This window comes from Notamacropus eugenii, chromosome 3, assembly GCF_028372415.1.
Source record: "Notamacropus eugenii isolate mMacEug1 chromosome 3, mMacEug1.pri_v2, whole genome shotgun sequence".
NCBI classification, from domain to species: domain Eukaryota; kingdom Metazoa; phylum Chordata; class Mammalia; order Diprotodontia; family Macropodidae; genus Notamacropus; species Notamacropus eugenii.
The window spans coordinates 455,781,312-455,853,400 of NC_092874.1; the positions used below are offsets into that span (position 1 = coordinate 455,781,312).

Consider the following 72,089-nt stretch of genomic DNA (forward strand, 5'->3'; position numbering starts at 1 on the left):
CTGAGGTCCTTTCCAGCTCAAAAAATTTATGATTCTATAATCTTACTGATGAAGTTACAAGCTGAAATGAGATCAAAGAAAATATTTAAAAATAAAGGAATGCCAATTAAATGTGTGAAGTATCTTGAATTTCTGTTATCCTAGATGCAGAGCTATCAAGCCAGTATGACTGAAATGCACATAATTGCTTTCTAAAATACTCTTAACAGCTGTCATGGTATGGAGTACCAAATCAAGTGATTCTCTGTAGTGTCTACACTGCCTGTCAAGACTCCAAATCCAGTCCAGATTGGTAAGACCGAATATCAGATCTATTTGGTGGTCATAGGATCACAACTTTAGAAACAGAAGGGAACTTAGAAGCATTGAAATTAACTCATTAAACATGTATAAAGGTAAAGTGAATTGGAGGGCTCACACATTTAGTGTCTTATGTGGAATTGTAAACCTAATATTTGCTCAGTCCAGGACCAGCGCTCAATCTTGTACACTCACTAGTAAGTCCAATATTCACTTACATGCCCTTTTATTGGACATTTTAGGAGAACTGGACAATTAAACAGAATTTTGTACTGCAAGGGATAAAAAAACAAATTCAATTTGATTTAATAAAAGGACAAATGAAACACTCTCTGGCCTTAAGAAGCTTATATTCTACTATAGAAAATAACAAGGTACACATATAATTAAATACAAAGTAAGTGAGAGAGAGAGAGATGGAGAGGTGGGGAGATGAGAGAGAGAGAAAGAGACATAGAGAGAGACAGAGACAGAGAGAGACAGAGAGAGACAGAGAGAGAGAGAGAGAGAGAGAGAGAGAGAGAGAGAGAGAGAGAGAGAGAGAGAGAGAGAGAGAGAGAGAAAGAGAGAGATCTAACAACTGGAAAGTTCAGAAATGACTTCATTTGGAGATGACATAAGAACTGAACTTTGAAGGAAGCTAGGTATTTTAAGAGGTGGAATGAAGTGGAGTGGTGCATTGTAAGCATGGGGGATGGACTCTCTAGGACTGCAAGTTAAAAACAAGACAATAATATGCAGTGGTGAAAGGAGTTGCTACACAATCTTATACACTGAAAGATTCATGTATTCACCCATACCTGCATCACCCTCTCTATCAAGTTAAAAAAACAGTAACAGCACAAACCTTGTATATGGTACAAAAGAAGCAGCCTAAATATTTATGACTAGAGAAAAGATGGGGTAAGTCATATAATGAAGATGACTAGGAAGGGACAGATAGCTTGGATGTTCCATTGGGATCCATCAAAATGTCAAGAGATCTAGATCTAGCACTTAGGTGGACCAGTAAGGGCAGACATATTCTAGGATATGGAAAGGAGTTCCATGGAAGAGACAGCCAGAGCTGGGTTGAGAAGAGCAGCATTATAGAAAGCTCTCGCATTGAGAAATTCAGATTTTTTGGAACATCAAAGTCTATTGTTTTGTTTTGAGCATTTTTTTTTGCACTTGGATAATGGATCGATACTAATTTTTCTCTGATCAATAAAAAAACAAGTACAAACTATTCTCTCAAAATTTTTACTTAGTTTTAAAATATTGGGAAATTTTATAAACTAATTCAGTTAGATTATATAAACAAGTAAAAAATAAACAAAATTTTGTGGCCTTCACAAGCAAGTTTTTCTTGAGTTACTTGGGCAAAATGTTAGTTATTGGTTTAAGGTATACCTTAATGCAAGTCTCAGGATTTTTCCAAATCTAGGCAGGTATTTCAGGATTTGCCCAAGAATGACCATAGGAAACCTAAGATAGGACTATTAAATTTGGATTTAAAACTGGATTAGACCTCAGAGGTCATCTAGAACATGATTTGTCAAAAAATATTTCCTCTCGTAAAAATATTGCCATTCTTCTGGAATAAATGGCCCAATGAAGAACTGGGATCTTTATAAGCCTATGTATTACAGTGTTCCGAGCAGGTTCTAATGATGCCCTTGTTAACTGTATTTGTTTTCAGTATACAGAGCAATGTAAAGGATTGCCTTTTATAACTAGTTGGAGTTTGGATCAAATTCCAGTAAATGAAAGCCTCCTAGAAAGAGCACTGATTGGGATGAGAACACCAGAGTTCAAATCCCAGTTCTGCTACTTAATAACTGTGTGGTTTGGAGCAAATCACTAAACCATCGTGGGTCTCAGTTTCCTCCTTTGTAAAATGAGGACATGGAACCAGATTTTGTCTAAACCCCCTCTAAGCTTTAACTCTATGATTTTATTTTTTACTTACCTATGAAATGTCCATCAAACATATGGCATAAAAAGGAAACTTGCATTTTTCCTATTTTTTCAAAGGATCAAAAGAAAAGAAAAAGCTACTTTTAAAAGATTGAAATGCCAAAAAAATTGTATTTGGGCCTATACTTTTTTCATTTCTTTGACTTTGAAAGCAACTTTGGAATTATTATTAGTGTACAGTATGTTCCAGAAATTTTGGATTTTAAATTTACAAAAATGCATAAAAAGCCAGTGATAGGAGAAATTGAAATGACCTATGAGATAATCAAAGCCATTTCTGGTGCCAGAGTTAGGAAATTCTGAAGTCTCTAGGTAGAGGACATAAACATTCAGTCTTCACCACAAGCCCATTAACATTTAAAAATTGGCAAGGCTAGTATTTCATGCGCTAACTTTTTTGTGATGTAGCAATATACATATTAATGCCAGCAGTCTACATTACAGGGTGATTTGGAATTCCTAGGACCAGTCGTATACAGCTTAATGAAAACTTGCTCTGCCTAGGGTTTGTGAATTGAAGGAAATCTTTAGAGTGGTGATGTCTCCTCTACTCATTACCACAACTTATAAGATCTTGTAAATGAGAAATTCAAGCAATTAATACTCTCCAACAAATGTATACTCCCTTAGAAACACAACAGGCCATGATTAGACAACTGAGAAATATAGTTTTCAGGAGTTTGTGCAATCATTCATTTTGCTTTAGTTTAGAGTAAACTCAATCTTCAAAGGGACTGAGAGAAGCACAAAAGAAAATTTATAGAAAAATAAACATGCAACTGACGCTAAATCAAGAGAGGAGACATTTTGAATTAGAGACAGCTAGGTGTCTTCACATGGAAACAGGAAGACCTGAATTCAAATCCTTCCTCAGCCTGTGTGTTCCTGGGTAAGTCACCTCTGTCTGCCTCTCTTTCCTCATCTGTTAATTGGAGACAAGAGTAGCTTCTACCTCCCAGGATTGTTAGGAGGCTAACATGATATAACATTTGTAAAGTGCTTTATAAACCTTAAAACAACATACACAATCGGTTATCATTATTACTGCATTAATGCTGAAACTCCAGCCTCTTGAAAGGAACACTATGAACATGTTAGTCCCTTGGGCATGTAAGCTGTTTAGGAATAAAGGGCCTACCTTATTCATGCAGAGGGAAACTAAGACAGTGAAAGCCCTTGAGAGCATGCCATGGAAGGATTGACTGAAGGAACTGGGAATCCCTGGATCACAGAATTTCAAAACTGGAAAGTGACTTTGGGGACTGTCTAGTCCAATTCAAAGCTGGACAAGAATCTGAACATGACCAGTTATATCCAGGAGAAAATATTTACTGAGGAAATTCATGCCAACCTCTGAAACAGCCAGGGTCACATAGCCCTTGAATGACAAACTTCAACCCATGTCTTCCTAACTCCAAATCTAGTATTCTTTCCCCTATACCAGATTATCTCTCATATTCTAGGGTTGAGATTACTTTTTAGACTTGATCTGTGATTTCATTTTTATTGAAATCTTCCAAAGAGAAAATTCAGGGTAACTAGATGGTAGAGTGGATAGAGTTCTGGGCCTGGGGTCAGGAAGAATCATCTTACTGAGTTCAAATCTGGCCTCAAGTCATTCAATCCTGTTTCCCTCCATTTCCCCATCTGTAAAATGGGTTGGAGGAGAAAATGGCAAACCATTTCAGTATTTTTATTAAGAAAATCCCAGATAGGGTGATGAGGAATTGGACAAGATTGAAACAGCAGAACAGCAACAAAGAGAGAAAACTTCCTCTACCAATGCGGGTAGCTACTCATTTATATCTTACAGTCTTAGAAAATTGCCTCTCTAAATGCTCGAGATAAACTTATAAATGTGTGTGCCTGGAACTGAAATATAGGAACGTTTTTCCTACTTTTAAATAGCTCAGCAATTTTTGACATACATAACACAGCAAATACGTAGAATTTAGGGTGTGTGTGTATGTGTATGTGTGCGTGTATGTGTGTGTGTGTGTGTTTCTTGGGAGTTTCCATCCTGAACATACTCAATTCAGTTCAATTTAACAAAGAATTTATTGGACACTTTCCCCAGGTAAAAAACTATATTAGGCTTCCTTTCCTTAATCTATTAGAATGTCAGGAACTGCTTTAGGGTCTTATTTTAATTTGAAAGATCTTTTCTGAACGTGTAGTGATTTTTTGGTAGGCACACCTGAGGATTTCCACTAATAGATACATTTTCATTTTGAAAATTTCATTGAGCCGATACACCTGATACCTTGATAGAAATTGATGTACTAAAGGAGAAATGACATTTCTCAGGGTGGGCTGCAGATGAACACTTTGTATATCCATTGTTGCTTGAACTAGGGATTTCAGGTGTTGGGAAATTGGGGAATCCCTATGGGGTATAGAATTAGGAACCAATCAGACACTAGACTGAGGAGTCAGAAACTCAGACTCAGACTCTGCCATCTAACTACTTTAATGCTATATAAAGAGAAAAATTAGGATAATTAGCCAGATTAGTCAGATCCAAAACCCTTTGACTGAGCTGAATTGTCTGGATGTTTGAGGGCATGGAGCATTTCCTTTGCTTGTACTGTAGTTATAGTCTTAATATTAATGAGAGGTTTAAGAATTCAACACTTCTAAAAGATGATATTTAGATGCAAGAAAATCTTGAACCATCAGTTCCATATTCTGGTCATGTTCCTGTGATTTTAAGACACATTGGAAGCTAAGAATCACAAATCAATAATATCCTAGCACAGAATAATACTTTATTTTCCCTTTCACAGGGAAGAATTCATTTGGCTTTGAGTAAGTCAATGAAACAAAGATAACTAATAAAAATTCAGTGTTTCCTTACAATGATTTAGATTTTTTGCTGAATTTGAGATTTTTATGCCAATACTCTGTGGGTCACTGATTTAGACAAATTAAAGACATAAATCATATGAAATCTGTAATTGCCTGAGTATTTTAGCTTTCATTTTCTATTGATCAAATCTACTTTTTTTCCACTATTTTATGGCCTCTGCTTTACCTGGTTGTATTACTATGCTGAACAAGTTCCTTCCTTGGGATAGTCGTTTGTTTGCACTCACCAAGAAAGTGTGTTGAGTTATAGCATGATGATTTTGTGCTTTAAAGAGTCAATGTCATCCAATAAAGTAGATATCTAGAAAAACAGCTCTTTCAAAGCACCATAGAATTCCAGCACTAGAGGAGACCTCAGAGTTTAGAGTCTAACCCATACTTCAACAAAAATCCCTTCTGCAAAATATCAGACAAGCAGGCATCCAGCCTTCGTTCAGGGACCTCCATTGAGAGGGAAATCATTCATTACCTCTTGCAGAATTCCCCTTCCAATTTGAAATAGGTCTGATGATAGGGAAGTATATGTCATTTCCCCTTCAACTGACTCTTTTCAATTTCTACCAATTGCTACTCATTCTTTCTTCTAGGGCCAAGCAGAATATGTCCAACCCTTCTTCATACTCTTAAATTTAGCTCTCTTGTCTTCTTTAAATCTCATTTGCAGGCTGAAGTTCCTCAGTTCTTTCAACTAATTCTTGTATTGCGCAGTCTTGAAGACCTTCATCAAGTTGTTGCCCTCTGGATATTCTCCAACTAATCAATGACTTTACTAAATTGTAATGACCCAGCTACTCAAGATGCTCCATATGCAGTCTTCCTAGTGGTCTTAAACACCATGCCTTTCTTACTGCAGCCTTTCATAATTGTTCTCTAATTTTCCTTCATTTAAAAAAAGAGCTTTTTTTGTTTTTAAAAAAGTCCGCTTAAGAACCTCCTTTTGATCATTCTGAAATAGAACCTGCTTTGTACTTTACAGTATTGGAGAGCTTCCTTGGGCATGAGAGATGAAGTGATTTGACACATTACTAACCTGTGTGTGTTAGAGGTAGGACTAGTACCCAGATTATACAGACCCCAACCGGCTTCCTATTTACCATACTATCCTGTATCCCATCAAAGTTGTGTTTTTTTGGGGGCAGGAGGGTTCCTCTCATATTGTTTGTACATACTGAGTTTGTAGTGAGCTAAAGATCTCAGGCTCTCAATGTCCTAATCATCAAAGTAGAAAATTTCCTCAGTTTTAAGACATTAGCCAGTGCCTTTAAATGTTTGGTCCCCTGGCAGCACCTCAGAATCACACTTCAGAAGAGTTGTGTTTCTTAGCTAGCAGTGTGTCTTCAAATTAAGTATATATTTATATATTTTATGCATATGTATATGTATTTTATGTATATTTTTATGTATATATTTATGTATTTTTCCCAGGTTCATAGTTCTTCTGCTATTGGCCTCCTAAATTCCAAGCATGGGGATACCCTGGCTCCATGCGCACAGCTGTCTCTATTATGAAGAGTGGGAGAGACAGTGTCTAATCAAACTAGATTACACTATCACACTAGAGTGAAGGTAAGATTTCCAAGAAATAATTGGGAGTTTGCACCAGTGGATGTAAGGAAGGATACAATGGTACACATGTTGAAGATTGAAGTATCCTATATAAAGAACTTTAAGTAGTCAAATTTGAGTGCAACACAAAGCATGTGAGGAGTATTAAGGGATAATCAAAATGAAAAAAAAAATAAGATGGAGACAAATTGTGAAGCTCAAGACATCTAGTAATAGACAATTCAATCCTATTTGAAAGTCTCAGCTCTGACTCTTACCTGGTAGACTCAGGCTGGTTATTCACCTTTGCATTTTTACTGCAGACCTGAAAGTCTTCTACTTTCCTAATAATCTGTAAAGGAACATTCTATGGAAACCAGTGTACAAATAATATGCCTCCATGACACTTTTAAATAAATTCATTCATGAGTCTTAGTTTTGAGGAATATGTGCAGGAAATGGAAGCCTTGGCTGTACCTAACACTCTTCTGAGGAATGGTAAGGTATCTCAATTCCAGAAGCTACTGACCTTCCCCTGCCTGGTTTAGAATCAAGCTTAGCTTATCAGCTAAGATTGTAATCAGAAAATTTGAGAATTGAAAAAACTTTGTTTGGAAATCATATGGTCAAAACTGTCTCATTTTTCAGATGAGGAAACTGGTAATCTTCAACCACAGATGTCACTTCTGCTTAGTTCCCCTGCTGTGTGTGTGTGTGTGTGTGTGTGTGTGTGTGTGTGTGTGTGTGCATGTGTATGCATTGCAGTAGGGAGAGAAGAACAATAATTAGCAGTGGAAAGGTCAAAAAAGAGTCACAGGGAGTACATATCAAAGAAATAAATGGAACTTCACAAGCCTTTTGTGGCAATGACTTAGATAGACCTATGCCAAAAGAATTGGATAAAAAAACATATTTAGGACAAGAGATAGAATAAACACACAGAGATGATAATGGGAGCAGGAGCATGAATTTTTTCTATGAGTTGTGGAGGAGGGAGAAGTATTATTTCCCTTTAGAGTCCCTTATTTCAGCAGGAAGGACAATAGTCTATTGGGGTCAGTATTGCCCTCCCCTGTCTGGAGTTACCTCCCCCTCACCTCTGCCTCCTACAATTCATGGTTCCTTTTAAAGTTTATATCAATAGATGAAATATGGTACAGTTGAAAGATAAATGAATCTGAAGTCAGAAGACCTGGTTTCAACTCCTTCATCTAACATGTACTACTTATGTGACCTTGAGGAAGTCACTTAAGCTCCTAGACCTTGGTTTTCTTTTCTGTAAAGTGAAGGACTAGAAATATAAGATCCAAATGGATGCATCAGATAAATATAAAAGGTCTTTTCATAAAGTAATAGAAATAGAAAGGAAGAAAACATCTTTTGCTCCAGTGGATAGGAAAGAAGTCATGACCAAACAAGAACTGAGAGAGTCATAGAAGATATAATTGATAGTTTTGATTGCATAAAATTTAAAAAGACATCCAACAAGAAAATCCAATGAAAGTAAAATTAAAGAGAATAGGTTAACTGGTAAAAACATGTCTGCAATAAGTCTCTCACATAAGTTCTCATATCCAGAATATACAAGGAACTGATTTAATTTTACAAGAACAAAAAACATTCTCAATAAATAATGAAAGGATATAAAGAGATAATTCAAAGGACACAATCTAAGTGATCATCAACCATATTTAAATGTTCCAAATCACTAACAATTAGAAAAATGTAAAATTAAAGCAACTCTTATGTTCTACTTTGTACTCATCAGATGGAAAGATCATTGGGAAATGATCATTGTTGCAGGGATTTGGGGAAGACAAGCACACCAATTCACTTTTAGTGTGAGAAAATCAATAGGCTGATATTCCCCCAAATTACTAAACTGTACGTGTTCTTTGACCCAGCAATGCCCTAGTATATCAATGATTAAAAAGGATCAAAGAAAGAGGGGAAAGATCCATATGTGCAAAAATATTTAGAGCAATTGTTATAGCAAAGAATCAAAAATGACTAGACTTACATGGGTCTACTGGCTATTCCTTGTGGATGACACTCTAGCCTCCAATTCTATATCTTTGTACATGTCCCAGACACCTGGAATCTTCTTCCTCCTCACTTCCATCTCTTAATATCCATGACTTCCTTCAAGATTCATATCAAACATCACCTTCTTCAAGATAACACTTCAGGCACTCTGGGAGCTTGAAATTTTTAAATATATTGATAGGCAGAACAAGGTTGTGGAGTACAGGCCAGGACCCAGATGAACTCCCGCCATATCCCCCCCAAAATTAAAATAATGTCTCAAATCAAATTTTGTAGTGTTAGAGCCAACAAAATGTCAGAGTGAGACATTTTTCAAACCTAAAACAACTTAGGAGGTCTGCAGGACAGATAGGTAACACCAGGTTGTCTATAACATGACAGGCCCAGAGCAGAGTGGGAGCACAAGTGGTGGGCCTTGAAGGTGTACTTGACAGCAGCAGCTTCAGGAGCACAAGCCAAAAGATATTAAGGTAGTTGAATACCTGGTCAGAAACAGATTACAAGTGTCCCTTTGCTGGAACTGGGTGCAGCTGGTGATGACTGGCAACTCCATTGCCCATAAACAGATCTGGTTATAGTCTCAGGGTGAAGAAAATTTGTAATCCGTCACAAAGGAGCAGGGACCCTGTTCACTGTATTAGGACCAAGATAAATATTAGGTCTTGTGACTGATTACTTGTGACTTATTAGGACTATGGTAAGGGACCAGAAGCCCTTCCTGGATAAAGAGTGGAGAGCAAACCAGGAGAGAAGTGACCTCACCTTTACCCATGTAACACCACTTTGGGAGCACCAGTAACTTGCAGATCCCCAAAACTAGCTCTGAAAACAGCACAAAAAATCCTGATGGTTGACTCAGTGACTCTTTGCCCCCCAGGTTGAACAGAACCCAATTTTTATATAAAATTCAAAGTAAAAAAATAGGTATGGAAAATGAGCAAAGAACTAAAAAACAACTTGATCATAAAAAGCTACCACAGTGGCAGCGAAGACCAAAACATAAATTTAGGAAGAAACCAATGTAAAAACAGCTACCTGCAAAGACTTAAAGAAAAAAATGTTATTTGGACTCAAATCTAGCAAGAATTCCTGGAAGAATTAAAGAAATAAATGAGTGGTAGAGGAAAAATTGGGAAAAGAAATGAGAGTGATGCAAGAAAAATATGGAAAGAGAATTAACATCTTGTTTAAAAAAAAGCATATAATTACCTCAAAAACCAGAATTGGCCTAATAGTGAAAGAAGCACAAAAATTCACTGAAGAAAAGTACTCTTTTAACAGCAGAATTGGCCATATAGGGAAAAAGGTACAAAAGCTCATTGAAGAAAATAATTCTTTAAAAAACAGAATTGGGTAAATGGAAGCCAATAACTCTATGAGAAATCAGCAAACAATTATACAGTCAAAAGAATTAAAATAATTGGAGAAAATGTGAAATATCTCAATGAAAAAGTAACTAATCTGGAAAATAGATCAAGAAAAGATAATTTAAAAATAATTGGACTATCTAAAAGCCATGATAAAAATATATGAACATCATATTTCAAGAAATTATCATGGAAAACTCCTCTGATACCTTAGCTCCAGAGGATAAAATAGATATTGAAACAATCCCCCAATCATCTCCTGAAAGAGATCCCAAAATGAAAACTCCCAGAAGTATTTTGGCCAAATCTCAGAGCTCTCAGTTCAAGTAGAAAATACTACCAGCAGCCAGAAAAAAAAAGAATTCAGATATCATAGAATCATAATCAGGATTTAGTAGCTTCTATGTTAAAAGTGTGAGGGGGATTTAATGGAATATCCCATCAAGAATCAAGAATAACTTACTCAGCTAAACTGTGTATAATCTTTTAGGGGAAAATAGATATTTAATGAAATAGATCACTTCCAAACATTCTTGATGAAAAGACCAGAGATGAATCAAAAATTTGGCATTCAAAGAGAAGAATAAAAAAGGTAGACATGAAAGAGAAATCACAAGAAACTCAATGGAGCTTAATTGTTCATGTCCATATATATGGGAAAATGATGCTTATAACTCCTAAGAACTTTATCATTGTTAGGGCAGTTAGAAGGAGGTTGCACAGACAGACAGCATGGGTGTGAGTTAATTATGTTGGGATGATCTCTAAAAATAGAATGTAGGGGTGAGAAAAAGGGAGGTATTGAGAGAAGTGAGAGGTAGAATAGGAAAACTTTTCTCACATAAAGAGGGCACTTGAGAAAGAACTCTCTACTACTCTAGTACTATAGAGTAGTGGGGAAGTAGGGAGGTGAGCAGAGTTGAATCTCAACTTCATCAAAACTGGTTAAAAGAGGGAAGAACACACACACACACACACACACACACACACACACATAGCAGGATGTAGAAATCTATCTTACCCAATAGAGAGACATTTGAGGGAGGGAAGAGGATAAGCAATATGGTGGAGAGGAGAGATGATGAGAGAGAGGGCAGATTGGGGCAAGCAGTAGTCACAAGTAAAAAATAATTTTAAAAAGGAACAGGATAAAAAGAGAAAGAAAAGGAAAAACAGTGGAAAATTGGATGGAGTAAAATGCATAGTGATCATTACTGTCAATGTGAAAGGGATGAGCAAATACCCAGAAGGGAAGTGAATCGCAGAATGGGTCAGAAACCAGAATCCAACAACATATTGTATACATGGCACACTTTGGACAGAAAGACATGTACAGAGTTGAAATGAAAGAGTGGAAAAGAGACCATTATGCCTCAGCTGAAGTAAAGAGGGCAGGGATGGCAATCATGATCTCAAATAAAACAAAAGCAAAACTAAAACTAATGATTGAAGGTGATCATCAGGTGTAATGGCAAGCAAAGTAGGATTTTTTTTGCTGTTTTTTGGATTGAATTTTAGATGATCAAGTGCTAAATTGATTTTGATGGAGTCTTGTCTTTGATTAAATCAATCAAAAATATTTCACTGGAAACATAAATATATTGCATTGCTTAGGGAGACTAGAGGGAGAAATAGAGCTGAGAGAGACAAGTGAAAGTGATCTAGCTAGGGGAACTTGCTTGTGGGGGAGGTCCAACAGAAGAAACATTTGTGATGTTGGGAGCCCTGTCTGTTGATCGGTGTTAATTCCTCAGAAATCCTGTCTATTGGTCTGTGTTAATTTCTCAGACAGAAATTCCTCAGACAGAAATCCTGTCTTGATGGTATTGGTAATATGTATAAATATTGGTATAGTTCTGTTAAGCTTTGTTTTCCTAGAAACAGAAGGTGAAAGGCAAAAACAGGAAGAGTTTGGAGTGGAATAGTCCCCATGAACTGAGACAGGGAGTAGGATAAGAGAGCTGCCTAGATGTGAACCCAGGCAAGAGCTAGGAGCAGTCGTCCTGCTGAAGAGGACCCATGGGGTTTGGAAGTCAGTCTAGAGTCAAAATGAGAGAGGGCTTTACTTGGACACTGCTCATTGATTAAGGAGATTGTCCTTACAGTAACGTAGGGGTGGAAGGTGTTGAATTTTCTGCTACTCCGTAAGGATGTATTGTGCTAGGGAAAACCCTAGCCTGGGACCCCTGACTTTGGGGATGCAACAATATATGCTATGTACCATGTGACATACTGAGTGTTATGAGATACATATATGGATTAGAGGATATGTTTTGCTTAAGGATGTTGGTATGAATGTGTTGCTTTACTTTACTGAACAATGTTTAGTTTTGCTATGAATATTATTCATTACTTTATTGAATAATGTTTAGTTTATTGCCAAATAAATGGAGAGTTCCTTATACTATGCAATTAGACCCTTAAAGTCATTCACAGCAGCAGTCCTCAGCTGGGCTGCCATGATTGACTTTATATCAGGGAAACTACATTTTGCTAAAAAGAAAAAAAAAAAAAGGAGCATAAACAACAAAGTAATATAAAAAAATAAAGCAAGTAGTTCTGATAAAGGCCTCATTTTTCAACTATATAGGAAACTGCGTCAAATTTATGAAAATAAGAGCTATTCCCCAATTGGCAAGTAGTCAAAAGATATGAACAGGCATTTAACAGAAGAAGAAATCAAAGCTATCTACAATCATATGAAAAATGCTTTAAATCATTATTAATTAGAGAAAGGCAAATTAAAACAACTCTGAGATACCACCTCACACTTTTGAGAAATGATAAATGCCAGAGGGAATGAGGGAATCAAATGATGGTTGAGTAGTGAATTGGTCTATCCATTCTGGAGGACAATCTGCAGCTATTCCTAAAGGGCTATAAAACTGCATATCTTTTGATCCAGTAATACTACTACTACTACTAGGTCTATACACCAAAATAATCAAAGGAAAACCACCTATATGTACAAAAGTATTTATAACATCTATTTCTGTGGTGACAAAAGAATTGAAAATTAAGGGGATGCTCATTTATTGAGGAATGGATGAAGAAGTGATGGCATGTAATTATGACGGAGTACTATTATAATATAAGAAATGACAACACAGTGTTTTCAGGAAAAAAAAGACAACACATGGCAAGACCTAAATGAACTTTATTCAAAGTGAAGTGAGAAGCAGATCATTGTGCACAGTGATGACAATGTTGTAATGATCAACTACGGAAGATTGACTGGATCAACACAGTGATCTTAGAAAATTACAGAGTTGTGATGAAAAAATTCTTTCCACTTACAGAGAGAAAACTGATGAATTCTGCGTGCAGATTGAAGAGTAATTGACATTTCTTTTTTTTTTTTTTTTTGCTTTTTTGGAGTTATGACTAGTAGGGTAATAGGTTTTGCACTATTTCACACGTATAATTCATATATTGTTTTGTGTTAGTAAAGGAGAGTTGGGAGGGAGGCAGAGAATTTGGCACTCAAATTTTAAAAAGAATATTGAAATATTTAAAGAGTATTGAAAATAAATATCTTTTCATTAAGAAGGAAACCATTGGGGGGGGGGCAGAGCCAAGATGGTGGAGTAGAAAGACACACATACAGAGGCTGCCTCCACACAGCCCATAAAACACCTGTAGAGAGGGACACTCAACAAATTTTGGAGCAGCAGAGGTGGAGAACAACAGAGTGGAGGAGATTTCCAGCCCAGGGTGACCTGAAAGACCCACAGGAAACATCAGTTGCACCAGATGCGGAGCGGAGCTCGAGCACGGATCCCAGTCAAGCTTTGGCCATGCCCGCACAGCTTGTGAACAGCCCTCCAGGGCGGAATCTCCAGTTCCAGCAGCAGAGGGTCCATAGATCCCTCAACCCACAGGTGCCAAAGATCAGTGACAGGGTTTATTCAGCTGGCCAGGAAGGGAGAAGGGCCTTCACATCAGGCAGGTGGCAGGAGTTCTCAGGGCAGCCCCTACAGCAGCCTGAGACCATGGGTGGATCATAAAAATCCCTGGGGGCACTAAAGAGCTGAGTCTTATCTGAGCCCTGTGTAGACGCCCTGAGGCAGCTGGTCTTTGTCTCGCACTGAATGGAGGCCCTGCCCCCACAGCTTGACTACATCCCACCCCTCCAGGGCTAGCTGGGGGGAACTGGAGGTCAGGTGCCTGTGGAAAGGAAATGCTGCTAAGATTCTGGGCACAAAAATCCTTCCTTGTATCCGGACCAGTACACACTTGATTGTGCCACCTTGGAGGAACTGATATCTTACAGGTCCTGAGAGTATACCCTGCTCTTGACAAAGGACCCAAAAGTCAAGTAACTGGTTGGGAAAATGCCCCAAAAAGGGGAACAAAATAAGACCATAGAAGATTACTTTCTTGGGGAACAGATATCTCCTCCCATCCTTTCTGATGAGGAAGAACAATGCTTACCATCAGGGAAAGACACAGAAGTCAAGGATTCTGTATCCCAAACATTCAAAATAAACATTCAGTGGGCTCAGGCCATGGAAGAACTCAAAAAGGATTTTGAAAATTAAGTCAGAGAGGTGGAGGAAAAACTGGAAAGAGAAATGAGAGAGATGCAAGAAAAGTATGAAAACCAGGTCAACACCTTGCTAAAGGAGACACCAAAAAATTCTAAAGAAAATAACACCTTGAAAAATAGGCTAACTCAATTGGAAAAAGAGGTTCAAAAAGCCAATAAGGAGAAGAATGCTTTAAAAAGCAGAATTAGCTAAATGGAAAAGGAGGTTCAAAAACTCACTGAAGAAAATAGTTCTTTCAAAATTAGAATGGAACAGATGGAGGCTAATGACTTTATGAGAAACCAAGAAATCACAAAACAAAACCAAAAGAATGAAAAAATGGAAGAGAATGTGAAATATCTCATTGGAAAAACAACTGACCTGGAAAATAGATCCAGGAGAGACAATTTAAAAATTATGGGACTACCTGAAAGCCATAATCATAAAAAGAGTCTAGACATCATCTTTCATAAAATTATCAAGGAAAATTGCCCTGATATTCTAGAACCAGGGGGCAAAATAAATATTGAAAGAATCCACCAATCACCTCCTGAAAGAGATTCAAAAAGAGAAACTCCTAGGAACACCGTGGCCAAATTTCAGAGTTCCCAGGTAAAGGAGAAAATATTGTAAGCAGCTAGAAAGAAACAATTCAAGTATTGTGGAAATAAAATCAGGATAACTCAGGATCTGGCAGCTTCTACACTAAGGGATGGAAGGTCTTGGAATATGATATTCCAGAAGTCAAAGGAACTAGGACTAAAACCAAGAATCACCTATCCAGCAAAACTGAGTATAATACTTCAGGGGAAAAAACTGGTCTTTCAATGAAATAGAGGACTTTCAACCATTCTTGATGAAAAGACCAGAGCTGAAAAGAAAATTTGACCTTCAAACACAAGAATCAAGAGAAACATGAAAGGGTAAACAGCAAAGAGAAATCATAAGGGACTTACTAAAGTTGAACTGTTTATATTCCTATGTGGAAAGACAATATTTGTAACTCTTGAAACTTTTTTCAGGTTCTGGGTAGTTGGTGGGATTACACACACACACACACACACACACACACACACACACACACACACACACACACACACACACACACATACACACACACACACACACAGAAAGACAGAGAGACAGAGAGCACAAGGTGAATTGAATAGGATGGGATCGTATCTTTAAAAAACGAAATTAAGCAGTGAGAGAGAAATATATTAGGAGGAGAAAGGGAGAAATGGAATGGGGCTGGTTATCTCTCATAAAAGAGGCAAATAAAAGACTTTTCAGTGGAGGGAAAAAGGGGGGAGGTGAGAGAAAAAACAAGAAGCTTACTCTCATCACATTCAACTAAAGGAAGGAATAAAATGCACACTCATTTTGGTATGAAAACCTATCTTACAGTACAGGAAAGTGGGGGAGAAAGGGATCAGCAGGGTGGGGGGGATGATAGAAGGGAGGGCAGTGGGAGGAGGGAGCAATTTGAAGTCAACACTCTTGGGGAGGGACAGGATCAAAAGGGAGAATAGAAGCAATGGGGGGGGCAGGATACGATGGAAGGAAATATATTTAGTCTTACACAACACGACTATTATGGAAGTCATTTGCAAAACTACGCAGATATGGCCTATATTGAATTGCTTGCCTTCCCAAAGGGAATGGGTGGGAAGAGAGGGATGAAGAGAAGTTGGAACTCAAAGTTTTAGGAACAACTGTTGAGTATTGTTCTTGCAACTAGGAAACAGAAATACAGATAATGGGGTAGAGAAAGTTATCTTGCCCTGTAGGACAAAAGGGAAGATGGGGATAAGGGAAGGGAGGGATGTTAGAAGGGAGGGCAGATTGCTGATAGGGGCAATTAGAATGCTCGGCGTTTTGGGGAGGGGCAAGGGGAGAAATGGGGAGGAAATTTGGAACCCAAAATTTTGTGGAAATGAATATTGAAAAGTTAAATAAATAAATAAATTTAAAGAAAAAAGGAAACCATTGGGGTAGCAAACAATTGGGGATGGCTAATAACTAAAGATATACTAACATAATAGAATGCTACTATGCCAGGAGTGATGAAAGGAATAGTTTCAAAGATACCTGGGAAGATTTGAATAAACTGATGCAGATTAAAGTGAGCAGAACCAAAACAATATATTAAGTAGCAGCAACATTGTAAAGAAAAACAACTGGGAAAGACTTAAGATCTCCTTTCAATGAAAGGTCCAACCATGATCCCAGAAGATTAATGCTTAACATACTGACCACCTCCCAAGATAGAGCAGACTGATTCAAAATGAAGGATGAGAAATACATTTTCAGAAATGAGCAATGTGAGAATTTGTTTTGCTTCAATATCTGTCAACCTCTATCTATCTATCTATCTATCTATCTATCTATCTATCTATCTATCTATCTATCTATCTATCTATCATCCATCCATCCATCCATCTATCTCCATCCATTCATCCATCCATCCATCCATCTATCATCTAGCTAGCTAGCTAGCTAATCTATTCATCCATCCATTCATCTATCCATCTATCCATCCATCCATCTATCTATATATCTATCTACCTATCTTTCTTTTCTCCTATCATTATGTTGTTGCTCAGTAATTTTTCAGTCATGTTCAACTCTTTGTAACCTCACTTTATATTTTACTGGCAAAGATACTGGAATTGTTGGCGATTTCCTGCTCCAGCTCTTTATACAGATGAGGAAAATAAGGCAAACATGGTTAAGTGACTTGCCCAGGGCAGCACAGTTAGTATCTAAAGTAAGATTTGAATTCAGGAAGATAAGTTTTCCTGATTCCAGGCTAAGGACTCTATCTGCTGCACTATATAGCAGCCCTCTATCTATATACTATCTGTATACATCTATTTATCCATCCATCCATCCATCCATCCATCCATCTGTCCGTCCATCTGCCCATTGTTTGTCTGTCTGTCTATCCATCCATCTCTCTGTCTGTCTATACATCTGTCTGTCTGTCTATCTATCCATCCATCTCTCTGTCTGTCTATGTTGGACACACACATTCATCAGGTTCTCCTACTCTTTCCATCCTACCTCCCAGTAAAAAGTTAGCTCCTTGTAGGGAAAGATTATTTCATTTTTGTCCTTGTATCACCAGCATCTAGTGTACTGCATGGTACATAGTAGGTACTCAAAAAATACATCTCTACCCTACTTTAATTCTAAACCCATGACTACTCATGAGAGTAGGACTATAGAGCTAAATGGAAGAGGCCTCAAAAGTCATCTTATTCTATCCTTGCATTTTACAAATGAGCAAACTGAGGCCCATAAAGTTTAAGAATCTTACCTAGGAATACAAATTTCTAAGTCCAAAAGGTAAGATTTGAATATCATTGCAGTGAATTATGACTTAGATATTGGATGGAAGGATTGGAATCGAGTATTGTGAGTGATAATGCAGATGTGACTAACAGCCCTGTGAAATGTAGCTTTGCTTTGCTTTGGGGCGGGGGGGAGGGTTAGTGAAGGAAATTGTCAATGATACATCTGTTCATAAACTTTCATTTGTTAAATATGAAGCTCAATTTTGACAGCCATAAAGCAGAGTGAACAGTTGTGTGTTTGTATTAAAATATCATTTAGATAAGCAATAACCAGCTATCAGAGTAAAGGAACATCTGCGATATTATCAAGCTATTTCTGGCTGAGTCATCTCATGCTGTGAGAAAACACAGGAAAATGAAGTTATCACTTGTGAGTTTTTAAATTGAGTTTTGTTAAAGACCCAGTTCTCTCTTTTATCTTCCCAGTGTAGGCCTTGGAGGGGTAACAGGTGCCCAAGTTTTTTAAGCATCACTTTTTTCATGGTTTATTACAAACCTGACTCCTGAAACTTAACTTATTTTCAATTTTTAATTCTTGCTCTTGAGTTTCAGTGCAGGACCAAGATGGTAGAAAGAATGCTGAACTTGGAATTAAGGGACCTGTATTCGAAGCCCATCTCTTCCTTTTCCTTACTGTCTGAACTTGGACTAGTCACTCAGCATCAGCTTCCTCACTCTTAAAATGAAGAGGTTGTATCAAATGACCTTTAATGTCTCTTCTGGCTTGAAATACATGAGTCTTTGTGACTTTTATAAATTTTCATCAACTCTCTTGAGAAAATGGGTATAAATTCTTCCCTTTTTTCTCCATTCTCCTCCCATGAGAAATGAAAAAAAAAATTAAGGACAAAAGCATCTGTGATTTCTCCAAGGTAGGAAACTACCTGTACTAACACAAATTGTATTCTACTTATGGTCTAATGGATAAATCCTAGGATGTTTCATGAGGTACACTGAGAGCTTAAGTGATTTATTCCAGGTCATATAATTAACATCAGTGGTGGGATTTAAAACTGTAGTTTTTCTTACACCGAATTCAGCATTCTTTCCACCATGTCTACTAATATCATCTTATCCATGAAACATCTACTATGTTATCTTCTAATATCTTCACATAATAGCATCTAGTGTATACACACATGTGTGTATATACAAACATACACACATATACATATACATACATACATACATATGCCTCTGTGTACAGGAAACTAATTGGGAAGGGAGAAAGAAGGAGAGAATGAGATTTAAGTTTTGCAAATCTATCTCATTTTATCTTCACAACTACCCTATAAGTTTGGTGTTACTTTTACCATTAAGGGTATATGACTTGCTCGGGACTACATAGCTAGTAAGAACCTGAGGCAGGATTTGAACCCAGATCTTTCTAATTCCAGATGCAATATTCTACCGACTATACCACATAGTTGGTTTCATATATATTAAATGAAAGTATCTCCTAAATATTGCTCCATTATTTTATTTTATTTTATTTTATTTTATTTTTTAATATATTTATTTAACTTTTAACATTCATTTTTACAAAATTTTGGGTTCCACATTTTCTCCCGTTTTGTCCCCTCCCCCCGCAAACACCAAGCATTCTAATTGCCCCTATGACCAGTCTGCTCTCTCTTCTATCATCCCTCTCTGCCCTTGTCTCCATCTTTTCTTTTGTCCTGTAGGGCCAGATAACTTTCTGTACCCCTTTACCTGTATTTCTTATTTCCTAGTGGCAAGAACATTACTCGACAGTTGTTCCTAACACTTTGTGTTCCAACTTCTTTACTTCCCTCCCTCCCCACCCCTTCCCTTTGGAAGGCAAGCAATTCAATATAGGCCAGATTTGTGTAGTTTTGCAAATGACTTCCATAATAGTTCTGTTGTATAAGACTAACTATATTTCCCTCCATACTATCCTGTCCCCCATTACTTCTATTCTCTTTTGATCCTGTCCCTCCCCATGAGTGTCAACCTCAAATTGCTCCCTCCTCCCCATATCCCCCCATCCATCATCCCCCCCACCCTGCTTATCCCCTTGTCCCCCACTTTCCTGTATTGTAAGATAGGTTTTTATACCAAAATGAGTGTGCATTTTATTCTTTCCTTTAGTGGAATGTGATGAGAGTAAGCTTCATGTTTTTCTCTCACCTCCTCTCTTTATCCCTCCACTAATAAGTCTTTTGCTTGCCTCTTTTATGAGAGATAATTTGCCCCATTCCATTTCTCCCTTTCTCCTCCCAATATATTTCTCTCTCACTGCTTGATTTCTTTTTTTAAGATATGATCCCATCCTCTTCAATTCACTCTGTGCACTCTGTCTCTATGTGTGTGGGCGTGTGTGCGTGTATGCATGTGTGTGTGTGTAATCCCACCCAGTACCCAGATACGGAAAAGTTTCAAGAGTTACAAATATTGTCTTTCCATGTAGGAATGTAAACAGTTCAACTTTAGTAAGTCCCTTATGACTTCTCTTTGCTGTTCACCTTTTCATGCTTCTCTTCATTCTTGTGTTTGAAAGTCAAATTTTCTTTTCAGCTCTGGTCTTTTTATCAAGAATGGTTGAAAGTCCTCTATTTCATTGAAAGACCAATTTTTCCCCTGAAGTATTATACTCAGTTTTGCTGGGTAGGTGATTCTTGGTTTTAGTCCTAGTTCCTTTGACTTCTGGAATATCCTATTCCATGCCCTTCGATCCCTTAATGTAGAGGCTGCTAGATCTTGTGTTATCCTGATTGTATTTCCACAATACTTGAATTGTTTCTTTCTAGCTGCTTGCAGTATTTTCTCCTTGACCTGGGAACTCAGGAATTTGGCCACAATGTTCCTAGGAGTTTCTCTTTTTGGATCTCTTTCAGGTGGTGTTCTGTGGATTCCCTGAATATTTATTTTGCCCTCTGGTTCTAGAATCTCAGGGCAGTTTTCCTTGATAATTTCATGAAAGATGATGTCTAGGCTCTTTTTTTGATCATGGCTTTCAGGTAGTCCCATAATTTTTAAATTGTCTCTCCTGGATCTATTTTCCAGGTCAGTTGTTTTTCCAATGAGATATTTCACATTATCTTCCATTTCTTCATTCTTTTGGCTTTGTTTTGTGATTTCTTGGTTTCTCATAAAGTCATTAGCCTCCATCTGTTCCATTCTAATTTTGAAAGAACTATTTTCTTCAGTGAGCTTTTGAACCTCCTTTTCCATTTAGCTAATTCTGCTTTTGAAAGCATTCTTCTCCTCATTGGCTTTTTGAACCTCTTTTGCCAATTGAGTTAGCCTATTTTTCAAGGTGTTATTTTCTTCAGCATTTTTTTGGGTCTCCTTTAGCAGCATGCTGACCTGCTGTTCATGCTTTGACTGCATGTCTCTCATTTCTCTTCCCAGCTTTTCCTCCACCTCTCTAACTTGATTTTCAAAATCCTTTTTGAGCTCTTCCATGGCCTGAGCCCATTGAGTGGGCTGGGATATAGAAGCCTTGACTTCTATGTCTTTGCCTGATGGTAAGCATTGTTCTTCCTCATCAGAAAGGAAGGGAGGAAATGCCTGTTCACCAAGAAAGTAACCTTCTATAGTCTTATTTCTTTTTCCTTTTCTGGGCATTTTCCCAGCCAGTGACTTGACCTCTGAATATTTTCCTCACACCCAGCTCGCCTCCTGATCCTCCCAGCCAGCGTTTGGGGTCTGAGATTCAAATGCTGCTTCCAGCCTCAGGGCTTTTGGTGGGGGCAGGGCTGCTATTCAGTGTGAGGTTAAGTTTAGGTGCTCAGGTCAGGGCAGGGCCGCCTCTCAGACTCAGTTCCCTCAGGGGGTTTATGCAGAGACCTTCCACAATGGATCCAGGCTCCTGCCTGCTTTGGGAGCCCCTGTCTGCTCCTACCTCCTCTTCTGCCTCCCAAGGGGGCCTGAGTTATGGGGGCATCCCACTCCCCTCTCAACCCGCCAAAGAGACCCTCTCACCGACCCCCGTCACCTGTGGGTGGAGGGACCTGCGCGGCTGCTGGAGACTCTGTCCCTGAAGCCTGCTCGGATCTGCTCCTCTGAGTGCTGCGGCCGCGGCAGGGCTGTACTTGGCTCCCAGTCTGCGGTGCAAAGGACCTTTTGCGAGAGGTTTGCAGGTCCCTCTGGAACAGAAATCTCCTTTGCTCCAATGTCCTGTGGCCTCTGGTCCTGCAGAATTCACAGTGAGTTGCTATTTACAGATGTTCTATGAGTTGTAGGTTCGGAGCTATGTGTATGTGCGTCTTTCTACTCCGCCATCTTGGCTCCGCCCCCTGCTCCATTATTTTAAACCTATATATACTCACTTTGGGTACTCCCTCTACAGCTTAGTTTCTTGGAATCCATGTTTCTTTTGAGATTCAGCTCACAGCCTACTGTATTCATGAGGCCTTTTCTGATATCTGTAGCTCTCCCTACACCCCAGTACCCTTTTTTGTGGATTTTGTGTGTACCAGTGTAGGCACTAAATGGTAGGGATTATTTAGCTTCTGTCTTTGTATCCCCAGCACTTGGCAATAATAGATGCTCAATAAATGAATTTTGATTGATTGTAGAGAGTTCAAAACCAATTAACCTTATATAAAATTCTACCTTGCAACAAATAGTGTTATAGCAAAGTTCAGAGTGTCTTAGAATGTCAGAGCTATTAGGGACCTTAGAGATAATGAGATTTAACCCCTTCTTTGAATAGATTGGACAAACATGGCCCAGACATGTTCAGTAGCCTAACTCAGGTCGTATAGCTAGCTATTGACAGAATTGTCTTTAAGATTTAGTTTCCTGCCTCCCAGGTTAGTGCTTGTCTTATTATAACAAGCAATTCCAGGGTACACAAAAAGAAGGAATAGTAAAGAGAATAATGCTTGGATACTGTAAACATTTAGTAATTTCATTTGAATGCATTTGCACAGTAAAGACAAAGCAAAGTACAATGTAGGCATACCATGATCTCAATCACATTATCACAACTTATGTGGATAAACCAGAGAAGAAGGCTGTTTTCCCTGTGGTTGCCTGAAAGACAAACACTGCATTCACTAGGTAAGATAGTGTCCTTACAATGTCTCTGAAAGATGTAAGCAAGAATGGGTATTTTTATCCCCATTTCTGATACTGGTAAATCATGCCAGCTGGCACAAGATTTTGGCACAGAAACCAGGTTCTGTTTTCTGTTGGCCTGGTACACTGATACCCTGAACTTCCCCATATGCCTACTTACCTGGAGACTCCTGGAGCCAGAATATTCATGAAGGTGAGCTCAGTGTTAGACCTGTGCTCCTACCATCTCCAGTCTGACCCTAGTCCGTCAGATCCTGTAAAAGATATCCTTCATCTGGAATCCATTGGATTCAAGAATACTTTCCAACTTCCCATTTTATTCTCAGAATTCCTAGATTCCTTTAAGGCACAGTCAAGGTATCCCTTCCTATATAAGACCTCTGCTAATGCCCCATTTATTAAGGATCTTCTCAACCCACCACCATCCCTATTGAAAATACTTTGAATTCATTTTTTTGTATCTTTTATATTGACTTCTCTGCACATATTGTATCATCCTCTAGCAGAATATAAGCTCCTTGAGGAAAGGGCATATTTTGTTTTTTTTGTATTCCAAAATTCTTTGGATTCCACACGCCTAGCACAGGGTCTGTCAGACATTTGTTACTTAATGAAAGTCAGTTGGAATGGATTGGAAATCTAACATGGAAAAGAGAGACAAAATTGGCTTATTGATATGGAGCTAGAAGGGGCATTTGAGGTTATCCAGTTCAATCCCCTCATGTATAGCTCAAATGACATAAATTAGTAAGGACTTCATAAACCCTAAAACACTAAATGCTGTGTTGTAACTTATTGTTATTGGTGTTGTGATGATGATGATGAAGATGATGATGATGATGATGATACTGACGATGATGATGATACTGACGATGATAATGATGGCTAAGGATAAGTGACTGGCCCAGGATCATAGGGTTATTAAGAAGGAGAGACAAGATTTGAACCTAGCTCTTGTGGCTCTAAATTCAGGTCTCTTTCCTTTGCACCAAGCAAAACAGATTGAAGCAGTGACGTCCCTTTATTTAGTTCACTTTATTTTATTCTTTGAATAGGACATTTATAAATTGCATGGCAATAATCAACTTCAAGGTTAACATCAGTGAAGATAGAGATTTTTTTGAAAGTCAATGTAGGAAATTATTTATAGTTTGCCCACCAGGCAACAATTTAAGAGCTCAAAATACTAAATAACTCATCAGAAATATTGAAAATTTAAATCATTTAGACTTCCAGTAAATTGTTCATAATTAAATATAAGCTGTTAAATAATACAAATGAAAATACTTTGTTATATATTTGTGGAGCTTTTTTGTCTCCAAGAAGCTCAGAACTCTTTGCAAACTTTTTATTAATTGACCTTTCTGAAATGACTTCCCTCATTTCCTGAACCTCTGATTAGTTATTTCAATGTTTCACTTTCCTCCATACTTGAATTCTTTGCCCCTTTGTCCTTCTGCTGTTCTTGCCCAGTCAATCCCCAACCCTGGGTAACCCTCACCATCTGCTTTCTCTGCTCCTACTCCAGGGCAGCTGAGCCTGGACGGGAGAAGTCACAACTACCTGCTGACTAAATCCACTCTATGTTCACGTTACCTAAGCCGAACCTGGCCCTCGAAACAGCAGGCCAATCCTTTTACTCACCCTTGATAGACTCTCCATTACATCCTCCAAAGTCAGAAAGTTGGGGTTTTCTTTTAATTTGAAAAATGCCTTTGGAGCATATGCAATGATTATATACATATATACGTGTATATGTAAAACAGAAAATGTTCTGTCATTCTAAATTAGTAATCTCTACTTGTTACCTCCATTTGCTGATTACCCATTCATAGTAACCTAGAACCTAGGTGACAAAAGGGAAGCTAGCCATGCTAGGTTTATAACCTGGATCCCATGAACATGTTTGTTTTTTTTTTTTTAATTTTGATATCTGCATCTCAACATAATTGTTTTATATTGGTGATCCTATGTATTTTATTTTATGCATTTAAAATATTATTCTAAGGGGTCCATAGACTTCATCAGACTGCCAAAGGGGTCCATGACAAATAAAAGGTCAAGGACCCCTGGTTTAGTCCAAAATGTAATAGAATTATACTATACTGCACAAGATCCCTAATAAAAGATCATCCAATCTAATCTCCCTCTGAAGATCTCTATTGATGGAGAGTGTACTGCCTCCCACATTAGTCAATCCCAGTTTGGGTCAACTCTAACTGGTGTGTGTGTGTATGTGTGTGTCTGTGTGTCTGTGTGTGTGTGTGTGTGTGTCTGTGTGTGTGTGTGTGCGTGCATGTGTGAGTGTGTGTTCCCTCATGCATCAAGTCAAAATTTTACTAAAACTTCTCCCCAATGTGCTGAATCCAGGAGCTAAGCAAAGCTAGTTTAATCCTCCCACATGTCATTCTTTTAAATACTTTAAGCTCCCAGACAAGATCAAGTCTGTCTTTGCTGGTCTTTCTGTCCTCCCCACTTGGCAAAGTGTTGGGCAAAAAATAGGTGCTTAATAAATGTTTAATTATTTATGTTTATTAAGACTTATTAATCTCCAAAAATCTTTTCTTCATCAAGCTAGACATTCACAAGTTTTTGAAAGCATCTTCATATTGCTTCAGAATTTCCTTTTTTATTCTATTATACCCTCTACCTTGTCTATGACCTTTACACTCATTAATGCACTCAGTCAGTAATTCAATCAGCATTCATTGAGCACTTACTTTATCACTATTCTGACTTTTGCCTTTCAATTGGACTTTGATGACTCTGTAAGGGAGGGTGAGACCGAGGATTTCATGTGACCCTCCCTCACTTAAATCCAAGCTACCTGCAATCCACGACATCAGTCCATGATGTCATTGATCCTCTTTGAAAATGAAGGATGAACAATAAATATGTGCCAAATATGTGCACAAAGGAAGGAAAAATACCCTTTAGATATATAAGGAACTGGTTGGAATTTTTAAGACTAAGAGCAATTCTCCATTTGATGAATGGTCAAAAGATATGAGCAGGCACTTTTCAGAAAGATAAATACAAGCTATCAATATTCATATGAAATATGGTCAAAATCACTAATAATTAGATGAATGCAAATTAAAACAATTCTGAGGTTCAACTTCACATCCATCAAATTGGCAAAGTTGACAAAAATGAAAATGACAAATATTAGAAACTCTCACAAAGCAGTTATATTAATGCATTGATGGAGTAACTGTAAACTGTTTCAGCCATTGTGGAAAGCAATGGTGAACTTTTCATACAAAGTAATTAAACTGAGCATAATCTTCGATTCAACAATGCCACTACTAGGTCTATATCCAAAAGAGATGATAAAAGTAAAAGACCTATATGCACAAAAATACTTATAACACATCTACTTGGGTGGCAAAAATTGGAAAGTGAGAGGATACCCATGAGTTGAGGAATGGTTCAACTAGTTATGGGATATGAATTAATTGAAATAGTATTATACAGTAAGAAACAATGAAAGTAACCATTCAGAAAAATATTGGAAGACTTTTATGAAGTTTTGCAGAATAAAGTTAGCAGAACCAGGAGAACAATTTTTACAATATTACAGTATAGATAGATAGATAGATAGATAGATAGATAGATAGATAGATAGATAGATAGATAGATAGATGATAGATTAGGCTTCAGCTAACTCTGAAAGAATCTTCTGTCCTGGTAGCTAAAAGTACTCTCAGAAAGGTAAAATAGCTGGCAGAATTTCTTTGTTAGTGTAGATGTCTCCTTTCCTTTCATAATTCCCACCTGAAGACTCCCTCAGTGTTGTTTCATCTCTTTACTGCCAAGACAGGACATCAAACGTCAAGTCATCTTACACATTTAAAAATACCAAATTCCAAGCATCACAGGATACACATTTCTCTTGTCTCCTTTTCTACCTTCATCAAACTTCTGAGGTCCATAAGGAAATTTGATACTATACCAAATTGGCAGGAATGTCACCAGAATTAATTCCCTGGAGCCAGGAGCAAACAGTAGGAAAAGCACTAGTTTTTGATTCAGTGGAACTGAGTTCCACCCCTGCTTCTGATACTTCTACCTATCTGACCTTAGGGAAGCCACTCAGTTAATCAACAAGCCTTTATTTGCTGCCTACTCTGTGCCAGACACTCAACCTCTTCAGGCCTCAGCTTTCTCATCAATAAAATAAGAGGATTGGACTAGTTGGGCTCCAAGTTTCCTTCTAAATCTGTGATTCTTTGAATTTTCTGGACACATTTTTGGTATGCAAATATTAACTTAGATGTTGATTTCAAAAATAAATCAACTTCAAAATTAATTTTAGAAAAGCACATAGTCTTAATTTATAGAAAGCTTATATTAAATGTTTTAGCATTAGCTTTCTACTCTTGTTCTAGGGAATTGTAGCAGGCTTTGAGATTGACCTCTATAGGCAGGAAGAAGTGTTCAGAGGCAGTCTCCATGGGTTTCTGAGAAATGCAATTCTAATGAGACAACTTTGCCTTCTGCCTTACCTGAAAGAGACACAGGAACACTCTTGGGGTTGAGAATTGGATGTAGAGTGGGGAACTTTTTAATCATGCACTTTTACAGTGACACTGGGACATGGCATCTTCTTAAAGAGATAGATACTCTGAGGTGAATGGAGTGGAAGAGAAAGAGAAAACTGAAGTTGTTTCTGAGGTCTAGGGACCAAGCATCAAAGACAATTTGGCTCCACTGACCACTGCTTCTGACCTTTGCTACCTCTTTGGGATATCTGAGAAATCCTGTGACAAGCTGTAACATTAATTCCTCCTCATTTATGAACAAGTGGTGCAGAAGCTGATTTGCCAATTTTTGCAAAGTTACCTTTCCAATTTATATTTAAGTGGTCCAGTTTTTTCATTTCTAGTTAACATTGCATGAATCCTAAATGTTTTCAGCTGTTTCCATATTTGCAAATGTGTTGGCTACATAAAGGGCCAATGAATTCCTTGTAGTACACAGAGATACAAAAGGGACCAAGACTGATCTTTGGTCTAAAGGTGCCAGGCTTCTTCTAAGTGGGACTTGAGATATATGAGACACAATCTTTTTTACTTAAATTAATTGATTTATTTTTAGTTTTCAACATTCACTTCCAAAAAATTTTGAGTTCCAAATTTTCTCTCCATATCTCCCTTCTACCCACCCCAAGAAAGCATGCATTCTTATTACCCCTTCTCCCAATCTGACCTCCCTTGTATCACACTCTTCCCTTCTCTTATCTCCAAACCCTCTATTTTCTTGTAGGGCAAGATAGATTTCTACACTCCATTGCCTGTATGTCTTATTTCACAATTGCATGTAAAAACAATTTTTAACATTAAAAAAAAAACTTTGAGTTCCAGTTTCTCTCCTTTCCTCCCTCCCCACCCAGCTCCATAGAGAAAGGAAGCAATTCAACATAGGCTATATATGTATACTTTTGCTAAAGACTTCCCTACCAGTCAGATTGTGAAAGACTAACTATATTTCCCTCCATCCTATCCTGCTCCCCATTTATTCTATTCTCTCTTTTGACCCTGTCCTTCTTAAAAAGTGTTTACTTCTAATTACCCCCTCCTCCCATTTGCCCTTTCTTTTGTTATCACCCATCCTTCTTATCCCCTTCTCCCCTACTTTCCTGTAGGGTAAGATAGATTTTCATACCAAATTCAATGCGTAAATTTTTCCCTCTTTAAGTTAAATCCGATAAGAGTAAGTTCCACTTTTCCCCTCTCACCTCCCCTTCTTCCCCTCCATTGTAAAAGGTTTCTCTTGCCTCTTTTATGTGAGATAATTTACCCCATTCTATTTTTCCCTTTCTCCTTCTCCCAATATATTCCTCTCTTACCCCTTAATTTTATTTTTTAGAGAGCATCCCTTCATATTCAACTCACTTCTGCCCTCTGTCTATATAATACCTCCAACTACCCTAATACTGAGAAAGGTTTCAAGAGTTGCAAATATTATCTTTCCATGTAGGAATGCAAACTGTTCAACTTTCGTAAGTCCCTTTTGATTTCTCTTTCCTGTTCACCTTTTCATACTTCTCTTGATTCTTGTGTTTGAAAGTCAGATTTTCTATTCAGCTCTGGTCTTTTCATCAAGAATGCTTGAAAGTCCTCTATTTCATTGAATAACCATTTTTCCCCTTGAAGTATTATACTCAGTTTTGCTGGGTAGGTGATTCTTGATTTTAATTATAGCTCCTTTGACCTCTGGAATATCATATCCCAAGTCCTTTGATTCCTTAATTCAGAAGCTTCTAGATCTTGTGTTGTAATGATTGTCTTTCCACAATCCTCAAATTGTTTCTTTCTGGCTGCTTGCAATATTTTCTACTTGACCTAGGAGCTCTGAAATTTGACTACAATATTCCTAGGAGTTTTCCTTTTGGCATCTTCAGGAGGTGATTGGTAGATTCTTTCAATATCTATTTTACTCTCTAGTTCTAGAATATCAGGGCAGTTTACCTTGATAATTTCTTGAAAGATGATGTCTGGGCTCTTTTTTTGATCACGTATTTCAGGTAGTCCAATAATTTTTAAATTGTCTCTCATGTCTATTTTCCAGGTCAGTTGTTTTTTCCAATGAGATCTTTCACATTGTCTTCCATTTTTTTCATTCCTTTGGTTTTGTTTTTTTAATTTCTTGATTTTTCATAAAGTTATTAGCTTCCATCTGCTCCATTCTAATCTTTAAGAAATTATTATTTCCCTCAGTGAGACTTTGGACCTCCTTTTCCATTTGACCCATTCTACTTTTTAATGCATTCTTCTCCTACTTGGATTTTTGGATGTCTTTTGTCATTTGTATTAGTCAATTTTTAAGGTGTTTTTTTTCTTCAGTATTTTTTGGTTCTCCTTTAGCAAGCAGTTGATTCGTTTTTCATGAATTTCTTGCATCACACTCATTTCTCTTCCCAATTTTTCCTTTACTTTTCTTGCTTGATTTTCAAAATCCTTTTTGAGCTCTTCCATGGTCTGAGACCAATTCATGTTTTTCTAGGAGGTTTGGATGTAGGAGCTTTGACTTTGTTGTCTTCTTCTGTTTGCATATTTTGGTTTTCTTTGTTACTAAAGTAAGATTCTATAATCTGATTCTTTTTCCAATTTTTACTCATTTCTCTAGCCATTTACTTGACCTTTGAACTCTTTTTCAAGGTAGTTCTCTTCTTCCAGTGGGGGTTGGGAGGGTTTAGTGTCAGCCTCTAGATTCCCCTTGCTATCTGTGTGCCTAGAGCTCCAAAAACAGTTACTGCTGCTGCCCCTGCTGCTGCAGCTGCCATGGACTCCTCCACCGTCTCTGCCACCCTGGGGCCAGACCATTCTACTCTCTCACACTGGTCTAACAATTTTTTTTTCCATTGACCTTCCAATTTGTCCTTGGCATTTTGGCGTTGTGAAGTCTGAAAACTGCCATAGGTGCCAGAGATTCAGTCCCCCCAAGACTTGCTCAGGTCCAGTCTTTATGGTACAGCCCATGCTGAACTGTGCTCTGCTCCCATCCTGGAATGCTAGATGCATCCTGCTTACCTTTCACACTGTCTTAGCCTGGGATTTTGCTTTACTGTGTCTTCTGTGGGTTCTGAATCTCCAGTATTTATTTAGAGTCATTCTTTAGAGATATTTCACTAGGTTTGGGGGGAGAGCTGTAGCAAGTCTCTGCTTTTACTCTACCATGTTGGTTCCACCATATGAGATAGAATGTTAATCAGTTTTGATATTATTAATAATTTTTGCTAAACTTCCCAAAATTCAAAACTAAGTTGAATCCAGATGTTTCTCTTTGTCTTTAGGCTGAAACAGATGAATATCTGGGAAAAGACTTGGCTACTGAATTTTGTTCCCTCATTCCTGTCTTCCTTCCTTCTGCCCATGTATAGAGATTTTCCTGTAGGAGTGGAGCTGAATGTTGTGAATAGGAACAGTAGAACCATCCAGGGGGAGGAGAAAAGAGAATGGTTGGGAAAGCTCTAACTCACCTACATCCCAAGGATGGGGATCAGAAGGGGAAGGAATACTCTTCCCACAATTTTGGTTTTACCTTCAATTTCTAACTTAGACACTACATAGACGTTGTGATTGATGTCTATCATCATGATTTATGTAGTGTTTTATGGTTTTCAAATGACTTTACAAATAATATCTCATTTTGTCCTCAGAACAACCTTGGGAAATAAGTGATATTATCCCCATTTTATAGTTGAGGAAACTTGTCCAGGAACACATAGGTAGTAAGTGCCTGAGTAGCATTTAAACTCATCTTCCTAAATTCAGGTCATTAGATTGGAAGCTTCTTGAGGACAGTAACCATGGTTGTGTATTTCTTTGAATTCCCAGGACTTATCAACATGGCTAGCACATAGTAAACTGAGGGTAAAGTGATTATGTCACTTTTTATCAGGAGCACTCTGTCCTCTATTTCTTAAAAATAGAGGAAACAAAAATAAGTAGGGGCATGTAGGACTGGGGACTAACTGAGAAGAAATGATGGAGGGACAAAGGATTGAAGTATGAAGGAAAATTCATGGTTGAACTAACCAATCACAGGGAGAGAAGAGCCTATGAAGCTGGAAAGAAAAATAAGACAGATGCACATTAAACAGGTAAGTGATAATTAAAGACAGGGTCTAACTGCCAAAAATGAGGGTCAGAGAAAAGGAGCTTAAAAAAACTAATGAAGATAAGTAAGAGAAGGCATCAAGGAATAGGTGGGACTTGAATCAAGCCTTCAAGAAAAAGAAGGAAATACATTAATAGAGAGGAAGAAAGGAAGACATAGGCAAAGGAAATAATATTAACAAAAACTTGAAATGGGGAATTAAGGTTATCTTTCTCTTGATGACCCTCATCTCCCCTCTGCCCACCCATCAAATCCTCCCTTGATACTCATTCATTTATTCCTCCTTTCCTCCATTTGCAGAGAATGTGATAGTTCTCTGGCTAAAGCGAACTTCTACACTTGATTCCATCTCCTTTTGCCTCCTCTAGGACTTTGCTCCATTAGTCATTCATTGTTGATTCCTCTCTCTTTCATCTTCAATTGGTCTTATCTTCAATCTCTTCCTCTCTATGAGCATGCTCGGCTCTCCTCTACAGTTAAGAGAAATCATTGCCTTGACTCTATCACTCCTTCAATCTTTCATTCCCCTTTTGTTCCCTTCTTATTCATTGCTAAGTTTCTAGAAAGAGTAATCTCTACTTACCGCCCCAACTTCCACATCACCTGTTCAAAGCTGAAGCCCCTGCAATCCAATTTCCTTCCCCAGGATTCTATTAAAACTGTTCTCCCCAAGGTTACCAGAAGGTCTTGACTGCCAAGTTCAACTGCATCCCTCAGATTTCCTTGACTTTTCCTCAGAAATTGACCAAGTTAGATGCCTTCCCTTCATCTTGATGTTTTCTTCCCTTGGATTCTATGATATTCTCTTGGTCTTTCCCTGTCCTGGATAACTAGTTCTCATCTATTTTTTTTCACTGCATCCTTTTCCTTACATTCTCTGGGTGAGTTGCCCTAAGGTTCTCTCCTCAGCTCATCTCAGTATTGTTGACACACAAATGCAGATTTAAAAGATATACTGAGGACAATGAGGAAATTTTAGCTCTCAGACATATATCTCTATAATCGTTCACTGAAATGGGAATTAGCTCAATCTGATAACTACTTCATACTAGGAATATAGCATTAAACTTTTAATAGTATTCTACACAATCTACTGTCAGGTAGAGAGAGACAGAAGGGAGATGAATAGAACCCACTTCTGTGAGAGAGGAAAGACACATATATCGAGAAACTATTTGGGAGAAAAAGTGAAACCTAAACTGGGCAGTGTAAGAACTTTCAAGAAGACAGGACAAAGCAAAAAGATATCTTTTTCAGGTTCCAGGTAAGGAACTTTCTGGAGCTTCCAGTTCATGAGAGCTGGTTGTAAAATACTCAGTGTGAATATTTATGCATTGGAAATCAGCAAATTCTATAAATTAAGGCTTGATTTATTGTTTGGTTGATTATTTAGACTAAAGAAATTGATGGAGAAAATACCAATAATGCAGATTAAATTAAAAGTTTGTTAAGTATATATTCCCTCTCCCCATGAAGCTAGTTATTAAACATTTCACTTTTTGGAGGCAATCAGGGTTCAGAGACTTGACCAGGGTCACACAGCTAGTAAGTGTCTGAGGTCAGTTTCGATCTGAGGTACTCCTGACTCCAGAGACAGTTTTCTATCCATGCTCCCACTTGTTAAGCATTTACCAGCATACCACTAGTCCAGCTGATTCATTTTCACTTGGCTACACACATGGTGAAGTTCTTGGTTAGAAAGAAAAGGTGAAAGAGTTTGGGGGCCTCCCAACATTCAGAGAAAAATGAGAGTTTTGAGAAAAAGAGGTAGAAGTGCATACTGGGCTTCTTTCCAATGTAAGGGGAGTGAAATAATAACAACAAAAACAAAATCTGTCTTTCCAAAAAAAAGAACAGGGAACAAAAGATTCCACCTTAAAAGAAAAACAAGCAAACCCTACTCTATGCTTCCTTGTATATATCTGTGTGTATTTATGTGTCCTTACATTACTACATATGTATGCATCACATACACATAGAGAAAATAATTGTATACACACATATACTTAGAGAGTACATAAATGTTATCACCCCAACCTCTTTTCTTAAGATAAGGACTTAAGGTAAGATATGGGCAGCTTGATGTCATGATGGATAGAGTGCTAAACTTGGAATTAAGAAATTGAGCTCCATTCTTGCTGAGTGCCGTAGGCAAACCATTTAATTTATGTAAGCCTCAGTTTCCCTATCTGTAAAATGGGCCAATAATGTATCATCTGCCAGTGCTAAGTAAAACACTCTCTGGAAGTACTACATAGATGCCATGCCTATTACCATTATTATTGCTCATCATTTTAAAAGTATTGATTCTATAATCATTCATATGAATGACTCTCACTCTCTGGCCACAAGATGTTAAACTCTCATGTTGAACAGTACATACTATTAATAAAAATGAGGAACCTAGGAGGAAAGAAATTTTGATAGGGAAGAGGACTGCCTTGGAACAGCTGAATATTGAGCTGTTAACTCCAAATGGACTATACCAAAGGAAGGGATGAGGGATAACTAATCTGAAACAAATGACTTAACCTCTCTGGTCTCCTTATAATACCCATCTATAAAATGCAAGGAGAACTTATCTACTAAATTCTACTAGGAAGCTTTGAATGAGGAAGTCTGCAAGAAAGGAAAATGATAGATAACTAACTCCTGGTCAGCCATGGCAATATCTGAATCTCAGGTTCAATTTCCCATACCTCAGCATAATGCAGGGCACACTCCCTTCGTTCTTATGAGGAAATTTATTTTCACATTAACATTAGCTTAAGCAAACTTCACCTGGTAAAATAAACTGTTGCCAATCAGATCATCTGTGGCAGCACAGAGTCAAATGGGAATTATTATAATCAAAACTGCATATGTAGCCCTATACTACTATTGAATCTTCCATATAATGATGCCTGGTTTCCTCAAAAAAGTGCCAACCCCTTGTAGGCATAGATCATTCTTTTTGGCCACATGTTATAATAAAAAGGACATTATGCCAGACTTGGAGTTAGGAAAGAAAGAGCTAGGTTCAAATCCTGCCTTTCACATTTCCATTCAGTTAAAGAAATCTTTGCAGAGTACAGGTTGGGCTAGTCTTTGGTCTATGAACCATTTAGGGCATAAATAGAAGAAGTAATTCCACCACCAAGGACTGAACTATTCATCTAGCAAAATCCAGTTTGGCAGCCCAGCTAGAATTTTTTGTTATTGTTGTTGTTAAAAAAGCAACTGGATATTAAAATAACTGAGTATTGGATTTGGAATTTAGAAAACCTGAGTTGAAGTCCCAACTAAAATCTCACCTTTTATAGAAAGCCTTCCCAGAGTCACTTTAATTCTACTGCCTTCCCTCCGTTATTTCCTAATTGTCCTGTATATAGCTTGTTTTGTATATATTTGTTTGTAGATTATCTCCCTGGTTGGATTGCCTCTTTTAGTATCATCAATGCTTGTCACAGAACCTGGCACACAGTAGGTGTTTAATAATTGTTTATTGAGACCCACAACCCACAGAACGGCTACAGGGGAGTAACTTAAGGCGAATTCTGCACCCAGAGGCCACGGAATATTGGAGCGAGGGAGATTTCTGTTCCGGAGGGACCTGCAAACCTCTTGTGGGGGGTACTTCACGCTGCGGACTGGGCGCTGAGACTGGGAGCTGAGGGCAGCCCTGCAGCGGCCGCGGCACCGAGAAGAAAAGATCCGAGCAGGCTTCGGGGACGGGATCTCCAGCGGCCACGCGGGTCCCTCCACCCACAGAGGTACCTGCAAACCTCTCGCAAAAGGTCCGTTGTGCTGCAGACGAGGAGCCCAGCCCAGCCCAGACCTGCTTCGGCCACAGCACCAAGAGAAACAGACCCGAGCAGGCTTCAGGGATGGGATCTCCAGCGGCCACACAAGTCCCTCTGCCCACAGATGACGGGGGTCTGTGAGAGAGTCTCTTTGGCGGGTTGAGAGGGGAGTGGGGTGCCCCCATGATTCGGGCCCCCCCGGGAGGTAGAAGCTGAGAGGCGGCTACAGACCAGGGCTCCCCAAGCGGGCAGGAGCCTGGATCCATTGTGGAAGGTCTGTGCATAAACCCCCTGAGGGAACTGAGCCTGAGAGGTGGCCCTGCCCTGACCTGACCACCTGAACTTAATTCTCACACTGAATAGCCGCCCTGCCCCCGCCAAAAGCCCTAAGGCTGGAAACAGCATTTGAATCTCAGTCCCCAAACGCTGGCTGAGAGGACCAGGAGGCGAGGTGGGTGTGAGGAGAATATTCAGAGGTCAAGTCACTGGCTGGAAAAATGCCCAGAAAAGGGAAAAGAAATAAGACTATTGAAGGCTACTTTCTCGGAGAACAGACATTTCCTCCCTTCCTTTCTGATGAGGAAGAACAATGCTTACCATCAGGCAAAGACACAGAAATCAAGGCTTCTGTTTCCCAGCCCACCCAATGGGCTCAGGCCATGGAAGAGCTCAAAAAGAATTTTGAAAATCAAGTTAGAGAGGTGGAGGAAAAACTGGGAAGAGAAATGAGAGATATGAAAGAAAAGCATGAAAAGCAGATCAGCTCCCTGCTAAAGGAGAACCAAAAAAAATGTTGAAGAAATTAACACCTTGAAAACTAGCCTAACTCAATTGGCAAAAGAGGTTCAAAAAGCCAATGAGGAGAAGAATGCTTTCAAAAGCAGAATTAGCCAAATGGAAAAGGAGATTCAAAAGCTCACTGAAGAAAATAGTTCTTTCAAAACTAGAATGGCACAGATGGAGGCTAAGGACTTTGTGAGAAACCATGATATCACAGAACAAAGAGAGAAGAATGGAAAAATGGAAGATAATGTGAAATATCTCATTGGAAAAACAACTGACCTGGAAAATAGATTCAGGAGAGACAATTTAAAAATTTTGGGACTACCTGAAAGCCATGATCAAAAGAAGAGCCTAGACATCATCTTCCATGAAATTATCAAGAAAAACTGCCCTGAAATTCTAGAACCAGAGGGCAAAATAAATATTCAGGGAATCCACAGAACACTGCCTGAAAGAGATCCAAAAAGAGAAACTCCTAGGAACATTGTGGCCAAATTCCAGAGTTCCCAGGTCAAGGAGAAAATATTGCAAGCAGCTAGAAAGAAACAATTCAAGTATTGTGGAAATACAATCAAGATAATACAAGATCTAGCAGCCTCTACATTAAGGGATCAAAGGGCATGGAATAGGATATTCCAGAAGTCAAAGGAACTAGGACTAAAACCAAGAATCACCTACCCAGCAAAACTGAGTATAATACTTCAGGGGAAAAAATGGTCTTTCAATGAAATAGAGGATTTTCAAATTTTCTTGATGAAAAGACCAGAGCTGAAAAGAAAATTTGACTTTCAAACACAAGAATGAAGAGAAGCATGAAAAGGTGAACAGCAAAGAGAAGTTATAAGGGACTTACTAAAGTTGAACTGTTTACATTCCTACATGGAAAGACAATATTTGTAACTCTTGAAACATTTCAGTATCTGGGTACTTGGTGGGAGTACACACACACACATGCACACACGCACACATACATAGATACAGAGTGCACAGAGTGAATTGAAGAGGATGGGATCATATCTTAAAAAAAAAAGAAAAATGAAATCAAGCAGTGAGAGAGAAATATTGGGAGGAGAAAGGGAGAAATTGAATGGGGCAAATTATCTCTCATAAAAGAGGCAAGCAAAAGATTCATTAGCGGAGGGATAAAGAGGGGAGGTAAGAGAAAAACATGAAGTCTACTCTCATCACATTCCACTAAAGGAAAGAATAAAATGCACACTCATTTTAGTAGGAAAACCTATCTCACAATACAGGAAAGTGGGGGACAAGGGGACAAGCAGGGTGGGGGGGATGATAGAAAGGAGGGCATGGGGAGGAGAATGCAATTCAAGGTCGACACTCATGGGGAGGGATAGGATCAAAAGAGAATAGAAGTAATGGGGGACAGGATAGGATGGAGGGAAATATAGTTAGTCCTATACAACACAACTAGTATGGAAGTCATTTGCAAAACTACACAGATTTGGCCTATATTGAATTGCTTGCCTTCCAAAGGGAAGGGGTGGAGAGGGAGGGAGGTAAAGAAGTTGGAACTCAAAGTGTTAGGATCAACTGTAATGTTCTTACCACTAGGAAATAAGAAATACAGGTAAAGGGGTAAAGGAAGCTATCTGGCCCTACAGGACAAAAGAGAAGATGGAGACAAGGGCAGAGAGGGATGATAGAAGAGAGAGCAGATTGGTCACAGGGGCAATTAGAAAGCTTGGGGGGGGAGGGGATAAAAGGGGAGAAAATTTGTAACCCAAAATTTTGTGAAAAGGAATGTTATAAGTTGAATAAAAAAATTGTTTATTGATTGATTGGAAATCCTGCCTTATATACACATTAACTTTTTTGCTGTTAGGTCATTTCAGTCATGTCTGACAACGAACCCTTGCAAAGTTTTCTTGGCCAGGATAGTGGAGTGCTTTGTCATTTCCTTCTCCAGCTCATTTTACAGATGAGGAACCTGAAGCCAACAGCATTAATTGATTTGCTCAGGATCACACAGCTAGTAAGAATGTGGGACCAGATTTGAACTCAGAAAAATAAGTTTTCCTAACTCTAGGCTTGGTGCATTTTATCCACTGTGTTGCCAAGTTGTTCCACTTATTAGCTAACTAGGAAGTAAAAACAGAAAAAAGCAATGAAAAGTAACAGCAACAGAACTAACTCAGACTGTGGAGGTTACCTAATAAAGCCTAGTTTAACTCTGAATGTGTTTTAGGAACTAATGCTGTCTTCCCCTCAGATTGCTCCCCTGGAAGAAGGAGATAATAATGACCTCTTATAAAGCTATTCTAAGGACAAAACGAGATGACAGATGTACAGTGCTTTGCCAACCCCACAGTGCTTGGTAAATCTTTATTTTTATCAGTAAAAAGTCACTCTATTGGGATGTAAATCGTGGTAGTTTTTTGGTACAGATTATGAAAAGGTCAGATAACCAAAATAAGTACTGAAAGAAAGTAGGAATCATGCCCACAATTCCCATGTGTGGGAGAAGCCAGGTGTGGCTTAGCTCTCCTAGACGTGGTGTCCAAGGGTGTGTTTGTCAAAAAGATATTCAGCCATGCCAGAATCAGGGCCCCTATTTTGTGCAGGTTGGTTACGTGATCACCCAGTGGTATGACGGACTTTACCTGTTCATCCAGGTAGCTGGGTTTCTATGAAATCACATAAGTGGAGGTCATTCTTGTCAGTTACCATCTTGTGCAATTGACATTTTTTTTCCACATGCAGAGCACACTTCATTGCATTCAGCCCACTCTCCCAGTCACCTCGGTAGAGTTTTTTGATGTTTTTCAAAGAGACTTGTCCACCGCACTGGTTTGGGAATTCCAACAGCTTCTCAGCATGCTCCCTGTTCTCGTGGCATTGGAGTAAAAAGTACTTGGCAAAGTTATTCAATGCCATATTGATCTGCCGGTTGATGGCAGTCTCCAAGTCCTGGTGGTAGTTCTGCCAGACCTGAGAGGGTAATGAGGTGGTCATGGCCCCTGAGATGGAAGAGGTGGGAGGAGGCAGCTACAGTAGTGGCTGAGGCTGAGGCTAAGTGGGTGTCTGCTGCTCCAGGGTAGGACCCTGAGAAGTGTTAGTAAGTGAAGGTGAAGAGGTGGGTAAGGGCTCTAGTCCTGAATCAATCAGTGGGTTCCTTTCAAGTACTGTGGAAGCAGGAAAATGCAGCAAAACCCGTTCCTTGTGTTTCTGGCTGTAAACGTGGATTTTAAAAACCAAAGCAAAAGAAAGAACTTTGGGAATAGGGAACAGGGGGAAAAAGCCATGAGGAGAATATGAAGACCTCAAGACAAGGCAAGAGGGGAAAAAAGTTAGAAGTTAGAGAATCCCCGGATTTGAGCACTGGAAGAAAGCTGAGAGGCTGTCTAATCTAGGTGACATACAAAAGAAATCTGTCACTCTAACACACTCTAACAAGTGATCACCAGGCCTCCGCTAGAAGATCTCCAAGGAGCAGGGAGCCCATTACCTCCTACTCCACTCTGGGACTAGTCAAAAAGTCTATGCTGACATAAATTTGTCTCTTTGTAACATGTGCCCATCACTCCTGGTTCTGCCTCTTGAGTCAAACAGAAAAAAAGTTTAACCCCTCCTTCTTGAGATAATTGTCCAAATACTTGAAGACAACTGGCACATCCTGATTGAATCGTCTCTTCCCCAGTCTAAATATCATAGTTCCTTGAGCTAATCACCATATGACATGAACTCAAAGCCTTTCACTATCTTAACTATCCTCTTCTGGATACTCTCTAATATATCCAGAATAATGGCAAGGGGGAGAGGAGAAGAGATCTTGAGACTAATTGAGCCAGGGAAGGGGAGGAGGGGAGGAGGGCAAAAGGAAAAAGAACTCACCAAGGCCAGAGATTCTTACATCTCTTATTAAGGTCTGAGAAAAACAGGTTTCAGGCTCCTGGATTACAGTTTCCTGGGTAGCCAAAGATGAACAGCTTGAAGTGAGATCAGTGTTCTTCCCTGCTATAGAGAATAGAGGAAGAGAGTTTTAGAATGGAAGGGACATCAGAGGTGATCTGGTCCAACCTACTCCTTTTGTAGATGAATTTAAAACCCAGAGAATGAGTTGCCAGAGATCTCAAAAGTGAAATTTTATCCTAGCTTCTCTGGGTCCAAATGCTTTTCTGGTTGATATGGAAACCAGGAAGATGAGAGGAAAGGATAATAGTAAAAACCCACTATATGCTACTAGCCAGTGAGCCAGATCTCAGGCTGGATAGTAACAAAGACAGAAGGACCTCCTACACCCATACCACCCAGTACTCCCCAGGCCCAAGACACACTTGGCATATGAACAAACATAAGTCCAAAAATCTAGTGCAAACAATATTCTAAAAGATGTAGGAATAGCTAGTAACAAGAAATGGCCAACCAGTCCAGTGCCTTTGCCAAGAAAAGGTTACAAAGAGTCAAACATGACTGAAACAACTGAACAAAACAACAGCAACAGAGCATCCTCACTCTATTTGCTCTGGACCAGCAAAAAACAGTTTATGGCTTTTGATACAGTCTACTATGAGATTGAAACATTATGCAGAAATAGTTTTTCGTCAAATGGAAAATCCCTGCAAAACAATGGGAAAACAAAACAAACATCGATAATATTTATATTTTCTAGTGTCTGATGTTACCATTCCCTTTTCTAAAATCACACCATTTGTGCATGCTGCTTATATATTAATGATTCAAAAATTTTCTTCAGTTTGCCTTTTTGTTACCATAATAATGTTACAGCATACAGTGATGTGGGGAGTGAGGGAAGCAGGGAGAGGAAGCATACAGATGATGCAGGGTGTGTGCGCGTGTGTGTGTTACAGGTTTGCATGCATAATGATATGTCATTTCTGTAATGATACAAGTGTAGAAAAAGTAGTGTATTAGATGCCTTTCTTGAGCTCTGCTATATATCCAGTGTTTCTATTGATATACATTTTAAAGCAAGCTTATAAATAAATGCATATTCACGTAGAGAGGGTATTGTTTCTGTTTTTGCTTTGTAGCATTACTATAGGGCAGAGATAATGCCTTAGTTTTAGAAATAGAAAAGAGATGACAATTAACTAGTGGGTTATTTGTTAAACAGAATATTAGTTTACTGATCAACAAGCATTTATAATTGCCTTCAATGTGCCAGACATTGTGTTAGAGGCTGAGGATATAAGTACAAAGAATAAACTAATCCCCTATGGCAATGGGCTTGCATTCTAACAGGAAAGAAAAGGATATACATGCATACGCACATCTCTACATACATGCATAACCTGCATGTATGTGTGCGTACATACTATATATGTGTGTGTGTGTATATATTATGCAAAATAAGTATAAAAGGAATAAGTACAAAGTAGTTAAATACAAAATAGTTTGGGATGGAGGCCACTGCATTTGCAGGCAACAGCAAAAGCGTCATGTGGAAAGTAATTCTTCAACTATGCCTAGAAGGCAGAGAGTAACTGAATGAGTCAGTATTACAGAAGGAGAGCATTCTAGGCACTGGGGAAGGACAGTGCAAAAGCATGGAAATGGGAATTGAAGTATTGTGTGTGAGAACTGTAGAGAAAGCAGTTTGGCTAGATCAGGGAATGTGAGAGTAGGAATGCAGGATGATACTAGAAAACTAGATTGGGAACAAGTTGTGAAGGACATTAAAAGCTAAGCAGAGGAGCTGATATTTAAATCTAGAGGCAATAGGAAATCGTTGAAGTTTATTGAATAGGGGAGTGCCATAGTTAGATCTAAGGACAATCACTTTGGCAGAAGTGTGGAGGACAGCAGCCAGTGAAAAATGACTATGTTTGGAGAGAAATGTGGGGTCACTGAATCTAAATCAAGGATAATATTCAGATTGATTCTTCCTGTTTGGGGGTAAAATCACACACACACACACACACACACACACACACATACACACACACATAGCAGTATGAAGTGTAAAATATTTCCCACTATTCTCTTCCTAAAGCAGGAGCTCTTAAATATTTAAAATATTTTTTTTAATTTGATAACTATACTTCAACATAACATTTCTTTTCAACTTAGTAATTCCTTTTGTATTTTATTTCATGCATTTAAAAGCCCTATTCTGAGGAGTGGTCTGTAGATTTGATGCAAAAGGGGCCGTGATACACTAGAAGTTAAGAACTCCTCTGTTAAAAGAAGCAGGCAAATCAAAGCTAAGGTATTTCTTGTGACTTTTACATTTTAAGTCTAAGGATGGTTATGTTAGCTAAAGTTTACTTTTTTATTTCCATGATAGCCAGGCATTTGTTTGCACCAATCATATCACCTAGTTATCTCCAGGATTCATCAAAGGTAAACTAAACTCACTGAGCTCTCTTGTGTATTTTGAAAACTCTGCTTAATTTAGTGTTTGAAACAACATAAAGAAAGCACAATGTAGGATGTGTGTATATGACAGGATGGCCCTTTCTAAAAGACAAGACCATCCTGTCATGATCTCCCCTATCTAGGTGATTAATATTGCCTTCCATGAATGCTATCCATGAGACAAGACCATCCTGTCATGATCTCCCCTATCTAGGTGACTAATGTGGTCTTCAATCAATGCCCACCTTCTAAGCCAACAACAACAACAAAAAAAAAAAAAAAACAACTCATGGACAATTTGCATTCTCTTTTCAGTCGATCAAAGAAATATTATTAAAACCAGTGAGCCCCAACCCATTAGAACTGTGCTCACGTCAGAAACAACGCACTGGTCTGCCCAATCTCCGTTTTTATGCACTGCTCTAGGACTATAAATATTCATCGGAATGTAACTGAAAATTATTGAAGTGAGGAAAAAAGAGAAACAGGGAAGCCATTTGCTTCAATTCATAAACAGCATCTGTTGGGAAGTTATTCATAGATTGCTTCGGGGCCTGCTGAGCAGTGAGCCTGTGGAAAAGGGTGTCATTGCAAGCAAATTGGCCTAAGCTGCTATGGAGATGCTATTAAACATGAATCACTGACAGCCAGGGAGAATGATCAGGCACTGGGCTGTTTTATGTCTCCTTTTATCACTGGGACACAGAAGTAGCCTCCAGCCAAAGGCTCACACAGTTCAAATTAGAAGAACCACCTTTAAGTCTATTAAGGCTTAACTAGTGGCTGGAGAACGTGGCATGAAGCCACAGAGTAAAGGGCTCAGGCTGTTTGTTTGTCATCTGCCGGAGGCATGGTAGGCCAGTCCCTCCTAGACAACATGACAGCTTTGACCTTTGCTGGGTGTACACTTTCCATCAAAAGTATGGTGTATATGATTTTCTTTGAGAGAAGGTAGAAACTGAATCTCTGGAGAATTAACATCTAAAGAATCATGACAGAAACAGAAATTTAGAGCAGTCCAACCTGTTCATTTTACAAAGGAGGAAACTGAGGCCCAGAGACATTCATGGGATGCTAAACTTGGAAATGGAAAAGACCTTTGAAGTTATCTAGTCCAGCCCCCTCAGTTTACCAGTGAAGAAACTGAGCCCCAAAGTCATTCATAAAATCCTAAATTTTGAGCTGAAAAGATAATGGAATTCAAGATAAGGCTGGAAACAAACTTAGATGTAATCTAATTCAACCCCTTCATTTTATAAATGAGGAAACCAATGTTCATACTCTTCACAGGATCCTAGACTTAGAACTGGCAGAGACCTTACAAGTTGGTTAGTCCAGCCCCCTCATTTTATCACTGAGGAAATAGAATCCCAGACTGGGGAGCTGAGGTGTTCGAAGTCACCCCACTGAGTATGGAAAAGATCTGGGGTTTGAATGACGTTCTCTGATTGCCAAAACTAGTTATCCTTTTTCACCATACCATACTGACAACTCAACATATTTATTTGGACAGAGTTCTTTTTACAAAAGAAAAATGATATTGTAATCAACAAAATCAGGTTCTAATGGAGAAAGTTTTATTTCATCTGAGGTTGATGGTTATGACATCCTAGTGAGAGTGGTAGTTCTCTTTCAGGGAAGTAGGGATATTCAAGTCAGACTAGAACTTCCAGAGTGAGGGTACTGAGCCATTTTCAGGGCTTTGATATTCACTTGTCACCCATCTCTCAGCAACCACATCCCACTAAAGCCTTCTGTCAGTTAACTTCATGTTGAAGTTAACTGACAAGCCTCAAACCCATCAATGAGTTGGGGGAAATGTCTTCCCTCAACATGTGAAGACTTCCCCTTGGGTGAATGAGAAGAATTTGTTCCAATGGTCATGAAGGCAACTGAGCTGTGGAACACTTAGAGCTTATCTGACATCAAAGATGTCAAAGTCATTCACTTGTATCCTGAGCCATCAAAAGTTAGTCATCCTAACTTTTGTCTTACCTCTGGACTTTGATGACTCTGGAAGAGAGAGAGAGGCTGAAGACTTTGGTAAACTCTGCCTCAATCTTATTCATCAGTATGTTGATCCATCACCTTATGATGGCACTGATCCTCTTAAAAAAGTGACAACAACCGACAGTTTTCCTCCAAGAATACAACAGCAAGATTTTTCTCAATGTCAAGTCATGGTGTAGATGGGCTGACTTAGTTGCTTTTAATGAGAAAAAATACAGAAATCACAGTCAACATTCAGATGAATATCCATCTCAGACTTTTTTTAAGGCTGTAGAGGCTGTGGAAAATTATTTCTCTTTAATAAATAACACCTCACTGAAATTCACAGAATCATAAGATTTTGTATTGAAATGGGCCTCCATGGTACCTCTAGTCCATCCCTACCTGAAATAAAAAAGGGTCTCTAATTTTAGCAGTCATCTAATCTTTAGTAAAATACCTCAACTGAGATGGTAACAAGTCTTACCAAATAATTTCAGGACATTTTTTGATACAATAGAATCTAAATTTTGATAGAATGTTAAAACCTTGAGTAAAAGGATTCTTTAATGTTTGTCTTTATATCACCAGTGTCTAACATGATGTCTGATATATAACAGGTTCTTAATAAATAATTATTTGATTGACTTACTGAATAAATAGAAATGAGAATCAGGAAACATCCTATGGAAAATTATTAACTTATCTTTTATAACACTCTGTCCTACTTTTAGGAATACTCCAATCCTCCAATACTTGACTATGACTTTCTTATGGCTCCCTTCAGTTGCAGTACCCTTTCCAGCCTCTGGGTTTCCCTATTTAGTCTACCTTCAGACCTCTTGATTAAGTTACCATCCTTCTTGCCTGAGAGTGGGTAATAAAGAATGAACGAATCGGTTACAATTTCTGGTAAGTTACAAGCATGCTCCGGTAAAAATATGATATTGACATTCATGTAGCACTTTAAGGGTTGCAAAGCACTTTGGATACATTATCTCACTTCACCTATGTTACAACTATTATCATTCTCATTTTGTAGCTGAGGAAATGGACTCATTAATGTCAGAGGGAGTATCTGAAGTCACATCTTTCCGACTCCGAGGCCAATACAGTATCCTCTATGCCAGACTGACTCTCTTTACCCCCAAGAAGTATCGGGCTAATTTGTATTGATAGGGAAACCTTTTTGTTTTTTCCTTATTTCAAATAGTGATTGGTTTTTTTTGTTTGTTTTTAGGAGATATTTTTTGTTATAATAAAAAAAGATCCTTCTATGCCTATACTTTTGTAGTTTTTGGTATAAGTCATCATTGTACTTCATCAAGGGTTGTTATTTTTTGAAACTATATAGAAAAACATTTAGGATATTTTTATTTTAATAGAATTAATTATACTAATTACTTTTCTAATTTTGAAGCATTGGTATAAATCTCAATAGAACATAATGAATGATTTTGGAGAACATAAATGTTTTTTATTCATTAAAATTTTTGCATTGATGTTCCTTAAGGATAAGTGTTCTTTCTTTATGCTTCCCTAGTTTCAGGATCTAGATTTGTCTCATGAAATGAATGTTTTCTTTCTCAGGTTTGTGTATGTATTTATGTGGAGGCGGGGATAAGAGGGATTGTTGAATTTCAAAATTTGATAGAATTTAATAAACCCATCTATTTTTCTTTGGTAATTCTTTTACCACTTGTTTAACTTCCTGAGATGGATTATTTAAAATCTCAATTGAGTGTTCAGCTAACATGATTATTTTGTGTTTTTTGTAAATTATTCTTTCTTTGGAATTCTCAGTTTTGTTGGAATATAACCATATGGTAGGCTCTGATATGTCTTTTTTGTTTTTTCTCCACTGTGATCTCACTTGTTCATTTTTTAAAATTTGGTTAATTGTATTTTTCTCCCTCTTATTTGTAATCATGTTAGCTAATGATTTATTAGAAGTCTTCTTTAGCCTTTTTAAAGAATCATCTTTTAGTGTTTATCAGTTCTATAGGTTTTTGCCCACCAATTTATCAATTTTCTCTTATTTTCAGGATTTACTCTATTGTATTTATTTTGAGTTTTGGCTTTCTTTTTTAAAAAGCATATTTATTTTATTATTCCACTGATCAAACCAGTCCCCTTCTCCCACTGGTAAGTTTCTTTGAAGCTTCCATTTGGAGAGAGGCATAGGTTAAGTAACCTTCATATACCTACTTACTACTCATCTGACCTTCCAGACTTCAATAATGTAGCCATGCATACATGCCTTAATCCCTTCCTTATTCTTGCTTTCCGAGAGCCTTTTCTATGCTGTTTCCTAGTAATAGAATGTAAAGTCCTTGAGGGTAGGCTATCTTTTTCCTTGTCCCTTGTCCTTATCCCTAGCACTTGGAACAGTGCCTGTCACATATTCAATACTTACCACATGCTGGTTGCCTGGCCTCTTTCTATATTTTGTTAATTTTGTTTAAGGAATATGGTTTTCCTATAAGTTCTGCTTTCACTGCATATCAGAAATTTTAGTAAATTTGGTAAAACATTTGTTGTTTCTTTGATTAATGCTTGAACCACTAATTATTTAGGATTTCATTATTAAATCTCCCTTTACCTGTAATTTTCTTACACTCCCTGTATGATTATCTTTATTCTGTTAGGAATTAAAAGAGATGTCATTCATGTTTTTGTCTTTATATTTATTCATAATTTCTTGGTGTTGTCTGTTTTTGCAAATGTTCCATTTGATATTAAGAAATAGGTGACTCCTTAGTGATTCCATTTAGAAGACACCATAAATATTATAGTTTTAAAATTTATAACATTTTGGGGCAACTAGGTGGCACAGTGAATAGAATGCCAGCCCTGGAGTCAGGAGGATCTGAGTTCAAACCCAGCCTCAGACATTTGACATTTATTAGCTATGTGACCTTGGGCAAGTCACTTAACCCTGATTGCCTTGCTTCCCCCCTCCAAAAATATATAACTTTTTGTGGGGGGAATATATTGGATAGAGAGAAAGACTCATGGTCAGAAAATGAGTAAATCATTAATCAGAAAATGTGGCTATAACTCCTACCTTTTTTTATTAAACTGACTATATAACTCCGGGCAAGTCATTTAGCCTCTCAATGTCTCAGGCAGCTCTCTAAGATTATATGAACATGGAATTATAAAGTCTTGTGGCTGCAAAGAATCTGTGATCACACCTTCATTTTACTTTGTAGGAAACCTAAGCTCTGAGAGGAGCCATGACTTTCCCATGGTCATATAGCTATTCGTTGGCAAAACTAAGGCCAGAACTCTGGTCTTCTGACCCTAAGGCCAGTGTTCCTTCAACTACACATGATACCTTTATACAGTCTTCATTCTTGCATGTACATTATTTTTCTAGACTTCCATAGCAATCATATACGTTTTGTCATCAGTCCTAGAGGAATATCTGAGGCTCAGGCAAGGAACTGTCTTACTTATGATCGTATAGTAAATTAAGTATCAGAGAGGGGATTTGAATATTGATCTTCCAATATGCTGTTCACTGTACTTACCATTCAGAAAACCAAGGCTCAAAAAGGTTAAGTGATTTACTGGATATCATACCACTATTTCGTGATGTATCTTGGACTAGAATCCACAGACTCAATACTATAATCCCTATCCAGTGGCCTTTCAGTCAAATCATGCTGTCTTCAAGAGAGCATTTCCCACTGTGGAATGATTAACTTATTCTGCTTGAAAAATCAGCAAGGACTGACTTTGAACAGGTGTTACATAGGTGCTGCACCTATTTTAAACCAACTAACTAGTTAAGTTAATTGAGCCAGCATTTACTGAGTACTTACAATGTGCCAACACAGTACTATGTGTGATCAAGAAAACAAAACATCCTGGGGCTCAGAAAAGAACAAGTAATTGGCAACCAACTCAAGTTCTTTGATAATTCCAGTAGGTTGCCAAGAGGAGGTGTATTGTTTGAAAGATGATGATTTACAAAGTAATATTGCTTGTTATTACAGGGTATCATGACAGATTCCAACAGGGTTGTTCTAGCTTCACCTACCCCACACAATAGACTCCACTCTCTTGCTCCTATTAAAGTGAATTTACTGAGATTTCTCATTATTGTAGTTAGATGAATAAAACAACCTTCCAAATGTTTTGTGTTTCCTTCAGGCTTTTTTTTCTGTGTTACTCAGAGCTCCCTGGGTTTTAATCTTTTGACCATATTCCTCAGTAAGAAAAATGAGAGAGGCTATGGGAGTAGAGCAGTTTGATAGTTGGAAGAGAAAGAAGCGAGGGTTATTGTCTTCGTTATGCAGGAAAGGAAGTCTCATTGCCTCTATGAGTTTGAGATGGGGAAAAAATGGTATAAAAATTTTCTTCTATTTCCTTGTTCCCTTCCTCCAGCTGTTTCTGTTTTGACCAGAAACCCTAAGGGTCTTCCTCTCCCAGGGTGATTTTTTTTACTAGGTAAATGTGGCCATTCTCTGTCTCATTTCTTACTTAGTCTTAATCACTGAATGAGTGTTGCCTCAGTCAAACTGAGATCTGTTAAAGACCTCAGGTTAAAAAGACCAAGACCTCCCATTGTATCCAGGGCCATCTCTAGCATCCTGATCTATGTCTGGCCATTGGACCCAGATGGCTCTGGAGGAGAAAATGAGGCTGTTGTCTTTGCACAGCCCTCCCTCCCTTAAATCCAATTCACTTGCATGTCATGGCATCATCTCCCTGATGTCATGGTTCTCTTCCAGAACAAAGGATAAGCAACACCACCTTCCTTCAGTGCTTCAATACCTTTTAGCAAAGTGAACATTTGACTCACAGATACAGCTTTCAGCCTATCCATATTCCATGTGATTACTCTCTATGTAGCCCCAAAACTTCCTTATAGAGAATCTATTTAGAAAACTTGATGCCCTTTTCTAATCTCACTGAATGAGAAGGTCTCTCTTTAGGTTCTCAGATTTAGGAGAAGCAGGGCGTGGAAGAGTCAGACAAGCCAAGCTACAAAAAAGGGAACTTTATTTTCAATGCCCTCCTACTTTGCCTTTGAACAGCAGTAGCACCAGTAGGGATATCAAAGCATCAATATTTGATGAACAGTTATGATGTAAAGGCCAGCCAGTCAACAAGCATTTATTAAGTGACTACTACATGCCAGGCACTGTGTCAAGAGTTTAGAATACAAAGAAAGACAAAATAAAACAAACAACAAAAACTCCTCCTATTCTCAAGATGCTGCCAGGCTAGTGGGGGAGATAATATGCAAAGAACTATATATAAACAAATTATATGCAGGATAAATTAAGCATAATCAACAGAGGGAAAAGATTAATACTAAAAATATTAGGAAAGAATTCTTATAAAAGATAGGATTTTATCAGGGCCTTGAGGAAGCCAAGACATAACAATGAAGATGGTGAGCTTTCCTCAAATAGGGGATACCTTGAGAAAAAACCCAAAGGCAGATAGTATATGTTATGTGAAGATCAAATCAGTGTGCTTGGATATGAAAGACTATAGTCCCCAGCTTTCAAGGATATTATGACAGACTCTTATATTAGAGAGGTTTGGAGTTTTGATGTGGAATCAGGACAGTTTCTTTAGAAATTATGCCTCTGACATGTTGTAGCTATGTTACCATGGACAAGCTCGAGTCCTCCAATCTCTCTGCAAATATAGGACATAGACAATGAACTAATCTGCATTGCTGAAGAAAGTCGACACATCAGATGTTCTCTACACTAATGAAATCAAGATATGTGTCAAAAAAAATAAACTAAGCATGCAATTTTAGAATGTAGAAAATTTTAAAAATATGTCAAAGCCAAAACAAATACACACAACAGTCTTTAAAATTTGTGGATGAATACATCAATTTGAAAACAAAAGTACTACTGAAAAATTCAATTCTGAACTGTCTATAAAGAACTAATAAAATTGATTTACTCATAGTTAATATCATAGGGGGAAAAACAGGAAAGATAAATCAAATTGCAAAAGTTAAAAATTAACCCAGTGATTCATGATGAACAGAAAAGAAAGAAATGATCAGTCGTTGATGTATACATATGTGTCCTTCAACAAAATTAAGAATGAAAGGAAATGGATGATCATCTATTAAAATATGATGTGCCCAAATTAACGAAATGACAAGAGATTTGAAGAAGCTTATTTGTAAAAATAATAATTGAGTGATTCATAAGTGAGTTTACCCAAAGAAGAAAAAAAATTGTTTTTTAATTTAATGGTCCAAATGGTCCAAGTAAATTTTATCAAATATTTACAGAACAACTAAGACCTGTCATATACAAATATATATATATATATATATCAGAGAAAGGTGATGTACCAAAAAAAAAACAAACTTTTATGGAACAAATGCAGACTTTCTACCCAAACCAGGCAGCATATAACAGAGAAAAGTAACTATATGCCAATATTACAAATGAATATTAATTAAAAATTGTTCATAAATATGGCAAGGAATCTACAGTAATATAATAGATCCAAAATAAATATTTGTCATATTATTAGATTATAAGTGACTTTCTTTTACCTTTCCTTTTATCACCAGTGCTTAACACTAACACATTGTGGATGTTAATCAATGTTTATTGATCGACAAAGTAGAATTTGTAGCAGATATCATTCAAAAATTGGGAGAAAATTAGTATAATTAGTCATTACCAATAGAGCAAAAATCTTATTTATATATTTAAAATTTTATTTCTGTTAAAAATTCTATGGAATTTTTTTTTAATATCTTCAAAACACATTTGAAACCAAGAATTGGAGTTATTTTCAATGGGGAAACACAGAAATCTTTCCCACTACATATAGTGGGAAAGCAAAGACGCCCCACTACATCATAATACTATACTAGAAATATTCACTATAGTAATAATAGGATAGAAATTAAATACATAAATATCTCTGATGATATTATATTTTACTTAGAAAATTTCATGGAATAAGTGAATAAACCAGTAGATACCATAAATATCTAATTAATTAGCAGCATACAAATGAACCCACCCAAATCATTAGCATTTCTATGTCATTCTTTCAAAAAAGGAAACTATAGAAAGGAAACTGTTCCAAATAAACAACAAAATCACTAAACATCTTGAAATAAACCAGCCAAGATATACTTGGGATTTTCTACAACAGTCATTATTATGAGGAGCCCTGACCATGCTGCTCATTCACTTTCCAGTTTGCTTTCCAGTCTGCTCTACCTTCCAACTAGAAATCATTTCCCTAATGATGATTCACTTATAGTGATACCATGATGACTACTTATGAATTACTGAGTCCTTTTCTGGTGGCTCCATATCATGAGGAGCCTCAATCATGTTGCTCACTTCCCTTTTTTTCCATCTTGCTCTCTGGTCTGCTCCAGTGGCAGCATTACTTAAGATTGGCCACCTTCCATTCTCCTTCCCCTCCTTCCTTTTCCCTTGCTAGCTCCCCTTTATGATTCGTGTTCCCCTTTTAGACTGTAAGTTCTTTGAGAGTAACAATTCTCTTGATTTCTTTTTTTTTCTATATTTGGTGCTTAGATCAGTGCCTGATATATAGTAAAATTCTACTTTCCAACAGTGACTCTGATGGTTTCTACTTCTGCCTTGGTTCTGCACCACAGACTATCATGCCATCTCTAGGATAAAATCCGAAATCTCCTCACCATTCAGATATGCTCAGTTTTTTATATTCCTCACCTTCTTAGCTCCCTGTGTAGACTCTCCCTTCTGATTGAAATCTGGAGGGTGCAGCAATACACTCTCAAAGCTTTCCCTAGTAGAGGGCTCAAAACTTTCCAAGAAACTCTCCATTTCCTGTCAACATCTCTGCCTTCATGGAAAATCATGCCCTTATGGGCCAGGTACTCTCTGGGCAAGGTCTGTCTTTCATTTTCTTACTTGCATCCCTAGAGGTTAGCATAATACTTGGCACACAGTACACACTCAATTAATGTTTATCTACTTAAACTGAATTTATTAAATGCTTTATCTATCTAAACATAATAAAACACTACTTAAGAAATTAAGGATGGACAATTACAGCAATAATCATTGCTTATAATTATACAGTCCCAAAACTATAAGAAATACTACGTAATTTACAGATTTTGTTCTATATCAATCAAATGCTAAAATGCTACTTCACAAAGCTAAATGAAACAGTAATAAAATTCATTGAGGGGACCAAAAGGTCTAGAAACACAATGGAGAATAAAATAAAAGCATAACTGAAGTGACAAAAAATACGTGATTGCAAAGAGAGTATAAAACACTAATAATCAAAACTATTTGGTAATAGTTATAAAATAGGCATGTAGATAAAATGGAATGGGATAACTTAGTGTAAGAGGAGTTGGTTACAAAAGTCAGTTTCAAGATCTGCCTATGTAATTTGATGGGCTTCTTAGTCAATCTGATGAGCCAGTACATACTAAAGTCTCTCTCCATGGGAATAGCTACCTCCAGCAAGTACCTAAGAGTTACATGTGCTTGCCCACAGTTTCTTGAACACAAATTAAAGACCTGAGACCCAAATTCCTGCAGAGGCACGTGGAAGAAACTTCTTCCATAGCCTGAGAGGAATCTTTTATGTAACTTTTATTTTACTTTTCCTCCAACTAATGAACATTGATTTTCTTCCCTTCCCATCCATTTCTAATTCTAATTCCTTTTCTATTCTCAAAAAGGTGCATTTAGAAAAAAAATTCAAAAGAATTACATACTATTAGTGGTCAAATAAAATAATATTCATAACCCTGAAAGTGACAATATTATACCAAATGCAAAGAGTCAACAATGAAGGAGCTCCAGAAAGACATGCACACTAAGACATTTACATGGTAGAGACAAAAATTGATCTAACTGTTCCAAAAACAACTTCATTGAACTTCTAAACTTCTAGAAAAAATCCTTGAACTGGTCATATTTTTTGATGAAGAGATCTCATAGTACCTCAAGGAGATCAAAGAGGAAAATAAGTTCTCAGATATACCAGAATACTCATAGCAGGACTTTTTTTGTGGTAAGAAACTCCCATCAATTAGGATATGGACAAGCAAACTATGGTATGTGAATGCAGAGGAAATTTATGGTACTATACTCTCAGAGCCAATGAATCAGAAGGATGTAGCGAATAGTAAGACTTCTACAAACTGATTCAAAGTGAAGTGAAATGAACCAGGAATAAATAAATAAGTACATGAAAAGGCATTTGTTAAATGCTTACCAGATGGTTCTGGGGATACACATGGAAACATGAAATAGTTCCTGCTCTTAACAAGCTCGTAGTTGAATAGAGGGACAAAATTTATACAGAAGAATGGTATAACCAATGACAACAATAATGCAAATGTAAATTTCACTCAAAGGCATCTGAATTCTGATTAAACAAAATAGCTGATTTCAGTTAACCATCCCCTCACTTGGAAGGTGGGGTACTACGGGTGTAAAATGCAGCATACCCTGTTAGATGCAGTCCCTATATCAGTTGTTCCCTTTTCTTCCTATCCTACAAGAAAAGTTTCAATGAGTGTGTTATATTGGGGAATGATGGTGAGATGAACACAAATGAAAACAGTAAAATTTATAAGAAAGTAAATAGAAATACTAGAAATGAAGAGATTCATCTAGATCAGCAGTGCTTATAGTGAGTCTAGGACCCTACTTTGGATCCTGAGAGCTCTTTCAAGGGACTCCACAAAGTCAAAATGATTTTCATAATAATATGAAGATTTTTTTATTTCTAACATGTCAAGTATTAATAGATAACATCTATCATAACAAAAGCTTTATGAGGGATTGTCAGTAAGAATATAAAGGTATACTGAGACCTCTTTACAAAAAACTTAGAGTACAGGACTAACTGACTTCTAAGTCCCATTTCAGTTCTGACATTTTGTGTCTTTTATCTGTGAAGAATATATATCAGCAAAGAGGAATGTAAAGGGTATTCTTAGCAGTAAGCATAAAGAAAGCAAAGGTGTAGGAGTAAAACTATACAAGAAACATCCTGGCAGAGGATGATGATGATGACAAGTTTGGCTTGAAAAAATATTTCAGGAAAATAAATAATAACCCACCTTTATTCCCACTCCTTTCTGTGCTTCAGTTTCCATATCTGCAAAATGGGGGAGTGATGGACATGATGGCCTCCAAAGTCCCTTCTATCTTCTACAGGGATTACTTTGGTTTGGGACCTTTTCTTAATCCTTCATAACATTCTCTTCCTCCTCTACAATATGTTTGTCCATACTCTAACCCACAGCAACCAAAATGTATTTCAGTCACATTGCCTTTTGGCCAGCTGACGTATTGGAACATATTAAAACCAAACAGTTAAGCTAATCCCCAGTAATAACTGACAGTAGCTTAATGTGTTGCCCCTGGAGTGAGTATTTGCATTTTAATGGAAGTTTCATGAAGATGCCCACCTCCAGGGGATCTTCCCCAGTAGCAAGGGACAGAGATCAGTCATGGATGAATCTGTACAAGTTATCACTGGCCAGATTATCTCATAAATATACACTACTTCCTAAGACTAGGAAAGGACAAGATTTTACAATGGACCACACAGACACCCACGGTAACACAAATATCACTGATACACATCGAATTGGTGGATCTTTATCTCAGATCTCATTCATAAACTTTCAGTTTGTGTTGCCAGGGTAGAGTTTGCTACATCTTGGTTTTATTGATGTGCCTGAGAGGCAGAGGGATTCTTCTAATGCTACTGGCATGAGTATACCATTCTGCTGTTTCCCCAAATACAAATCCCTGGTAATTATTGCCCAAATATAATTTGCCAACATCAGTTAGTATCTCTCCAGTCTCACTGACAACCCATTTAAGTCAATTAGTTTTACAAACAATTATTTACTGAGAAGATAAAGAGAAAAAAGTAAGTATAAATGTAATCCCCTAAATTTGGAACACTCTTTTTCTCTACTACTTTGGTCCCTGGGGATAGTAAAGTGTAAAGTGTGTTCAGGAAAGACTAGTACCTCTGATATGAGGGCTGACAAGCCCTTTTCAGGGCTGTTTTCTACCTTTGGTGTCTACCTGATCCAACTAACTCTCACCTGTGACTCTGAGAGGCTGTAGCATGCTTATTGGCCGCAACCCAGTAAACCATTTCAGCAGCTGGGCTAAACCAAGTTGAGGGTAACTGAAGCATCTCCAGTACATTAGTAAATTAAAGAGGTATCTACTTCAAGTATGTAAGGACTGCCACTGCTGGAATGGTGGAATGTTCCACTGGAGGAGAACAATTTATTCCAACTGTCCTGAAGGCAGCTGAAGCAGGTTCTGTGGAGTGATTAGATCTTGGTTAAACATCAAAGATATCAGTATCATCCACTGTATCTTGAGCCATCACCAGTCATCTCACCCTGTCCTGGCACTGGACTGTGATGACTTTGGAAGAGAGGAAGAAGCCAATGGCTTTGCACAACTCTGCCTCACTTAAATCCAATTTATCCATGAATCAAAAGCCATCATCCATACCACTTTGCCATTTTTAACCTATTTCAAAGTCCTATGGTGACAGGCAAATGATGAAATAGCAGGTGCAGATACATTGGGAATTGTAGTCACAACCCTGCACACAGGTTGTCCAGGCCATAGGGTCATCTTCTCACTGCAAACAGCAGTAGGATTCATAACTTCCCTGGGTGTCTGAGCAGCCTTTTAAGGATCACACTGCTCATATCCTTGTGTGAGGAAGGGGATAGAAAAGGTACCCTAAATCTTGTTTGCTTACTCAACCCTGGCTTGATTATCACCGCAGGTGGGGATCCCACTCTGTGTTCAAAACACAAAAAAATGCACAAAAACTTCCACAAGGATGATTCCACTCACCATGGAATGTGCACACACTTATAGACAACATGAAATCCATTAAACCTGAAAGACAAACAACTCTTGTTGCAAGAGAACTCAGCAGGTATCATGTCCAAATAAACAGCAGTCCTGAGTGAAACAAGACTGTCATATGAAAGACAGCTTAATGAGAAGTTGGAGCTGGATACGTATTTTTCTGGAGTGGCCACAGTGAAGAGAAGCACCATGAAGCTGGTGTATTTATAATCAAAACTAATCTAGTCAACAAGTTTATATGCCTACCAGAAGGAGTGAATAAATGACCCATGACAATGTGATTGCTACTTAAGGGAAAATCCCATGCCACCAACATCCATGTGTATGCTCCCACCATGACAAACCCTGATGAGGTCAAAGAAAAAAAATTATGAAGACCTGGAGATCCTTATCACTAAAGTTCCAAAAGAGGACAAGTTTATAATTCAGGGTGACTTTAATGATAGAGTAGGCTCACACAACCAGACATAGCAAGAAGTCCTTGAGAGGAATGGAGTTGGAAACAGAAACAGCAATGGTCACTTACTACTGAACACTTGTGCATCTCATGACTTTCTCATCACCAACACTGCTTCTGTTTACCTACATGTAATAAAACTTCATGAATGCATTCCTGCAGCAAGCATTGGCATGTAATAGACTGTGTGGCTGCAAGGAGAAGAAACAGAGAGGATGAGTGATGAAGGCAATTTAGGATGCAGAGGGCTGGACTGATCATAGTCTTACCTTCTCCAACATAATATTCAAACTCAATAAAAATGGTGGTCCCAAGGCAAAATGACTACCAGAAGAATTAATGTCAACAGAGTGCTTCTCTGAGCAGGAATAGCTAATTCGGAGGGAAAGTTGAGCCAAGAGAGATTGGCAACAGTGGAGCACAAAAGGAGTAGGCAGCTTTCAGAGATCTGGTGTACAGCACTGTATTTGCTCATTTAAGTCAGAACGCTCACAAACATCAAGGCTAGTTTGATGAAAATGATGGGGAAATTCAGGAGCTGCTAAATGAAAAACAAGAACTCACAGGGTTTACTAGCAGGACAATTCATTTAATTCCATCAAAAGTAAAGTACAAGGCAAGTTTAGAGAGAAGCAGGACTCTTGTTTCAGTAAGAAGACAGATGGAATTCAGTTTTATGCTGATAGTAATAATCCAAAACACTTTTATGGTGCCCTGAAGGCTATTTATGGGACAAAAACCTACGGCACCTCTCAGCTGCTTGGGGCTGATGGAGCCACATCAAATAGTGGTAAGGACATGATCATAAAAAGATGAGTGAGGGGGGCAGAGCCAAGATGGCAGAGGAGAAAGATGCAAATACTCTAGCTCTACCCCCACAGCTCATAAAATACTTGTAAAGAAAGACTCTCAGCAAATTCTAGAGCAGCAGAAGCCACAGAACAATGGAGTGGAGGAGATTTACAGCCCAGGGTAACCTGGAAGGCTGATGGGAAAGGTCTGTCATACTGGACACAGAGCAAAGCACAGCTCAGCCTTGACCATGCATCACCAGGAGGAGCAGGGCCAGAGCAGGCCTTGGGGGCAAAATCCCTGGCAGAAGTATCAGAGGTTCACAGATTCCTCAACCCACAGGCACTAAAGGCAACCTCAAAGGTCAGTGAGAGAGTTTTTCCAAATTGGCAAGAAGGGAGCAGAGTCCTCCCCTATTCTTGGCCCTACGTGGCAGCAGTAGAGGCAGCAGCAGCAGCAGCAGTAGCAGCTACTGCTATTGCAGTGGCTGCAGGCAGCAGCCAGCTTCCATTATTGGAGTACTCAGCTTAAAGCCCCTGGGGGAACTGAGCAGCTGATCTGAATCACAGCTGTGAGCCCTGCCAGGGAATAAACTCCTCTCCTTTGACTGTGCCACCCTGGAGGAACTGAGAACTTACAGGTCCCCAGAGTGTATTATACTCTTGACAAAGGACCCAAAAGTCAAGTAAGTGGTTGGGAAAATGCCCCAAAAAGGGGAAAAAAATAAGACTATAGAAGGATACTTTCTTGGTGAACAGGTATTCTCTCCCATCCTTTTGGATGAGGAAGAACAATGTTTACCATCAGGAGAAGACATAAAAGTCAAGGTTTCTGCACCCAAAACTTCAAAAATAAATATGCAATGCCCCCAGGCCATGGAAGAGCTCAAAAAGGATTTTGAAAATCAAGTAAGAGAGGTGGAGGAAAAATTGGGAAGAGAAATGAGAGTGATGCAAGGAAATCATGAAGAGTGAGTCAACAGCTTGCTAAAGGAGAGCCAAAAAAATGCTGCAGAAGATAACACCTTTAAAAATAGGCTAATGCAATTGGGAAAAGAGGTCCAAAAAGCCAATGAGGAGAAGAATGCTTTAAAAAGCAGAATTAACCAAACAGAAAAGGAAGTTCAAAAGCTCACTGAAGAACATAGTTCTTTAAAAATTAGAGTGGACAAGATGGAAGTTAATGACTTTATGAGAAACCAGGAAATTACAAAACAAAACCAAAAAAAGGAAAAAATGGGAGATAAAGTGAAATATCTCATTGGAAAAACAACTGACCTGGAAAATAGATCCAAGAGGGACAATTTAAAAATTATGGGACTACCTGAAAGTCATGATCGAAAAAAAGAGCTAAGACATCATCTGTCTTGAAATTATCAAAGAAAACTTCCCTGGATATTCTAGAACCACAGGGCAAAATAAATATTGAAACAACCCACCCATTACCTCCTGAAAGAGACCCAAAAAGAAGAACTCCTAGGAATGTTGTGGCCAAATTTCAGAGTTCCCAAGTCAAGGAGAAAACATTGCAAGCAGCTAGAAAGAAATAATTTGAGTATTGTAGAAACAATCAGGATAACTCAGGATCTGGCAGCTTCTACATTAAGGGATGGAAGGTCTTAGAATATGATATTCCAGAAGTCAAAGGAACTAGGATTAAAAGCAAGAATCACCTACCCAGTAAAACTGAGTATAATACTTTAGGGGAAGAAATGGTCTTTCAATGAGACTTTCAAGCATTCTTGATGAAAAGGCCAGAGCTGAAAAGAAAATTTGACTTTCCAACACAAGAATCAAGAGAAGTATGAAAAGGTAAACAGGAAAGAGAAATTGTAAGGGACTTACTAATGTTGAACTGTTTACATTCCTACATGGAATAATAATGTTTGTAACTCTTGAAACTTTTCTCAGCATCTGAGTAGTTGGAAGGATTATGCACACACACACACACACACACACACACACACACACATATATATGGAGAGAGAGAGACAGAGAGACAGAGAGAGACAGAGACAGAGAGTCAGAGAGCACAAGGCGAGCTGAATAGGAAGCGATCATATTTAAAAAATAAAATTAAGGGTTGAGAGAGGAATATATTGGAAGGAGAAAGGGAGAATTGGAATGAGGCAAATTATCTCTCATATAAAAGGCAAGAAAAAGCTTTTCCAATGGAGGGGTAAAGGGAGGAGGTGAGAGGGAAAAAGTGTAGCTTGCTCTCATCACATTTGGCTCAAGGAAGGAATAACAGGCACACTCAATTTGGTATGAAAATCTGTCTTACGCTACAGGAAAGTAGAGGAGAAGGAGATAAGCAGGGTGGGGGCAATGGTGGAAGGGAAGGCAAATGGGAGGAGGGAGCAATTAGAAGTAAACACTCTTGGGGAGGGACAAGATCAAAAGAGAGAAAAGAAGAAATGAGGGGGATTATAGGGTAGAGGGAAATATAGTTAGTCTTATACAACATGAATATTATGGAAGCCATTTGCAAAACTACACATATATAGCCTATGTTAAATTGCTTGCCTTCTCAGTGGGGATGGGTGGGGAGGGAGAAAGGAAGAGAAGTTGGAACTCAAAGTTTTAGGAACAAATGTTGAGAACTGTTTTTGTGTACAACTGGGAAATAAGAAATGCAGGTAATGGGGTATAGAAATCTATCTGGCCCTACAGGACAAGAGAGAAGATGGGGATAAGGGAAGGGTGGGATGATAGAAGGGAGGGCACATTGGTGGAAGGGCAATAAGAATGCAAGGTGTTTTGGGGTGGGGGAAGGTGAGGGATAGGGAGAAAATTTGGAACTCAAAATTTAGTGGAAATGAATATAGAAAACAAAATAAATTTTAAAAAAGGCAAACAAAAAAAAAAAAAGAAAGATGAGTGGAAAGCTTCCATAGCGTTCTCAATAGGCCATCATTAACCAATGCTGAAACCATTGACCATTTACATCAGGCTGAAGTCAATCCCTCCCTAGCTGAACTTCCAAGGTTTTCAAGAAGAGATTTTGAGAGCCATTAGGCTGCCTTGATGTTGCAAAGTTTCTGGTGTTGATTCTATTCCAAGTGAGATTTACAATTGGGGGGCAAGGAGGTCCATTGTTTATGCAAAAGCTGACTGGAATTGTCTGGGTGATATAGCAAGAGGCAGTTATCCCCCAGGAGTTCAAGGATACTTCCATTATCTATCTCTATAAAGGTAAAGGAAATAGATCTTCCTGTGACAATCATAGGGTGGGATTCTCTCTTAGTCATTGCCAGCAAGATTCTTGCCAGAGTCTTCCTTGATAGGCTGATCCTTCACATAGAAGATGGTCATCTACCTAAGAACCAGTGTGATTTCAGACAGGTCGAAGGAATAGTTAATATGATGTTTGCTACCTGAAAACTCCAGGTGAAATGCCAGGAGCAGAACAGAAGTCTGTCCACAACATTTGTAAATTTGACCAAGGTCTTTTATACGATCTATCATGAAGACTAATGGAAAATTATGTTAAAATTTGGTTGCCCAGAAAAGTCCATCAGTGTTGTACATCAATTTTGTGATGGCATGCTTGCCCAGATCCAGTATAATGGAGGATTCTTTCATGCTTTCCCAGTCACCAATAGAATGAAACAATGTGGTGTGCTTGATCCCATGCTTTTTAAGCATGATATGTTCAGTCATGTTGTCAAATTCCTTCAATGAGATCGAATACAGTATTAAGCTCAGCTGTCACACTGATAGTAAATTCTTCAACTGGAAAAAGGCTGCAAGCCAAGACTAAGTGTATGGAGTGGTGGTGCATGATTTTTTTATCTGCAAATGATGATGCATTCATTGCAGCCTCTGAAGTTGAGGTGTAAGAAAGTACACATAACACTAAGAAAACACAGGTACTCCATCAGCCAGCACCATACTATCCATACATGGAACCATTAACCACAACAAATGGAGATGTTTTGAATACTGTAAAAAACTTAACTTACCTTGCCAGTGTATTTTTATAGGGTCAATGCAGTATTCACAGTGCCCAGAGAGGCCATGAACATGATGGCAGAATTCTGAATCGCAAAATAGAACAGACTTATCACATGGAAGACAGAACTAAAACATTTATTCTGACCCAAATCCATCACAGCAACAAAAATCTCTACATAATAACAATGCAGAGGACAACATCATCCCCAAGTCTTACCTCTGTTAGGCTTCCCACAAACCAGCTCCCTTAAACAAATCACAAACAGCCTTCCCTTAAACAAAATGCCCTTCTCACACTCACAGCCAGCTGTGGGCTTTCCTGAGTCCTTCAGTTCTGACTGCTCTCTCACTAATTTCCTCTCAACTCTGTTCTAGCTCTGCCTCTTCCTATTCCACCCATTCAGCAAACTCCTCCCACCACAGGTTCCATGTGACTCAGAGTCACGTGACTCAGGCTTCAATGTGACCCAGGTTGGTCACATGAGTCTACTAATGAATGAGAAAGATGTTCCCATTTTAAATTACCATTACAACTTTCCAGGGATATACACATTGATAATGAAGTTGACACATCCATTGCCAGAGGCAGCTCAATGTTTGGGAGGCTCTGACAGAAAGTATAGGAGAGAAGAGGTATTAGACTGACGACCAAACTGAGGTCTGAAGAGCCATCGTGCTGATCCCTTTGTTGTATGCCTGTGAAACCTAGACAGTATACCAGCACCATGCCAGGAAACTGAATCTCTTCCATTTGAACTGTATTAGGAAGATTCTGAAGATCACCTGGCAAGATAAGGTACCAGACACTGAAGTCCTTGCTGGAGGTGAACTGCCAAGCATTCAAGCTATACTTTAGAGAATATAACTATGATGGGAGGGCTATATTGTTCAAATGTCAAATGTAGGCTTACCAAAAAGACTACTTTATGAAGAACTCACACAGGGCAAGCACTCACATGGTGGTCAGAAAAAGCAATACAAGAACACTCTCCAGATCTTTCTTAAGAACTTTAGAATTGATCGTTTGACATGGGAGACTGGCACAGAATCCTCAGCATGGCATACCCTTATCCAATAAGGTGCATAGATTTAGAGAATCTGTCCCAAATGCTTACGTGGACTATTTGTACCCTGCCTCATCCCAAGCTCAAATTGGTCTGATCAGTCATAGTCAGACTCACTGTAACTTGATTTTAATATAGTGATGTCATTGTGGTTCTCTTCGAGAATGAAGGACAGCAACTAACCAATCGTGGGGATGACGGACTCACATATAAAGGGGTTGCTACAAAGCATCTGTCCACCAAGTTCACTTCCAAACATGTCATTGGCAATGGACAGAAGCCCCACTTGCTTGCAGACCCAGTGCCTCAGTTACTAGGCTGATTCACTCTTGGCTGGGCTGATCCTACAAGTCAATTTTGGGGGTTGTGCTGGTGTGTCCCCTAACTTACTTGTTCCTAACACAGATTCTTATGGCTTTCCAGAAGTTCTTTTGACCTTTTGAATTGTGTCAGGTCATGTTGCTTCTAATGCTGTTTCACTTGAGATTACTCTGAAGTGGAGAGCTATGTCCCTTCATTCTTCATTACACACAGTTCCAGAAGAAGACTCACCAAGCATTGATGTTGGAAGCCATCAAATAAAGATTATCTCCTATGCTACAGGGATTAGAGAAGATTGGAAGGAAAATCCAGCTCAATCCAATCAAGCACTTGCTAGGTTCTCTATTCCTTTCTTGGTCATTCACACCCAAATTATCTTATACTTTTCATTGTAAATGTGAAAAGCTGGCTCTGTCTGAAAATGCTACACCAGTATGAAGGTAGCTTGAAATCAATTTAAATGTCTTCTGTTCTTTCCTTAAAACTGGTATAGATGGAGGTTCTGAACTAATAAGGGAAGAGAAAAGACTAGATTGGATGTTAGGAAACAAGACTTTTTTAAAATGTGAAATGAATGGTCTAGATGATCTTGAGTGCCTTTGCTAAATGATGAACATGATAACTAAGATTTATATAGCATTACTCTATGGTAGGTATTGTGCTCAATGCTTTACCAATATCTCATTGGATCGTCATAATAGTCCAAGGAAGTAGGTCCTGTTATTATCAACTTTATTTTAAAGTTGGGGAAATTGTGGCAGGCAGAATTAAGTGATTTTTTCCAAAGTCACAGAGCTATTAAATGTCTGAGACAAGATTTGAACTCAATTCTTCTTGACCATAGGTCCAGAGCACTATCCACTGCACCACCTAGCTACCTCCATGTCTTGAAAATTTCCTATGGGCTATACCTTCTGAATTCAAAATGATAGCTCTATAAACCTTGGGGCAATTCGCTTACCATGATCTGTCAGTCAATAATATAGTTTGCAGCAATAGTGCCAGTCCTTCTCTGTCCACATTATAGGCAGCCATCTCCTCCAGTTATGGTTAAGATTGGCCCTGGCTAGATCTCTATTACACTTCCTCACTTCAAAGGTCAGTAAGCATTTCCTTTCTTTTCATAAATTAAGTCAACACAGAAACCCTAAAAATTATGTAACCCTCTGAAAATTTCTCTAAGCAATATTTCAGCCATTACAAGTTTCCCCCAGGCATATTCTTTTCTGCCTGAGGCTTAAGTCATCCAAGAACTGCCACAGATGTCCAGAAAATGAATCTGGGTAGTATGAAAATCCAGTTGCTTGTTTTTTTCACTAAACTGCTCATCCAGAGTCACAAAGTTGCTACCAAAGTGGTTTGTGGTTTGGTGAGTAAAAGATGAAATGACTAAGAAGCCAAAGATCTGCGCTTCTGAGCAACAAATTGATTTATTAGGCAATGTGTGCAGATTGCCCAAAAAATCAGGACCAATTACCTTTTTTTCTTTGGCATTGGAACTCAAATATAGGGGAGGCAGATTGTTATACATTTAAACCAATCACTAAGCCAATGAATTAAAAGGAAACAATTAACCAGGATATAACAATAAGTAATCTGATTTTCAATTGGAGAAAATAATAGGGAATTTCTAAGCTGGGAGGGGAAGAGTGAACAGGTACAATTCCTTGAAATCAGAAAAAGAGGTATCCCACTCATTCTATCTGTCTGTATACTATCAAAGGAATATGGAAAGAACAATTGATTGATCAGTATAGCGTGAGTTTTCAGCTAAAATATGTGGATTGCTTGAGATGTACAATTGTAAAAAACAAAAACAAAAACAAAAACAAACCCTCCTGTCAATCTTCTGACTGGGTTTCTGGTCAGCATATCCTAGATCCTTAGTTAAAGGTCTCTAAACAACAGAAAGAGGGGTTCAAGCTTCCTGGTACCTCAGAGTTAGGTTCAAACAATAGAATAGTTTTCTCATGACTCCCACTATTGAGTAAAACTTTCTCACAAGACAGAAATTGGACTAGACTTATAAAAAAAGGAACTAAGCTAGCTCTAAAAGTGAGTCACAGGGTAGAGTCATTCTGCATCATTCAATTCCCACCACCACTTGGCTGGTCCAATCCTCTCAATTCCCTCAGCAGCTACCAGTCAGAGCACTGATAAATATAAAACATTCTAAGACCTTGAATGTGTCCAAAGAATCGAAGGTCTTGGATGCTTGAAGGAACCTACCATGATCATCTTTCCTAGGTAAAATATCAAGATTTTAGACACTGAGGTGCAGAAAAGTTAAATGACTTACAATGTCATATCTCTGAATGTATGGGACACTATAATTCTGATATCATGGCTCCTAGAGAAGTGCTTTTTCCCTAATAAATTGAATTAATTCACTAAACATATTTTAAACTGCTCCTATATGCAAGGCACTGTTAGGTACTAGGGATACAAAAATAAGAGTAGATAGATAGATATAGATATACATGTATACAGATATAATATCTTTCTCATATACACATATGTGCATATATGTATTATGTATATACATAAATATATGCATGTATGCATATATGTATGCATGTCCAATCTGATGAGATATGAGAACCTAAACTATGTTAGTGTGAATGTGAATTGGAAAGAGAGAACAAGTATAAGATAAACACATTCTAGATAGATAATTCTAGGTTATAATAGATAGGATTTGGCAACTGATCAGGCACACTGGGTACATACATATTGGGAGGGGGGGTTATGGCGTAAGAAAGAAAACAAATCAAGAACGACTGGGTTTATGAAGCTAAATGAATGAAGATGGTAGTTATATGTACAAATTTAGCACAATTAGAAAGTGGGTTAAGCTTCGAAGGAAAAGTAAGGAAGCCAAGTTTCTCAACAGGAAGGTTCAGGTATTGAGAGCAAAGCTTTAAAGGACACGGTACTTAGAGAACTGGAATAAAATAGCAAACAATGATAGAGATGGAGGAGGATTATTTAGAGAGTGAAGGGGAAAGAAACAGGAGAGAACAGCATAGCCACTTTTTGGCTTCCTGTCCATTCAGCCATCTAAACTATTTTTTTTCCCTGGGACTGCTTGACCCTCTCCTATAGATTGGTCTCCACCTCCTTCTTTGGGACAAGTCCTCTTTCTATGCTCATGGCTTAGGCACTTCAAATCAAGTCAGTTTTGTTACTAATCTTCTTCTCATCTTATCCCCAAGTTCCACCAACAAGACTCTTGCTCTGTTCAATGAGGCTAAACCAGCACTTCATACCCCAGTTGAAGTAACTGAGTTCCTGTTTTGTCTCTATAAGCCAGACTTTGACTTGATTCCCTGACTAATATTTCAGAGGCTAGAACCCTGCCTTGCCCCACCCATGCCTAAGGCCTGGCATACTAACTGCAATCTCTATAGATTGTTGCTAGCCATCCTCCATGCTGCCTGCTCCCTCTCTTAATCCCCATCTGTTTCTCATTCCCCCTATTTCCTATATTATCTGAAAGAGTCTTTCCACATTCTGTCTCCAGGCTGCAAAATCTCTGACCTCTCCTGCCAATTAAGTAGGTCCCATATAATCACTTCCTGTTTTCTGAACTCAATATCCCATCTCCCAACCTCATTCCTTTATACAATCTGACTGTCATTCATGAAATATACTCGTTCCTTGCTCTGACATATAACCATCATTAACTTCCTTCAAAACTCTCCCTCACATAGTACCTCTTTATCTTCTCTTAGCTATTAGAACTTTCTCCTTCTTAAACTGTCTTTTACTTGTCTGATTATGTGGTATACTTCCCCCAGTAGAATATAAGCCCCCTGAGGACAGAAAGGTTAATTTTTTTTTGTCTTTATATGGCCAGTACTGAGTACAGCAACATAAACATATTAGGTGCTTAGTAGATGTTTATTGAATGGATAGATGAATGAATGAATGCTCAATTAAGATACTATTCAAATGAGGTATGACTGATACAGTTGATGAATGAGTTGACATATCTGTCTGAATTCGATGCCATGACTCTCTGTTGGAGAACATGACATTAGAATTTGTGTACCAGCAGCTGCTATTCTAGAAACCTATATTCTAGAGCAGAGGCATCAAAGATATAACCCATGGGTTGGGATGATGAAAGGTTTAGAGGCTCCCATACCTATTTGAGTTTGACACCATTGCTCTAGAGAGATGCCCATATGGTGCCTGACTGGTACCTTGGTCCTCACTTCAGACCCTTGGCTCTCATTTTAAAGTCTAATTATTTTTAGGGTCAGCTGGCTCTCACTCTCTCTTAAGAATATTTAGTATGTTAGTAAGATTCTTTTCTATCTTAGCATAATGATTGGGGGAAGGGGAGAAAAAGGAGGTTTAAATCTATTTTCCTTTCAAAAGATGCCTTTTCCCACTTGTTAGTATAACTTTCACTCAAAAAGCATTTCCTCTTATTGCCAAGCAGCTGATCAACCCCACCTTCATTGATATACGGTACGTTGTACTGACTGGGAGATACAGGGAAGGAGAACCTAAGAAGGGGACTGAAAATGTGCATGGGAAAAAATACACAACTGATTCTCATTGAGAGCAAGCATTTCTTCAACACATTGCATGCCATCTGTAGGCTGATCCTGTAGGCCTCATGGTGGTACTTCTCTAGAGCTTCTATACAGTGAAGACTTATAAGCCTGAAACATTAAAAAAAGAGTAACGGAGTTGACCCAGAACTAAACACACTTTAAAGGGCTAACAATATCTCCTCTTCCAGGAAAGTCTTCCATCCATTCTGCATCGTAGTGCGGAGGTGACTCTGGGCTCTCAATGGCTAAACCAGCATCTACCCAATCAGAATAGTTTGAAGAAAGGGCACAGATATGGAATGGATGCCTACCATCTGAGGAGGAGCTTCAATTTTGAGAATCTTGTCACAACATAAGCCTGCTGAAATTTTTTGTTTGTGTAATTCTCAAAAAGGAACTAAAAAGGAAGGAAAGAAGGGAAGGAGAGAGGGGTGGAGAGGGATAAGGGAAGGAAGAAGATGGAAGTATAAAAGAAAGAAAATGAGAAAGATAATGAATAGAGAGAAAGAAAGAAAGAAGAAATGAAAAAAGAAAGAAAAGGAAAGAAAAAAGAAAAGAAGAGACAATGATGGAGGGAGGGAAGAAGGAAATAAGAAAGACAGAAAGAGAAGGAAGGACAGAAAAAAGAAAGGAAGGAAGTAGGAAATTATTATAGTGTCTAAATCAAAGATGCGGCCTCAAGGCCACATGCAGCTTTTAGTTAAAGGACCGAACTTGAGGACATAGAGGGCCACATGTGGCCATGAGGCTGCAGGTTCCCCACCTCTGGTCTAGTTCATTGGACTTAGAATCGGGAAATCTTGTATTCAAATCCTATCTCTTATATTTACTGGCTACATGACCCTAAAGAAGTCACTTAACCTCATATGTCACTTTCTTCTTATGTAAAAGTAGATGGCACTTACCTCCGAAGTAACAGCAGGATAGTGGTGAGCTTCTAATAAGTTCATGCCTGTAAAGCACTTTGAAAACTTTAAAGTGGTAAATAGGCAGGAGTTCATATTCCTAAGAAATAGAGGGGCTCTAGCCTGTATCAGCGTACATAGTGACCAAGCAAATCAATGTAGGGGTTCTTGACATCTCCATGTGCTATTCATGGGAGAGCCAAGGGAATGTAGTGGAAATACCCTGAGTATCTTTGGCAGGAGGCCTGAGTTCTAGTCTGTTTTGCTATTGAAACCATATGATGTCTGTAGACTTTAATACATGGGCTAGGACTTACTTGTCTGGGCTAGGTCTTATCTATTAGACTGGAGGGTTCTGAAAACTATTATAACTATGAGATTTTATCAATCTGTGATGTCTAAGGTTCCCTCCAGAAAGCATTCTCTCTGCTTCTATGATAACAAAGCATCAGCCCTAATTCTTCCTGGTTGAGTTGAGAGAGGGTGATGACCCTGATCATCTTTTGATGGATTCATCAGAGAATCGCAAAAGTCAAACTGGAAGGGACCTTGAAGTTTAGTAGAGAAATCTCATTTTAGAGATCAGATAACTGAGATCTAAAGAGATGATATGATAGTTTGAATTTACTTGGATGTTTGTAGGAGAGATAGCCCTCAGCCTAAGGCCTTGGACTTGATACCAAGTTCATGTTTCATCAATCCCTACTTCTATTCCAACAATTCTAAATGGGTACAAACCCTTCTAGAGCAATTTCCCCTCTGTGTTTCTACTCTTTCCCTTGCCCTCTCCCTTTATCCTCTAGTCTAAAACACAGTTTTTTTTTTTAACTTTTTGTCTGTCATGGGTCCCCCTTTGACTTTCTGGTCAAGGTGACACATTCTATAAGGTAAGTCAACTCAGGAGAGATGGAAAACACTCAAGAATGAAATTGCACAGACACATAGACAATTCCAATGAGGATAAAACACAGGAAGAATTCACAGGATACCCAAAGATCCATACCTCTCACCCACTTAATATTTTTTGAAAGATATGTAGTAAAGATACAAGCAAGGGATGATAACAGATGAATACAATATCATGCCACATATCAAGTAAGAATAAAGTGGAGACTGAAAACAAAAGTGAGGTAATCTAAGGACAGAGACAGCTAGGTGGCTCCGTGGATAGAGTGCTGGGTCTGAAGTCAGAGAGACCTGAGGTCAAATCTGGTCTCCGACACTCATTAGCTGTGTGACTCTGAGCAAACCACTTAACCTATGTTTGCCTTAATATACTGGAGAAGGAAATGGCAAATCACTCTACTATCTTTGTAAAAACAATAGGGTCCTAAAGAGTTGGACATGACTGAATGATGAACAATCTAAGGAAAGCACATAAACTGATTTATTTTTTAAAGTATTTTAGGGGCAACAGGAGGAGGTAAGAAAAGAGATGGAAGATGCATGATAACTGTCTTCAAAGACTTTAAAGTTTGGTAGGTAGAAGAGTCCTATCCTCAGAGGATAGAACCAATAGTAGTTGGTGGAAGATGGGAAAAATCAAATTTAGACTTCATAAGAGAACAAATATTAATAGAGTTATATCAAAGTGGAATAGATTACCTCAGTAAGTAGCAATAACAAAAACAGCAATGGAAGATGAAGAAGAAGAAGAAGAAGAAGAAGAAGAAGAAGAAGAAGAAGAAGAAGGAGAAGGAGAAGGAGAAGGAGAAGGAGAAGGAGAAGGAGGAGGAGGAGGAGGAGGAGGAGGAGAAGAAGAGGGAGGAGAAGAAGGTGGAGGAGGGGAAAAAGAAGGACAAGGGGGGGAGGAGAGGGAGGAAGACGAGGAGAAAAAGCAGAGTAATCTAAATAGTGTTTTATGGTTTGCAAAACACTTTACAAGTATTATCTTATTTGGTCCTCACCTCATTTTACAGCTGAGGAAACTGGGCAGTCAGAGGTCAAATGACTTGACCAAAGTCATAAAACTAGCAAATATGTGATGTCAGATTTGAATTCAAGTCTTCCTGGCTCCATGTCCAGTGTTTCATTTCTCTGCCACCTAGCTACCTAGAGAATATGTTTTCCATCAGAGGTGTTCAAACAAAGAATGAATGACTACTTGTCCAGCGTTTTGCACTGGGGAATTCTTTCCCAGCGTGAGTTGGGCCAAATGGTTACTGGAATGAGTCCAAAGTCTGAAAATTTGTAATTCAATGATGTGAATCAACAATGCAACATGATATTCAAAAAAGTTGGTGTGATCATAGGTCCAGAACCTGAGAGTTGCCAGTCTTTCAGTATTCTCCCTTGCTCAGATCACACCCATATTATTGCATTTTGTTCTTAATAAAATGATGCATTCTAGAGGATGGCAATTAGGAGAAGAAAATTCAGAGAACACCACATAAGAATATATTGAATGAAATGGGGAGTGTTTAGCCTTCATAAGAGAAAACTTAATCCATCTTCCAGTATTTTGATAGACTCTCATGGAGAAGAATGATTTTGCTTGCTCTACTTGGTCCCAACAGGTAAAACCAAGAGCACTGAGTACAATTTGCGAAGAGATAACTTTAGGCATAATTTCAGGAAATATTTCTTAAGATCCTTGAAAGTAGGGTCTGTTTCATTTTTGTCCCAGAATTGTCAGGTCTATGGGAGTTCCTGGAATATCAGAATTAATGCTTGTTGATTAATTTATTAACAATTAAAAATATAAAAAAAAAGAAATGGGCTGTTTGTTGAGGAAGGGGTTTCCCTCCTACCTCAGGTCTTCAAGGAAAACTAGATGACCAAAGGCCAGAGATGGTTTATTATAAAGGTTTGTAGATATAGTTTCTGTTTAGGTTAAACTTCGATTAGGTGGGCTTTGAAGTCTGTACCATCTCTGAGACTCAGTTAATTTTTGAAATGAGACCATATGATTGAGACCCTAATCTGACCTTGAAGATCACCTAATTAAGTCATTCCTGTAGCCCACTCATCATGTTTTAAAAATCTTAAAAATAATTCCTAGGGTTACAAAATGAAGAAACTTCGACAAATTCATATAGCTAGAAAAGAGCAGAGTTGAGATTCACACCCATATCCCATGACTCCAAAATCCAACACTCTCTATGTGATGCCACGCTAATATAAATCATCTTTTTAATATCATAATGCTCCATATGAATGTAAATTATTATTAAAGTCACATATAAATCAGGAGCACATATAGCGCTTTAATCTTTTCAAGGTGCTTCACAGATATTATCTCAGATCCTTGTTTAGGAAGCAGTATTACTTTACAGATGAGGAAACAAAGGCATAGAGAGGTTAACTGGATTGCTGAGAGTCATATAGTTCTAAATGTCTGGGTCTGGATTTAAACTTGGGTGCAATGGAAAGAACAGTGGATGTCGAAGCAGATGACCTGGGTTTAAATCTTGGATCTGTTATTTACTGTGCAGTCTTGGGCACTTTTATTCACTTATCTTGACCTCAGTTTATCCATCTGTAAAATGGAGGGGTTGGATTAGGTGCACTCTAACTAGTCAGAGGCTTCCATTTTGTCAATGCTTCCGCCAACATGAAACACTTTCATCTGAGAAGCAGAAGAAGTTCATCC

The 72,089-nt window shown here is 38.3% G+C and overlaps 1 pseudogene; it reads right to left on the reverse strand.

Annotated features, from left to right (window-relative positions):
* Positions 1-12,489: 12,489 nt before the first annotated feature.
* On the reverse strand, positions 12,490-39,185 carry LOC140532297 (ferritin heavy chain-like; annotated as a pseudogene).
* Positions 39,186-72,089: the final 32,904 nt, after the last annotated feature.